This window comes from Leptinotarsa decemlineata, unplaced genomic scaffold, assembly GCF_025532065.1.
Source record: "Leptinotarsa decemlineata unplaced genomic scaffold, Ldec_3_MD MMD2_tig00026328_RagTag_RagTag, whole genome shotgun sequence".
Taxonomy (NCBI): Eukaryota; Metazoa; Arthropoda; class Insecta; order Coleoptera; family Chrysomelidae; genus Leptinotarsa; species Leptinotarsa decemlineata.
The window spans coordinates 12368130-12440218 of NW_027412688.1; the positions used below are offsets into that span (position 1 = coordinate 12368130).

The following is a 72089-nucleotide window of genomic DNA, read 5'->3' on the forward strand; positions in this document are numbered from 1 at the left end:
CGAAAATTATAACACTGCTTCGTAATTTTTCACACATGCATTATTATTATTATTACATTTACCGAGCTCTGCAAGTGTTTAATAATTTGAAATGAAAATTCCTCCTCGTTGATTCAAATTCTCTTGTTTTGAGCATATATTTCATTTATATATATTTTATTTATATATTATTAAATAAGTGCTTTTTCTCTAAATAAAATTTGATTTTCTCTTAGACAGAATTCATTTTTTATTGAACAGGAGTGGAAGTTATAGTTTCGACAATAAATTATAATACAAAAAATTCCAAAATAGGCACCAGTAGGTGTAAAAAGCACCTACATATGACAGCCACTTTCTGATTTCAACAAGTAAATGTTTGTTAAATTCCGAAATGTCTTTGCTTTCTGTTATTACTTCAGAAATATCTTTGTTATTCATTGGGAACAAATTGAATATACCCTACTAAGCTTGAAATATATTTCCTTTAGGAATGTAAGAAATAGGTAGAAATATTACCAATATTTTAAAAACATACCTTTAAGTATGTTTATATTCTCTAATAATACTCACACAACACTTTGAACACCTATAACGGTTCCAAAATGATTATTTTGAAAGGAAATTTTTCTATAGAGACTTCTTCTGCCCACTTCAAAGGGATTTGAGGTACGTCTTTTGAATTGATAATTTATTTCTGATCAAGGAATGTTTAGGCACCTTTTAACTTGCTAGGAATCGTATGTTAAACAATAAAACCTCACACAATTTTAAAATTTTGAGGGTTGTCGTTCGTATGCGGATAACAATTGGGTTGGTTGACGGAATAAACTCACTCAAACAATTTTTTATTAAAAATATTTTTTTTTTGATCAAGTGGCAGCTGTTTTCATAGTTTTACCTTTCTAGATATTTGAAATAGTGGCTAACGATGATGTGCTGATTTCTTCAGAATCCAAGTGAAGTTCCGGCAATTGTGTTTGAACAAAAGCAGAATGCAGAACTTGATAGACGATAGTAATTTTTTCAATTTCATTTACCAGAATGGCATCTAGTTTTAAAAATGTTATTTGTGCAAAATTACTAATAAATCGATTCATTTTCTTGTCTGAGTTGTAATGTTGTTTATAAGCTTCGATTTTATTTCATTTATTAATTTGCAATGTGTCAAGAATATGTCTCTTTTCTTATATATGTTTTGGGATTGAATATTTATTTCTGTTATTTTTATAACTCTAGGAACTCTCGATAGTGTGCGGTTGGAATATGACATTTAAGCAAAGATTAGCAAAGAAAATTTAGTTCTCTATTACGTTTTGTTTTTCATCATATGCTTTTTCAGGTAATATTTATGATTTGCAATTGCTTCAAATAAACCAATCATAATATATAATGTATCATTTAATTTCTTTCCTTACCACTTATAGCTGTTCATATTACTGATGAGATACTTTAGATTCAAGTAACTAAAGATATCCATATGAATGGGACAATTTATAAATAGAAGCATAAGTTCATCTTTGATAAAGTAAATGAGTTTATCTGATTTATACAAATAAAAGCGGTTGAATGAAAAATGATCCTCTTCAGAGGAAAACAAATAATTTCTCCTATGGAGATATTTAAATAGTGTTCCAAGTTAATATATCATTCTTTTAAAACCCAAAATAGTTTTGCTTCGAGATTAATTTTGCTCACACTGAAGAATGCATACTCACTTCTCTTGAGCTAATGTGATGATTTCTATTGAAATGTATGCACAATCTTGGTGGAATATTTTTTTTTCACTTGAAAGAAGCGTTTATTCAGTCTATTTGAATTAATGATTCAAATTCAACTTGAGAGAATATATTTCTCAGTTTATGAAAATATTTCTTCATGAATATAGGAGAGCAAGATTTCTTTAAATCGAGATAATGTTCTTCACTTAGAGATTTTTATTTTAACTGTGCAGGACGTCACAGAGGCTTCATAGCGTTCTTGCGTCATTCATAGGCTACATTTGGTTGCGAAAAATTTGAGTGAGCGCCATATATCATGAAAGCAGTCAATAAAATCTGACACAGCTGTTTAAATGACGGATTATTCAATCAGCTTGTTAAAACTTGGTAAAAATAATCAAATTCATCCTTCACATTAGATTAATTTTGAAATTCAAATTGAAATATTTGTTTTAATAACATGAATGAAAATTTTCTAATATTACGAAACGATGTTTTACATTTCCCTCATCAGAAAGTCTTATTTTCTCATAACACACAATTTAATTATTAAAATAATATTTGCGATTGTGATTATTAACATGTAGTAAAGTAAAAAAATGGGGGGGGGGGGTGCTAGAAAATAATTGATTCTCGAAGTGGGCGGTAGACAAAATAAGTTTGAGAACCTCTGCGCTATACAAAGAAGTTACCTATATATTTCAAGATTCTAGGTTCAGCTGTACGTTAATATAAGAGCGAGCGACAGCTAGTAATTCATATTTTCACTTTGAAAATACAGTAACTGAAAAAATATGCCAACTACACTGAGTGTTGAATATCTATGAGAATCGAATAATGTTACCTGTAATGAAATTCGCAAAACTAACACAACCGACAACGACGTCTGTCCTCACGCGTCTGCCCACGTCCAGGTAGCGTTTTCGGCGATGGCGCTTCATTGCTCTACCCCCGCACATCGTCCCCCATCGTCTTACAGTAAACGCGACGCATAATAGGTTACTGCGTTGCGTCAAATTATTCTTATCGTGGTACCATTTGAACGATTCGTTCAAATTATTTAGTTAAAAGGCAAAGTTCATCTATATAAAATACTCAAAACGACAATTATTGTATCATTTATTATAGGAATTTGACAGATATTTCGAAATGCGCATTGTGAAAAAAATATCAAATTCAATTGTATTTATGACTCAATAATTTGCATATAGTAGCTACCACATGAGAGGTAGATATATCTTATGGCGGACTTTCATTTAGAACTATTTAAGATGAACAATCACACGAAACCTTTGTAAATTGGAGCCTATACGTAATTCTGGTGTATTGTTGTATTTATGTGAAGTTTTATCAAAATTTGTTCAGTCCTTTAGACACGAAAGAGTCACAAACATAAATATAGGTATACATCCATCCTCACAAACTTTCCCATCCATATTAGTATAGATAGATAGATATAAACAAATAGATTTCAATTTTTTGGAAGTTTCTCGTATTTGTATTTGATTGATAGTGGAAGTAACTGAAAAAATTGTGAGTCATCACGGGACGCCAGGCAGATGTGAAACATCAATAATAATATTTTGTGACCCTTGTGATGATTGTTTGGTACTCAAATATTCATACAAAATATTTGATTGAGATATACATGGAAAAATTCAATGTAGCTTCAATATACTAGTCAACTCAATAATATTAGCTATTAGTTATGGCAATGTATTACTGAAGATCTTAAATTTCAAACAGTTTTTCAATACAAATCATGAAATCAATTATAAAACAACAACAAACATTAATTGGCGCTTCGGGGAGACTTCATTGATTCCAGTAGTTCATTTGCTTTTTCAGCTGCAGGAAAACCCGAGAAAACCTGCAGCATCACATCATCTGAAGATCTTGACCTGCCAATATCCTCTCTCTCTCTCTCATGAAACAAAATGTATGGTGTCTACAGAGGATCCACTAAATTCAATGCATCGCCAGAACACTAAGTGACACGGCTGTCGTCAAACTTAAACCATTGATTGATTGAAAAATATTATATGCTATGAATATTGTGTGAATTCCAGTCTACCAAGGGCCAGATTTTACATTTACTGACCCTTGAAACAGACCAAACATACGGGTCTTAATGCACAGATAAATGCACTCTTTCATTTCATTATAGAATATAAAAACATAATCAACTTACTGATGACTTGATAGTATGTTGTAGTGTGATTTTGCTTTCTTCGCAAAAGGCTACTTACTTTCACTATCTAAGTTATCCTCCTTGTACTACTACTATACATTTACAATTAACTCCTTGAAATACACAAAACATCGTCCAATCTTACTACACATGCTGACATTCACCATCAGAACACTAGAAACTCTGACAACATCAGACTTCCTAGAGATATAAGCTTTCTATTTCACAAAAAAATCTTTAGATTTTAGTCTCTACAATGCACTGCCTCATCAAATTAATCAATGAGTACTTGGAAGATATTCAAAGTGTGACCTTTAGCCTCTGAGAACATACTTACCGTTCATGTACTATTTGTTTAATTGTTTCTCATATTTTTCTTATATTTTTGTTTGTTTATGTGCTGTGATATTTTGTAATTACTTTTGAAAGTGTATTAGTGTACTACTAAATAGTATACTTAATATCTTTTGGGACCAAATAACTTGCTATGACTATGCATATGTATTTGATATAGTCAAATAAACTGTCTCTTTGTCTATCACTGCTGAACATTTTTTTATTTTCGATTATCCTTTGAAAGTATCCATTTAGTGAAACACAGGTCATGTATGCTATAGGTATTCAAGCTCAGTGTGATGAGAGAGATAGTGGATAGGAAATCGCACAGTCACTTGAGCATGGCTACCCGTCGCCACGCCAGCAATTGGTTTTACGTGCGGCTGTAGATGTGTCAAATCAGAGAAGTTTGATTTCTGCAAACCCTGAAATGACCCAAGCATTGAGATAATTCACTGATTCATACTCCCTGTGATAACATTGATAACTTCAAATTTTGGTACTCCTTTCATGACAAATATATATATATATATATATATATATATATATATATATATATATATATATATAAATACGAAGGTTATCGAGTGTCTTGATATAGATAAAGGAGTTTTTTAATCGGACATAGCACTCAAGGAAGTGGCAAACTATAGACACGTGTTTCGGGCTTTTGGCCCATCATCAGTATGGTGCAGCCAAGTGTAAGGATGGGCAACACTTGGTTACCAAAAGATATAAATACAAATGCACGGAGCCACCAGCAGGAGCCAACCGCACATTTGTGGTTTCAGTTGATAGATCTTGTGTTCACAAAAGGTAGCTATTGCTGCCTCCGTGGTGATTTTGATATATATATATATATATATATATATATATATATATATATATATATATATATATATATAATATATATATATATATATATATATATATATATATATATTATATATATATATATATATATATATATATATATATATATATATATATATATATATGTTGAAATATGTTTTTTTTCGTTAACCAGCTATCGCATCCCTACGAAAAACCTATGGCAACTCTCAGAAGTCGAAAATTGTGCGAGCTGAGGACTAACGAGGTCTTACCTTTCAACGTGTAATTCCTAACACGGGTTGGATGATAGCGAGTGAAAATCGAGCGTTCTGCCTGCGTCTTGAACCATAGATTCGAACATCAGTCGGTTGACTGAATGAACAAAGCACACACGTCGAACCAACCGACCAATAACACGTATTTGGGATAATATTCTGAAAAAAAAACACTTCAGAGACAAAATCAGTGAGTGAATGTTGAATTCATATCTTTTTTGAATCTACTCTCTTTTATATTTCATTTTTGGTTCAAGAGAAACTTTAAATCTCCACCAGCATATGTCTTATATTTTATTCTATAATATTTCATTCATTTTATTACCCTTAAGTGGCAAATCAAATCCGTTTTAGAAAATAAACATAATCTGAGATTTTCCTACCACACGTATACAAAGAAAAATAGGAAAACAGAAATATTCGTCTTAAGACCAGACATGCAAATTTTGCGGAAATTCCTTGCACGTTCGTACATATATGCCAAATAAATAATAAGCAAACTGCCCTACCCCCGTAAAATACAGGTTATGGCTAACTATTTCGTATGCAGACAATAGCTGCATATTGAAAATAAAAGGAAAATTTATGGTGAAGCGTACTTGGCTGCCTCAAATTGTTTTTCCGGAATAGATTCCCAGTGTTTTGAAAGTTTGTGACGTATTGTTACTATAAATTGTTGGATTCACATCCTGTTTATTGATATTTTATGCTGCTTTTTTACCCTGCACTCCGACATCGAGTTACAGTTTCGTTCAGTTATTCAACACGAGATCAAATCACAATTCAGTAGACCATGAATGAACTATGACAGAAATGAGTATTGTCTTCTCGTTCTAACTGAAAATCGGTTTGGTGTAATATGAAAGTGATATAAAAAGTAATACTTGAATCCTCAACGCCTCAGAAATTGAACAAAAAACAGACTCACACTATTTTTGACACGCGTATCAAGTAGAGTATTGCAGTTATTCCCTTTCAAGAGATTACCAGTGCTATATGATACCTATGATTTGCTCACCGATGACATGAACTCAGAGACAGTCTTATGCAGTGCTACGAGAGTAGTGATCCCGAGCTAACAGGGTACATGGTAAGAATGCATGTTCTGTTGTGAAACACATCCGGAGCATGCCGCCTTTTCCACCTGAAATCTTAGACATTAAGTATCCAATCTTCGGCGGCGGGGCTATATACCTCTTTCGCAGCCTGCTAATGAAGTGGTAGAAGTGACAGTTCTTTCACCCGTTGGCATGACTGGAGAGGAGACTTGCATCATGCCACCAATGGAGACGATCAGAACACGCAGGGCGCTCCACAGAATAAGGCCCCTGAAGCCACAAGAACTGGCATGTTTGGATGCAAGTTCCAATAGAAGAGGCTGACATCTGGCAAATCAACACCGCCGTGTATAGCGTCGTCCAATCGCTTTCCGAATCGAAAGGACAAAATCCCAGCCTTGCGATTCGGAAGACTGAACAGCGTGTACACAAGATGGAGGAGTGTACACAACACGCGTCTCGTATGTAATGAGTGATAGATTACAGGGCGGTCAACAGGTCTTTCACGCTCGAAGTGCGGCGAATGGCCGCCAAATTACAATATATCCATCACACTTTGAGTGAAGGCGTCCTGCTGACGACCAAACAGCACTATCTTGAGGGCATACGAATGCTAATGGCTGCTAAGAAGTCTCTCTCGCTTGTTGCAAGAGCTTCCGCGTGTTGTGGATAATCCGCCGACTACTGATCAAGTGAAATATTTCTGGTAGGATATCTATGAACACTCGCAGCAACTCAACTTAGACACTTCAGCCCTAATGTAGTTCGAAGCTCCCATGACCCCGGATGACGTTCGAAAAGCCCTTGTGGGTTCTAAGAACTTTACTGATCCAGGCCCAGATGGACTGAACACTCATTAGTGAAAAAAAACTAACAAGCATTCATCGCTATCTGGCCAGAATTTTCAACTCATGGCTGGACGGAGAGCAGCCGATTCCGGATTGGTTTGTCGACGGGGGGGACCGTTATTATTTCCAAAAGCGGAGATTTATCGATTCTTGAGATTTGCAGACCGATAACATGCCTAAATTCGTGTTATGAGTTGTTAACAAGCATCTTATATACACGAATATCACCGCAGTTGACCGAGAGTTCGAACGTATATATAAGAGGGTCGATGAGAGGAGGTGCTGGATGTAAAGAGAACCTGCTCATCGATAGATGTGTAAACGCAGAACTCGATACGATATAAGCGTAATCTCTCTATGGCCTGGATCGATAACCGCAAGGCATTTGATACAACATTGCATGAGCTCATCTTGCATTTGCTCAGAAACCTTGCGGTACTCGAAAAAATAGTGATATGTATTGAACAACAGATACTACTCTGATAAACTCTCTTCAACAAAACATCTGGTCAAGCCAGAGAACAAACAGTACAAAATGATGCATCTCTATAGGAGTTTGCATCCCAAATCTTCCGTTCCACGGTTGTACTTCCCCCGACAACAGGGAGGCCGTGAACTTTTGTTTTTGGAGTGTCTACATGATAGCCGCAGAGATCACCTCGGTTTTGCAGAAACACAAGGATGAGCCAATGCATGGCGTCTTCTTCAATAACATAGAAGACCATGGCTTATAAAACTGACTTTCGATTTCCTCAAGTCGAGTGGGCGGAAGTCGGAAACTGACAGTTTCATTATGGCTTGCCAGGATGGTATCTTCAACACCTTAGTCTACCGCAGTCACGTGATGGATATAGAGGTTCCTGACACAAGGTCCAGGGCCTGCCGCGAGGCGTCGAAGACCCCAATGCACTTGCTATCAGCATGTCCAGTATTAGCGGTCTCGACCTGTATCCATCGATATAACGCAGCCCTAATAGTGCTATATTACCATCTACGGCACTCTTACGGTATTGACGAGACACCGGTCTTGCCCTATGCTCCTTGCTTCACTAACAATATCTGGTGGTCCATTCCGAAAGCATATATTCGCAGAGTAATTCACTATGGAATGGTGACATTTCGAAACAAAGATCATCACATTCAATACGCTAGGATTCATAAATAAACAGTGGTCCGTTGCCAATCCAACAAATCTATTTATATCTGCATTGATAGTGTTACAAGCATTGTCTGCCATTTCTGCCGGAAAGCTAAGATATACTTGGGTATCAGCAGCGTATAAATGCACCTGACAAGTGTGAAGAACCTGTAGTACGTTATATGTATATATAGAGAACAATAAACGACCGAGTATGGATCTTTGAGATATAATTTATCTGAGTTGTATTCCTCTATACTAACCAGTTGCTGTCTATTCTCTGGTCTATTTACCAATGTAAATGAAAAACTCGTCATCAGATAGGAACTGATGACCACAAAAGCAGACTATTTGTAATCTTCAAATGGAAATCAATTTGAATTTTTCGACTACGCGAAAACAGAAGGCAAGCAATTCATGCACAACCCAAATTATGTTTGATAGAAGATATCATACATCCAGCAGGAGACCTGTACAAACTAGTACATGGCACAAGATTATTGAAATGGGTGTCATCAGAAAGATGTGAGAAAACCGCAATAAACACAAGAGGCTTCAGTGAAAACCGCCATAGGCCCAAGATGCAGCTGTGTATTCCAGAGAAATGTAGTGAGGTGATTCTCAAGAAGAAGAAGAAAAAATAGGATATTTCATGCGATATTTGGAAAGACGTCACAAATTCATAGTCACAGTATATGGTAACGAATATTATGATATGGAAGATGTGACTGTTGAATTTTCAACATTTCACATATATATAATGAACTAAGCAGTTTTTGTCCAAGATAAATATATCTCAGTTCCATACCACCAATACACGAAGAACTTTGGAAATATGTTTGAGGAACTAGGTATGAAGGTGGTTTTTAAAACAAGTCATACACTACACAGCCTTTTGGAAGTCCAAAAGACAAAGTCGAGAATTTGGAAAAGGACTGCGATGCAAAATATTATAGACAGACAAAAAAATCTATCAAAGTAAGATATAAGGAACACTTAACACACTTGAAACATGAAAGACCTGAAAAATCAGCAGTCGCCCATCATATTTTGCAACAAAACCATTCCATAGACTTCAGTTCATTAAGATCAGTTAGACAAGTTATCAACAACAGGCAACTAGATGCCCATAAGAGTGTAGAAATGACTAAACATAATGATATTATGAATAACACGGACCAATACCAAATAGCATACTATATAGCTTGTTAAAATAATATTATTTGACTTACTGACTATTATATAAAGACACATTGTGAAAATAAATTTAGGACAAGTAGATAGGCAATATTGTGAAATCAACTTTTATATAACTTGAAAATGGTTTTATATATTATATAGCTACATCTATCAAATAGTAGATTCAACTAACTATTACATAAGGACATATTGTAAAATTAATAGATAAAGCAAATTGTAACATTTATTTAAAATACCACACATACAGATATACCTGTAGGGTATACCTGTATGTGTGGTATGGAGGGTTAGTCTTGCAAGTTTTTCCAGTTTAATCTCCCTCTTGAAGATGATCACTTGGTGATCGAAACACGTGTCGAGGTGTTTAAAAATAATGATTTAGTGATGGGAAAAAACTCCAGTAATATCCATTACTACACCAAAGGTTCCAAACAGTGCATCGTAAGTACTAATGAATTTGTGAAAGTTTAACCTTTCTCCACCTGTATAAAGTACTTATAATATATACCACCTGTGTATTTAAATACGACCACTCAAAGTACTCCATTGCAATTTTCATTTTTTTTCTGGTTTTGGAAAGTGAGAATACACAAAAAAATTCGAAGAAAACTATGATTTCCATCACAGAAAAAACATTCAATCAACATTTTTTATTTATATCATTTCCAATCGTGTGATAATATTTTTGAGGTATATTTTCAACTTTTTTAGGCGCTGAAAACGACGCAACGAAGTAATAATAATTTCAGTTTCTTGACCAATTATCTCTCGGCCCGAGAAAACCTATTAAGTTCACAGAATAGTCCCTCGATGAGCCACCCTGTAACTCGTCACGCCCATTATTACAGTGAGACTGCGGCTCGGGAGGCGTCAGGGTTGCGTCAATGATCCGTCCGATAACGTCCTGCAAATCTCGACAAAAAGTGATAGATGATCCCTCTGGAACACTGGAGATTTTTTCCCGTCCCTCTCTTGTCCTTTAAACGAAACGCATTTTTCTCTCGTGAAATTATTCCCGTCCTAAGCACACATTTCTTACGGAGTTTAGTATTCCGACGCGAGAAATTCTCACCCCGAATGCCCGCATTTCTATTCTCTTCGCATTTCCACCAGCATTTGCTGGTGACGTGATTTGTGCGTCCCACTGTTCCCGATGTCACTTGATATCGTTTCTCCGTTCTCACGACGCTTTAATGTGAGACAAGTACTTATATAAATTGTGTCATCGTGTTATTCTTGAGGATAATTCCTTGTCTCGTACTCGTTCCCACTTCTTACTCCTTCATCTGATTTACTTTACGTCAAAAGGGAGATTAGGACATTTACAACCACATCCACAACAAGCCGTTGGAAATAACATGACAATTAAATTTATTATCCTCTCCTTGCCTTGGCTTGTTCTGCTTGTCTTACTACTAGTTAGAACGTTCCGGTGTTTTCTAACTAAATTGAATAATAATTCAAATATGAAACAGACTACGAGAAGTTCACTCCAAATCGATGAAATGATGAAAGAAAATTGAAGACTTGGTCAACAAAACAGTTTTACAGCGAAATTTTTTGACAAAAAAATTATCCTATCAAATTTGTCTAATTCTAGTCATGTGTGTCGAAATAACCAATGAAACCATCATTACACTGATAACTACCCATGGATAGTTTTCACGGGTAGTTATCACTTATGTCATGACATTGCTAAGCAACCAACACAATAAAGTTGTTTGACATTTCAGTAATTCAATTTATTTCGAAAATGTCACTTCCTCGCTTTGGTGTTCAAAATGATGCGGCAATTGACAAAATCATTGAAGAAAATACACCAAAAAATACTGTCAATAGTAAAAAATACACTTGGAAAATATTTATGGAGTTATATCATTATACGAATTGTTCTTTTAATAACTGTGTGTTCAATAAATATTTTGTTCGAATTGCAAAAAATTTTCTCACCGAATATCCCTCGAACATTGATAAATAACTCATAATTTTATCACAACTTCCTCAAGCACGTTATTTTAGGTAACCAAATAACGTGCTTTCGAAAAATTGTGATAAAAATTATTTCGTTAGTTATCAATGTCCTTGGGATATTATAGCTGATAAAATGCTTCTTATTAACAGCGATAAAACTTACAGCCATAAAATTAACATCTAGGTGTGATTATTCCCGAATCATACGTGACTCTCGGTGCCTAGTTATTCATCACTTTCGCAATTTCAAAAACTGTCATTGTTCTAATCAAATTGAACCAATGAAATCAAATATTGATGTCACGAATGTAATCCCAAGCATTCCTCCAGAAGATTCTTACAAACTTATGAAATGCTTCTCAAAATTCATACAATCACATTAGTCATTTCTGATATCATTTCAATGTTATCAGTATGTCTCAACGAAAATTATTTTGAATATAATGATATCACATATGACAACAAAGAAGGGCTCATAATATGTTATCCTCTCCCTCTGCTAGCTGAAATTTCCATTGACAACTTCGAAAAAACTACAACAGCATCCAATTAGATATTATGTAGACGATGTGATAGCCTGTTTCACAGGAACACAAAGACAATTGATTACTGTAATGTTTACAATGTATAAAACTCTATTCATAAAACATTCAATTTATTATAGAACGAGAAACCAATAATTCGATTAACGTTTCAGACCTCACAATTACAAAATTTTAAAAACAAACACGTTTTCACAATTTTCCGCAAATCAACCCATACATACCTACACAGCTATAAAAAATATTCTAGTCACCCAAGGTAACATAATTTTCTTTTCTTCTGAGGACTAAATACAAGCACTACAGAAAAAACCTTAAGTCGCTGTAAGAGTGATGCCTGTGCGAAAATAGCGATTCACATTGGATTTTAACCGCTGCAGATTAAATCCACTTGGGAAAACGTTCTCAGGAAGTTTATTCCACATATATGCAGTTCTCCAAATGGAAGAGTCTTGACCAGTGAAGTTCTAGGTGTACTGAGTTGAACCTCAAAACGATGAGCAGCCACAGTCCCTCACGTATTCCTGATACGTACCGCTCTTAGTGGAATCAAATGTGCACTTTCTGTGGAAGTATCTATAGAAGAGAGACAAATCCCCAACCTCTCTTCGATGTTCCAGGTGATTTTTTTATGGAATTCAGCAACTACAGGGCATGCTTCGAGGTGAAGCTCAATACATGAAAACAATGATCCGAAGAAGGTCTGATCTAAGTTTTATGAAGCATCAAAAGTTGCTGAGGTGTGTAACAATTTTCTGGTTCGGACCAACGTTCCAAGGAAAGAAAGTTTTTGGCTTTCTACTACACTATCTTGATACAAAAATGAGTGAGTTTCCTTTTGAAATTGATTGTCACATTTTTGTATCAAGACGGAGTGGTAGAAAGCCAAACACTTTATTTTTAATTAGTCACTCCGAAAAATATAACCCTTTCAATTTGATGCTCCAAGCTTTTGGGAAACAGCCTCTGCAATTTCAGCTACATGATTGTGCAAAGACAAATTGTTGTCCATTTTACCCCGCAACAAACTTATCACAGCAGAAAGCGGAATTGTTTCTCTCTGGTTCGTAGACATTTATTGTTTTGAAGAAAACCGATGCCTGGGTTTTTGTGGCATTGAATTGAACCTGGAAACTTTCTCAATTCATTGAGATATGCAACCTCCTGCTGCCGGTGAAAATATGCATCTGCGGCCGATAGCCTAGAATCCATATGGAATGACGAGACGAGAATGCTGTCGTCAGCAAAGGCAATATATTGGATTCTTCGTTCTTTCCAATAAGTCGTTGATATACGACAAAAAGAGGGTTGGAAACAATATGGATCCCTAGGGAACACCAGTGTTGATGATATAAGTATTCGAGAGAAATCTATCGACGGCCACTTGCAGGGAACGTTATTTCAGGAAGCTAAAGGGCCTTACTCAAAAATGATCCAACAAGTCATCGTAGCATTGAAGTTTGGCCAGCAAACCCTCATGCCACACACGGTCAAAGCCCTTAAAAATATCAAGCGCAACCACCATATTGATGATCGCTCGAAATGTTAAAGCCTTCCAAATATTTAAGGATATGGTGGTTTACAGCTTTCTCCATGATTTTTGATATCACTGATGAGCAGCTCACCACAGTATGAACCATAAACTTATACGTTTATCAATGTTCTCAGGTAATTTTGATAAATCAAATTACAATGATTAACAATTTCAAGCCAAATGTGATTCATAACACCCTTGATAAAAAACGTTCCAAACAAGCTGTCAATCGAGTATACCCTCACATTGGATATAATACTGGCACCTTCAAGACATTCACATATACTGAAAAAATAACAGGTGGAATGAAAAAACTACTGAATAAACAAAATATCAACGTAGCATATAAGAACTCCTTGAGTACGAGTAGACATACGAAGAACAAGTCACAGATAGACAAAAATAACAGATCAGGTGTATATAAACTGACATACGGATTATGCCCGAAAGTTTATACAGGAGGGACTCCAAGAAATTTTTGAACATGAATCTCCGAACATAAAATAAGTTTAGAACTGAAGACGACTAATTCCACCTAAGAGTGCCGCTTTTTGGAGAACAATTCTATCTACGATATACTCTATATAGAAAATAAAGGTCATAAATTGAACCTACTGGAGTCTAAGGAAATCATCCAAATTCACTATTGAACGACCAAAAAGAGGTTAACCAATCACCATTGTGAAAACATTATTCAAAATTTACCTGCTGTCCAAGAATTGAGATCTTAATTGTTTTTCAAATTCTACGTGTTATCTCATTCTCTATTATCCGACTAGGAGATGACTACTACTGTTGTATATAAGAATTATAATTCACTGTGTAATATTACTACCAATGAAACTACGGTGTTATCACAACGCGTTTAGAATACCTAAAAAAATTGTGGAAATTTTCAAATATCAAATTGGATAGTGTTAATGATTTCAATTAAGTAACGGGTCAGTCCATTCATAAAAAATATTGAAATGAGATTGTGACTCAATATTGAAACTTTGCATAAATGCTTCTACAGAAATTCATAGTTTCAATTTGATATTATGGTTATGACAGTGACTAGATCCTAACTCTACTGAGACAACTCAAAAGAATATGTGAATTGAATGAGACTCACCTATATAATAAACAGATACAAAAGACGAAAATGAGCAAACAATCCTTCAATTCAAACCCCACATTGAATACCAACAATTTATATGTGATATCCAGAAATCTCAAGATCATAATCGAAACTTATCTATTTGATGGGAAATGGAAACGTTATTCTGAATTTCAATGAAATCGAAAAGAATACGAGACGTATTGGTGATGCACTTAGCTGCGTCAAGACAAGATATCGTCGATATTTCAATCATATTTTTGTTTTCAAGTCTGAAAAAGCAAAGTTAGACCACAGGTCCCATTCCAAACCACTCTTTGTTTATATTTACATGAATCGCTGTGTTAAACTCAGCAGGAACTTTGACAAGAAAATCTACAATGAATTTTCACTCTCCTGAAGTTACCAATTTCATTTTTGAAACACGTGTCTATAAGAGCGTTGAAGAGTTCTTTGGGAATAATATTTGTTTCGAATTCATTCTATGCCAGAGGTACCAGTTCCACTTTTGAGGAGTAAAAATATATTGAGTAGATTTTCAAGCATGAAAATTTACTTGTCTGAGAGTTTTCTAAAGAATGTCATTTCATCCTAGGGTTCCACACTGTATGAAGAGTTTAAAGCTCCACTAACTCACGGGTAGTTGATGCAAAAAATTAGGTGTTTGTTTGAAGATGGTTGTTAATGTTTCATAGTGAATATCATTAGTTCAGACTTCCATTGTCTAATATGGTATAAAATGATTTGAAATCTCTGAAAAATAACAATTATAATGAGCAAAAAAACGACATCAGCATGAAATAAAATACAAGCAACAATTGTAAATTGAACAAGTAACAAAAAATGAAATTTTAAATTTAAAAAATTTCACACCAAGTTACTTCACGACGTTTCGGTTGTTAGTATCTACAATAGTCTTCGGGTGATGACTATAGGACATTCGAATTCTTTCACTTATCACCTCTTCCCTCTCTCCGCTTGATCAAATTAAATCCTTCATTTTCCTGTTCGACAATTCTATAAGTATTTGTATTAGGAATAGTCGGTATAAGCTAAATTACGAAGCACACGTGAAAACGCATGCACACGTCACACATACACTTATAATCATTACCGCTGTAGTACGCATTCAAAACTAAAAAATATTTAATTTTTTTCAAAACGTCTCTAATGTTTTGCTTTCTATCATTTCACTTGGTAAAACATTAAGTAAACGAGGATATGCAACATTAGGGCCTTTGAGAGCAATCCGCTCTGGATCTAGCGAAACTTGATGTTTTTTTTGCCTAGTGTTAATTGTATGGGTAGAGCCTGTCAAGCGAGTTACTGGAAAACCAACCAGGATTGGCTGTCCTTATTCATCTTTCACTGCCTGAACCACTGTGCATGCTGTTTTCGGCGAGTGCATTGCCTTGTGATGTGGGAGTTGAGCAAACCGGCCATCGGATGCCTGCTTCCACGTAGCCCCGCTGGATACGGGAATGACAGAATCACTTGTGGTTCTGTTATTCCCCAACTAAAAGGCATCCCAACGATGGCTCAATCCTAAGGTTTGTGTCTAGTTGCCGAGAGGATGAATGACACTGAGCCTATCATCTGTCTCTACGGAACCTTCGAGATACCGGGCGCCCTCTCGTCGTAGCATCGCCTTGTCACGGTAATGCGGGGCTCTGCCATGATTGACCTTCTGTCCCTGGGTACTCGTGGAACTTTTAGGGACAGAGTGAACTTACATTTTTTTTCTGACGCTGAGTCTACAGAGGAGATGGATGTCGAGCTTACGACTCCAACTGACCTCTCTGTAAATTGAATTCAGGAGCGAATCTGCAGGGGAGATGGATGTCGAGTTTATGACTCCAACTGACGTCCCTGTGAATTTAATTCAGGAACGACTCTACAGACGTGATATATGTCGAGTTTACGACTCCAACGGACCTCCCTGTAAATTTAGTTCAGGAGCGAGTCTACAGAAAAAATGGATGTCGAGTTTACGACTCCAACTGACCTCCGTGTGAATTCAGTTCAGGAGCGAGTCTACAGAGGAGATGTATGTCGACTTTACGACTCAACCGAACTCCCTGTAAATTTAGTTCAGGAGCGAGAGCTTCTCAACTCCCCAACTCCTGATCCAACAACTGGAACTTATGAAAAAAGTTTGGTGGTGCAGCCAGGAAAAGACTGAGTCATCTCTTCAAGAGCGGGGTACCTTATGAAACCGTCTTGCACCAACTTCTTGAGTGGCGTACGCAGAATCTGTCTCAGGTGGGAAACAAATCCTCCATAAGCATGTTAGCAAACGTTTGCACTCCAGTGATGATTCACCAAAACCAGAGCCAAAAAAAGCCCTGCACGGCTAAATCTAAGGCATCGTCAGGTGTAGCTGATGTGTCGTTGTCGTGAGTATAAAGGTGGGAATCTTGCAACTTGACTATTTGACTACCTCATTAATAAAGCATATACTTCGTGCCTGCCTCGCTGGGGACCGAATCAGGTCTTTAGAGTTCGGCAGAGCCAAACTCTTACCATCTGCCCTGAAAGACCACTCACCATACAAACTAATCGGCTTCGTTAAGAAGCTGGGTTCATTTGGCCGAGTGTGAATAGGCGTGAGCCACAAAAAACCCTTGCGGGTTGTGGTGGAGGGTCGAATAGATCCACTCACTTTGGACCTAACCTAACCTAACCCAATGTAAATACATCAGTTTGAAGTTCTCATTGTTTGCTCGCATTTCCGTTGTATACTTATTTGGTCGGAGCCTGCTGTTATAATTATGCCAACGTTTTCAGCAAATCTTACGCACTCTCCATCAGAAATAGATTCATAAACTTTATCCATATATACTTGAAATAGTACAGGTCCCAAAACTGAACCTTGTGGTACTCCGAGTAATAGAGATATCGGTTGAGAGTTTTTTTTGTTACCCTTAATTACATTGGTGATAGTTACATATTGCCTTCTGTCAGATATAAATTAATCAATCCAATTATTTCAAATTTTCCCAATACCTAGCTCATGTAAGTTTCTAGAGAATATCTGAGGATTGACGCATGCCCTGCTGAGATCGCAAAAAATTACAACAGGGCATTCGCCAGCGTCTATGCCATCAGCTGAATTATCATATATGGATTGAATCGTGGTTTTGGAGAATTTTCCACTTTGAAACCCATGCTCTGTATCCAAAGTGATGTCAAGATATCTCGAAAATCTATTCAGAAAACAACGCTCAAAAATTTTTGAGAAAACCGGTGTTACTGTTGGGGGTCTGTAGTTATTCATCAACTCTTTGTTATGTTTTTGTGAATAGGTACGACTTTGCCTGTTTTGAATCTTTCAGGAAATATACTCGAACAAAAACTTAAATTGATAAGGAAGACAAGCGGTTTTGCTGATCCTATAATCAACCGGAAAACTGCCAACTCCTGCCAAACGGTCTGCTCCCGCTAAAACCGGTGAAGCGGAGAGAGGTAAGAGGGGATACGTGAAAGCACTCGAATGACCTTGAAATAGTCTTAGACTATTCAGACACTCCGAACTAATGAAAAAATTAGGTAATCGAAGAGCCATCCATCTTCTCAATGTCAAAGTTTCCATTAGCGGGCAGACATTTCTTTTTTGTTTTTTTCCTTGCCATTTTACACTTCTATGAATTTGATAGGTAGCGTGTCATTCCTTAAATAACATTATCACGTGAAGTGGTCGAGTATTCAACAAGCTTTAATGTTTCATGCTTGGTGTGCGTGTTTGAAAAAATATACAAAACACGAGAAAGTACGCAACCACCTGTGCTGGTAATGATATATCGGGGAGAAAACTATGCGAGTAAATAAATTTCATGTTTCAGAAATATTTTCAGGAATAATCATGGTTTTCACGGTTTGAATAATATTACCTTTTTTTAAAGTAGAACATTTCTCTAAACAAAGCGGGCCTTTCAATAGAATTCTATACATAAAATCATTAGAAATGAAGGGTAAAGAGTAGTTATTATTGGAACATGGAAAACGTCTTCGAATATAACAAAAAAATGTCCAAGTAAAACAGCATTACGGGATTTTCAGTGAAAAGTTTACAAAACCGCAAATTTTCCCATAAACCATCCCATTCGGACAGTGTCATACATAATTCCTCAACACAGCCCTACCAACATAAAGTAGCAACATTCAACTGTATGCTTTAGACTTTTGAATATTCCATTAACAGAAAATGATTTTCAGAGGGAATCGAGTTTTATCAAATAAATTATTGTCTACAACAATTACCAATAGGAAAGATATTATCGAATCAATTTCTCCGTGAGATCTGGGCCACCAGACATTTTTTCTGAAGAAGGAAATGTGGATGATTGAGTAGTGTTAGTATGTACTAAGAACGCATATATACCTGCAAGTTTGCTTAGCCGGCCAATTTTCAGGTATCAGGTAATCAAGTTACATAAATACATTACTTACCTCACGTAAATTCTCCAAGCTGATTTTTACGTAAATTTTAAGCAATATCCTTTAAAATAACTCGCCAATACTCCCAGACACTTTCCGTCGGCCGTATTGCTTTGCGGACGCTTTAAACCTCCCAAAATAATTAATCAACTCCACGTAAATTCTGATGCTAAATTTTCATACATATAAGTCCACCAAACAACTACCTTAAAACTTTTTACAAGAAGACAGTCCGATCCAAGGGGCCAATCATTGCCCCTGTAGGTAGGAGGTGTGATTATAATATTCCTATCAAACTGATTACTAACTATAGTAACAAAAGTTTTGGTTGGTTTTATAGGAATATTCAAAAAACATATTGTTCTTATATGATTTTTTTGGATATTAAAAGTAACGGATATTATACTATTGTTTTCATACTTTACCTTTGAAGTTCCCTTGCCGTATATGGATAAACAATCAAAAACATCAGTTATCATATGAAGTAAGAATGTGAAATCAAAGGTTCAAATACGCAGGTCCGCTTTTTCTTGGTAAAAATCCGTGTTTTTGAACACTACTACCGCATTTTCAATTTCCTTATCTGGAAACACTGCTCACAAGAAGTATTTAGTGTCCGTTGAATTCCAGTAACAACGTGTGTGACAAAAATAAAAATATTTGCAATGTTTAAAAATATAATGGCTGCTCCATCAAATCGTATGATTTGTAAATATTCTGATGTAAATTCAATACTTCTCACGAAAGGAACATTAAAAAAGTGTTGAGTAGTTTCAAAACATAGAATAGAATATAACCTTAACCCATAAGTGGTAACGTCAACTTTTAGAACACATCTGGTAACGTGCCGTCTGTGAGACTGGGCATTTTTGAAAACGTACAATATAAGCAACTTTCACTTTTATTTTCGAATTTTCATCAACAGTGCTTATACTAATACTACTTTTCAAGACACCCCTTCAGAAATTCTATATTATTTAATAGAAAAAAAATTATGAGTAGTTGTTTACAGCTGATTCTCGGCCTCCCCCCACCACTATGACGTATTAATTGCTTTTTTTATTGGTTGTTGTTTGGTGAAGTTTTTTTGTTGTGCAGTGAAGTCAAGGCGTTGTGACCTTGAAGTGTCTGGTGCATGGATCGTTCAGATTTTTTTTTCATATGAGATTTTGTGTGTTTATGTGTGTGTGTGTTGTGTGTGTGTGTAGGAGAATGCACGGTACAGGGTTTCATCATGTGCTTGTTTGTCTATGTACAAACATACGTCTGCATACTTCGAAGATCCTCCAAGTAATAAATGCTCCATCGGTGTTAGGGCACCAAGTTAGTAGTGGAGTGACGTCACAGCAATAACCGTTCAACGGCTAGAGAGCGACATGTTCACTCCACGACGTGTGGCAGAGTAATGCGTATTCATCGGTCAGCCCTCACCTCTCCCGAAGCGATGAAGGTTCGCTCTAGCCCCGCTATCGATGGTGACACAACGGCAGCCGAGGACCGTTTGCCTAGCGTCTACCCTCTCCGAGACCGCAACGACCACTGCTTGCTCGTACCGGCAACTGTTATCGCATCAAGTTGGGAGATGGGCTTGGCTGTGACGTCAGGCATCTCTAGTGGATAGCAACTAGCAATGTGAATCTTTCACGGTTTCATGGTGGGGGTGACTCACACTGTTTAATATAAAAGAAATGCCTGGCACACTATGAAATCAGTAGACGAATATATCTGCAGCAGTTAGCAATTGGTAGAGTGTTATTCAGTTCGTAATAGAAGGAAGACGGTGAGTGTATTTGTCTGTTGGAAATTGTTTATATTTTCGTATATATTTTCATCATGTCCGTTTCAAAAGTAGACTTGAATAAAATTAATAATTTGATTGTACAGGAGGTTGAAATAGTAGAGCAAAAGGCCTTATCATCATTGCCAATTGATGAAGTGTTCATAATTAAAAATATGTCAACTTATTCTACACGATTTGGTAAATCAATTTTATTAACTTTGCAAGATGTGAGCAATGATAAATTATTTAAAACATGGCTACCAAAACGTATTTCGTTGCAATTCAGTGATGACGATATATCTTGTATCAACTCATCAGGTGGTAAATATACGATGATGTATTTAGGACAGAGCCAACAAAGTTTTGCTGGCATGAAAACGCGATCTCTAGTCAAATTCAATATAATTGAATAATAATAGTAATAATTTATAGTGAATTTCTTTAGGTCATAGCTTACGAAGTTTTTTTGGTGTGAAAACGCTAACTCTAGTCAAATTCAATATGATTGAATAATAATAGTAATTATAATGAATTTCTTATTGTTTTATAATATTCATATATTAGATGATAATAATTATATGGAAATATAAACATTACTAACTTAGTTGAATACACTCACTTTGTAACTACAAGTAAAATGGGAATGTGAGTATTATATCACTGAAAAATTGGAGGTTGCTTATTGTTTTTTTTTATTCAATTTCAGTTCCACCATTTAAAGATGTGGATGCAGTACGCAAGTCAAGATTGGGTCGATGTTGTAGATCTCAAATCATCGGTTCAACATTTGTCGTCTAAATTGAAGGTGTTGGGTGATGGAGCCGAACATGCAAGCAATTATGATATGAGTGTATGCTATGATGAAAAACAAATCGAATTATGCCTTCGTGATGCTGAGAACTATTGGAGTGGTGCAGAAGTTTGTAACAAATTTTTGGATAATGAATTGGAATTGTGGCAACTTTGTGATGTTATGATTGAACTGAACCTAAGAAGATTCCTGTATAGCCTCCAACCATACTTGCCAGAATGGATTATTCATCACTTTGAATTGAATGATGAAAATCGAGAGGAAATTGAAGATGGTTGCGAAAATGATGATTATGAGGAAGAAGTTATTTTAGATAGTCTGTATGTTCCTGTAAATCATAAATAATGTCAAATAAAAAACTTTGTATTATTTTCATGTTTTATTTATTTAAATCTCATGAAATACAATAGAAAATGATTACAAAACAATAAATATGATATAAAATACAATACATGATATAAGTCAGTTACAAATAAAAAAAAAAGATCATGAAACAGTAAATGATAGAGTGAAAAAAAAAGTGTCAATATCTGCTATGAACTGAACCATCCAATGCATTGTATGTTAAAACTGTATCATGCAAAATTAATGCATATACTTTAGTGTTGTCTGGAAACTTGGTCTTCCTCGTCTCAAACTCAATCTTTATATCAATAGTTGATGATTTTGTTGCATTCGGTTGATGAGAACAATCGATGACGAATAGTGGATTCTCTCTAAATTGTCCAATGTCCATCAGAGGTTCACTCATATCTTTATCATAATAACTTCGCTGGAAACTCTCAAAAGCATAATAAGCAGGAGCATCAAGTTTTTTATCGAAATTCAAATTCCAACGCTCATATGGATAAACTTCAGAATTCAAGTATACTCGAATACTATTGATATCAGCAGTTGTGAATTTTGTAATATCCTGTGTTCTATCTTCAGATGTGGTAGTACTTTGGAATGCGATGATGACAAAACGAGGAGTTTCCAATGCGTTAGTTGTTTTGATGGCCCATATGTCTGAAGAAGTCCCACGTAATGATGGTAGTTCATAGAGGTCCCACATACGATACGCCAACTTGATTTTGGCATTCAGACCGCTTTTGTTTATTCTACTCAAAAGTTTGAGCTTGTGTTTATCATCTGGTACAATATGTCTTATTTTCCATTCGATTTTATTTATTTCCAAATCAGCATCAACCTCACCTATATATGAGTTTTTGAATGATCGAGCGATAATCAAAATCAATTCCTGTTTGGCATTCAAGATACTTTTGTTGTAATCTTCAGCAAAACCCATCAAATATTTCAGTGGTAGTTTTCCACTAAAAACATGACTGTTTGTATCCAAGATATCTTGCTTCAATTGTGAAAGTCCCCAACCAGATGTCAATAATGTGTTAGCATGAGATTGTCCAAATGATATCATGGTTTTCATTGTAGATGTTATCCAGGTTTTCTAACAACAGCCACTTGTTCACCACCCATTTCATAACGAATTTCGTCAAAGAGAAATGCAATTGCATTATTCGAGAGATAGCATGTTTTCGCTACATCTTTGGGGGTGAATTTACCTTCTATGTAAATGAAGCTCTCGGCAATATCTAGTATAACATCTTGATTATTGATTGCAATTCTGATTTCATCCGAATTCCTGAATAGCGGTGATCCATAGGGCTTATATGTGTGCTCATGTAAACTTATGAGAGAATGATCGAGCACTGGTTCATTGAATATATTCAACTTTTCATTGTTTGTTTCGAGCACCATTGTTATTTTCTCACTTTCAATCCAATCGATTTCAAAAATTTAAGATCACTCACAGACAGAGCGTTATGTGCTAACTGTTTAGCATACACTTGTGGAATGAGCTTCTTTTTATGCACACCTTTCTTTTTGATAGTGCAACTCGTTTGGGATTGTTCAATGCGATTTTGTCTATTATAAATGAAACCCATAACAACAGTTATTCGATTTTCTTCAATTCCAAAATAATGAAAATCTCTTCTTCACTTCCAAAATCGATAAGGTTATTTTTTTCATCCAAAATACGCACTGTAATGTTGTGAATCAATTGACGACCTTCTGGACTGACAGGCATATATATAATACTGTGTGGTTCTTTAGTAAGATTGTAGCCAGGTTCAACATCAATATCGAATGAGAAAAGAATGTGGGATTCTTCACCATTTATATATGAACCAGATATTATATTGCAATCTAAGCGGATAAGTCTCACAGTTGTAATGTTTATTGGTAATGATGATTCATGTATCTGATTTGGTGGAAATATTTCATGAGCGAACCCCATCATTTCTGCTATTGAATTTGGATGTGTCAGATCAATTTCATATTTGGATCGCATTTCACATTTGAATGTATTATTATTGGCGTGTAGATAGAAAATATCATCTGCAACGACATCATTTGGTTTTTTATCATGGAACAATCTGAACATGATATGTTTCTGTATGACGGCATTGATCTCTTCTATTTCATAAGCACCACATGGAATTTCAATTGTCAACTTTTGGGGTATCGATGAGTTGTCATTACTGATTCTAAAACTAACTAAGTTATTAGCTTCAGTATATTATTGATTGTATTGCATCCATAGAATCCCAAAAGTCCTAATCCATAACGACTGTTCCTATCCAATTCAATTGGTGGAAAAAAATCCGCACTCAAGACACTTGTCCGACAGCTTGTAGCTCGAACTTTCGTGACATGACTGATGAATATTTTGAAACACATTTCAATTTATTATTGTACACAGCAACAGCACATTTGAGACAATTTACACTTTTTGGAAGGTGTGTATTGTAATAAGTATCATTTTTATTGATACCAATATTCACATCCTCTATATTACAAATACAACACATAGATTTCCGAGGTATAGGACCGTCATTAACATCCGATTCTGAATTTTGATCGTGGTGGTGGTGCTCATAACAATATCTATGTTTCATTATATCGATGTCATCTTGCAGATGCTTAGGCAACTTTTCCCAAACATATGCAATCTCATGTGCAACACATGCAAGTATCACTTCCTTAGGCATATTTGCAAGCATCACTTTATCCATTTTTTTCAAGGTACCATATTTTGAAAACATTCTAAGTGAAAACCCCATTCCCTTGATAGCCTCCCGATCAGTTTTGGTGTTGAATCCATTTTTATTTGGAAAATTATTTAGAGAGAAACTGCAAGCACAAGTGACCACAGAGAACTGTATTAAATTTCTGTTGTCGATCATAGTTATATTTGATTTTTACATTCGAACATTTTCGAAAGAATCGAGTCAATTCAATGGTGGGGGTAGATCTCCAAAACTATCGAAATATTGTGACTTCTTTCCCACATTTTTTATATGCCACCCAATGTGTTCCTGGTCCACTTATTCCATCTAATTAACAATAGCTGTCTCGTTTGTTTTGGACCTGAAGATGGTAATCTATCACGCATAAAAACACCACGAAAATGTGGAATTTTCATTTTTTGTGCATAATAACTGAGATCGTGATCAGTAAGAGGCCTCTGAGGTAGGGGTTCAATTAGTTTTTTGTTTTGTTTGTGGCTTTGTTATGGTTTTAAATATAGTCCTAAACTTTACGGTATGGTTTGAGATATATTCACTTCCGCGTTTGCCTAATGCTACAGCCTCCATGGTTTTATTGTGACGATTGGCTTCCATTAAAGCCGCTCTGCTGGCTTTTGCCGAATTCACGGCCTTGGTAATACCAGCAGCGGCTCCCGCCAAACTTCCTAGTGCGGATAGTCCAGCAAAAATTGGTATCAATGGTAAAAGTCCACCGATCTTGGGAACAGGTTATGCGTGGTGTGCGGATTTTCTTCTTTCCACGGCAGCTTTAAGGTATTTACGTGCCGCCTGCAATGCCACAGTAATAGCTTTTTTGCTATTATTCGTCACAAATTGATTCCCACCAGCTTTCTTCAATACATTTCGCACTTTATGGACTATCCAGCACCAAATGCAGCTTTTTTAATTTTATTTTTCTTCGTTTGTTTCCTCTTACATTTTTTCTTATTGGTACTACAACCCATGCCCATATGTCTTTTCGCTTTCATAATGTTGGTGACAAGTAATGCAGCTGCTCTTTCCCCAATACTCGCGTCCTTCGATTTAACCCTATCCCAAGCGCTGTATTCAAGTTCTTTGTCGGCTAAATGTCTTGCTGCAAGATCGGATGGATGCTTAGAATATTGAATATCGTGTTTTTTGCATTCAATATCTAATTTATTGATTCCAGGATCGTTACGAGCTAAACGTTGTTTCAATTTTGTACCTGGTCCACAGTATTGATAACCTCCGGGTAGATGTAATTCGAAAGGAAGTTTGTTTATTAAATCATTAACAAAACCACAACCTCTTTTAATTTTACGATCACTTTCAATACGTCCGTATCGTTTGATGGTACACATTGAAATGAATAAGCTAATAACATTTATATAGTCTCCAACCACGGCACGATGCGCATTGTAAAACAGAAAGAAAAGTTTGCTGTAGATAATCTAGATGAGAAATTTGGGTGTGGATTGAATGGACAAAAGGTATTCAGACATGGTCCACTACTTCCATCATCAGTTCGAGGACTCATTATAGGACCTTCAAATTGTGGAAAGACGAATGCAATGATATCACTATTAACACATCCACAAGGACTGAGATTTAGAAATGTGTATCTCTATTCGAAATCACTCAATCAACCTAAATATCAGTACTTGCGAAGTGTTTTGGAACCTATAAAAGGATTAGGTTTCTATACATTCAGCAATAATGCAGAAATAGTGGAACCCTCCGACGCTAAGCCTAATTCTGTTTTCATTTTCGATGATGTGATATGTGAAAAGCAAGATATTATTAGATCATATTTCTGTATGGGACGTCATAAGGATGTTGATTGTTTTTATCTAGCACAGACATATTCACGGGTACCCAAACAGTTAGTGCGTGACAATACCAATTTCATTTTATTGTTCAAACAAGATGAGACGAATTTACATCACATTTATTCAGATCATGTTTCACCCGATGTAACATTCAAACAATTCCAATTGATGTGTGTTAAATGCTGGGAGGACCAATATGGATTTCTAGTCATTGATAAGGATAGAAAAATAGATGAAGGTAGATATCGCAAAGGATTCGATAGTTTTATATACCCATGATCTTGTTTTTTACACTTATTCGATCACTGAATATTGTAGAGGTCACTTCATCAGCGAATTAGGCTATAATTTAAAAAAGGGCATTATGAATACAAAAAAAGATTCTGAAAATAAAAAACAATGAAATGAATTTGAAACGTCAACTAGTAGAGACAACAGAAGCTGTCAGGCAGAAATTCAACTCTATCAAGAATGATAATATTGAAAATCGTACGACACTTGAAAGATTGTATGAGCCCATAATGAAACCATTGAATGTTTTATCATCAAACGCTACTTCTAAATCACCAGTGTTATCACCAAATCATGGAACTGTTCAATCTACTTCAAATTATCCCATGAGTACTCCAATAGGAAGAAAACAATCTTTTGCTAGTGTATCATCTGTGAATAGTGACACGAGCACACTTCAAGACGATATGAGAACAACTCTATTCGAAACACCATCATCGTCCCACATCGATTCCTCGGATCCTGACACCTCACCTGATATGAATGAAAGTGTGTGAAGATGTTTTGATGAAACATTTGAATAATGTAAAATCTAGAAATCCAGCATATGATGGAACATTTGGCGTACGTATGGATCCTATTACACAAAAGCTGAAAATGGGAAGTCTAGTGGTGTATTTCAAAGATGGAAACATTTCATTTTGGGATGCTAATAAAGTGAAAAAATATGAATGCGCAGGTAGTCCAGAATTGTATGATATGATCTTTTTGAAGAATCCACGAGATGTTGATAATAAAGAAACTCGTCAAGTATATTCCAAAATATTGAAAATAACGAATGCTCCATATAAACAATATCATCAGAAGAATGGTTTTAAAAATACAAATTCTAAAAAATTTCGTGAAGTTATCAAACCTCTATTAGACTCACGACAATATCCAATAAGAAGTAGAAGTAAAATTGGTGGAGCACTCAAACGAGTGAAAATGGAGAAAATATATAATTCTAAACCTGTGAATTATGTGTACTGGAATTCACCGAAAGAGTTAGTTGCTCGCCTACGATTATTGGTAGCTTCAAAGTCAGCTGGTCATACAGGACATGACAATGAAATAATTTCAATAATTGAAGAATTACGTGAAGAAGGTATAATATATTAACATATTCACATGTAATGATCACTGTCACATCATCATTTAATGCAGTAACATTATCACATTTTCTCTTTAATCATATTGAAATAGAATGACTAATGAAATAAGTGATGTCAAACGACAAGTTGTTAATGAATTACATAAACCTGCAAGACGTAATTTTCGTAGAAGAATAACCACCATCAAAGGTTTTGCAGATCTATGGCAAATAGATTTAGCTGAACTGCAACCTTATGCAAAAAGTAATGAAGGATACCGATATATACTTGTAGTGATAGATTGTTACTCAAATATCTGTGGACTGTAGCAGTTAAAGATAAAACAGGTAGTACAGTAACTAATGCAATGAAACAAGTACTGAAAGAAGCCAAATACTCCCCCAAACACATACAAAGCGATCAAGGGAAAGAATTTTTCAATAAAAGCTTCTCATCTCTCATGCGAGAATATAATATCAATCATTATTCAACATTTAGCACAAAGAAGGCAGCTATAGCAGAAAGAGTGATTCGTACAATAAAGGGGTGGCTCTATAAGGAATTTTCGATGAGAGGTCACCACAAATGGCTTGATATTCTTCCAACTATAACTAGTAGATATAACAATAAAGTTCATCGTACAATAGGTATGGCACCCATTAATGTTGATCCATCAACAAGATTGATATTCAAAGGTATCAATGAAGTTGGAAAAAAACAAAGTAAACCCAAATTCCGATTGAATGATATTGTACGAATAAGCAAATAAAAATATTTTTGAAAAGTCTTACACTGCGAACTTTACCACGGAACTCTTCAAGATTGTTAAAATCAATAAAACTTTTCCCACAACCTATAATCTTGAAGATATGAATGAAACAACCTATTAGAGGATGTTTTTACGAAGAAGAGTTATTGCGAACCGAAAATCCTGATGTATATCTGATCGAGAAAGTGCTGAAGAAAAGGAAAAATAAAGTATATGTAAAGTGGTTAGGACTTCCTAGTGAACAGAATTCTTGGATTGATGAATCAAATATGCTTTAAATGTATCTAATAATGTATTTATGAATAAAGTAATGTTAAAGTTCATTATTGTTTTCATTTCAATTATATGTAAGTGAATTGAAAAAATATTGCAGCGGTAAAACATTGCCCCAACCATTCGCAATGTTCTGTGTATACCAAACCAAATTAATTGTATACTCCATTCCCGCTTAAATTTTTTTTTCAACTCACAATATTGAGAACACAATACCATTCCCAAAACTAATCGCTGTCACTTTGAAATGCTTTCTCCAACTCTTTTCGCCAATTATCTCTCACTGATAATGCCGTCTCATAAAGTCGAGTCGACTCCTCAAGCTCTGCCTGTGCTTGCATTCTCGAACGTTGATTGAATTTGTCATCTTTCATGATTTTTGAACGTAGTTCATCTGCTTCTTTGCTCATGTTAGCCAATTCAATTTTCGCTAATGCAATCTTAGCATCTAATGCTTGAAGAGTGTCCTTATTGACACTAATAGCTTGCTCACTCTTTTCATGTTCAGCAATAGCCTTTTGCGCCTTTACAAGACGGCATTTCGCTTTCTTTTTCATATCTCCAAACCGAAGTAATGGAGTGAAAGAAGATAGCGATTCAGTCATCAAATCACCCTTCATTTCTTTGGGTTCACATTTTGTCTTCCTCTTCGATCTGTCACTTTTCGTTGTGGGCTTTTTCTCCTTCAAACCACTTTTCGATTGTTTTTTTTCTTTCAACTCAGTGACAATCGATGAAGATGCATTATTAACCTTCCTTTTGATAGTTCTGGATTTTTTATCAACACCAAGAGGGGGGTAGATGAAGGGTGTTTGGATGATGATGATTGTGAAATGATTGGAGTTTCAACGATAATTTGTTGAATTGGTTCCGGCACATCTGCGAAGTTAACGAAGTCGCTAATATCAAAATCACTTATCGAGTCTTGAGACTGTAAATGTAATACTGGAATATTTTCAAAATTAGTGTGATCGATATCAACAAGTGGTGAACCATCTTCAGCAATCAATAGTGGCATGGAGCTCATGATAATGATTATTTAGGTTTGGAGGAATGATATGTGATAGCAATAGAATGTGGATAGGAAAGGTGATGATGTTACTGATACTTCACCTTTTATAGAAGAAAATAAACTAGCGCATGCGCTCTTTCGTCAACTAGCCCACTCTTTCATCGACTAGAGATGCCATATCCTTCTCTCCCACTTAAAACGAGTCAAGTGATAGGTGGGAGTCGTACCACTTCCGTTTCCTATTCAATCGTATAAGTCGACTTGCGATCCTGAAGTTCATTCATTCACTCTCTACAACTGTGAGCAAACAACAACAAGATGAATTCTGCAAAAATAAATGCTGCATTAAATAGAATATCTGCTGTTGATGAAAACAATTGGATAGACGAATCAGATGATGATGATGTCAATGTTCCGCTAGAGGAAGTGATAGTTGAAGCAGAAGATGTTGGAGTCGATGAAGATGAGATAGACGAAGTTGAAAACGAGGCCAACCAAAGCGACGAAGATGATGATGTGATGGAGTTTGAGAGGGTCATGGATGAAGAAGGAGATGATGAAGGGATAGAAGCTGACACAACTGAAGGCGATGGTGCTTTGAGGATCGGTATGCGAACGCTCAATGTCAGTGAGACATTGGAAGATCCCTTGGATTTGTATTGTGCAATGGATGCATACGTATTGATCAGCACAATAGATGGAGAGAACAAAAAACTATGCTGGTGCTGCTTTCGGTTTTATTCGCATAGAAACAATAATGGAGGGTGGTATGCCCATGTCAACACCCACAACACTGTCTCAATTATGGAAATGGGACAAAATTGGTGTGAAGCTTGCGAGAGGCCACTAACAAACTTCACCCGAGTATCTACATGTATTATATGTAATAATGTCCAACCTGTGGCACAATAACCGTGGACCTACTGGTCAAAAAAAAAAACAACAGCCCTTTTCAGGGCTACATTATTCACACAAACGGTAGTAGTAGAATTCACAGAATATGTGATAAATGACTACTTTGACTAAAAAGTCGAAGTTAGGATTTGGTTTATCATCGAATATCTGTGTATATGATGAGTACTACTTTGACTGAAAAGTCGAAGTTGATATTTTCTCAATCATTGAATATAATGATGAGTACTACAGAGTTGGATGATGATACTTTCACATAAGTTTTGACTATAGTGTTAACCTATTTCTGATTGAAAGTATAATGATAGCTCTGAAAATAGTTGTTTATTGTCTTTAATTGTAGCCCTTAAAAGGGCTGTTTTTCCTATTAATCCATACAATGGTATGGACTAACGCTCTTCATCATCAGAAACAATCATGATGGTGTCATCATCTGAATCATCTGTATCTGATGATATACTGATGATGTCGTCCTCATATTCATCAGATTCATCTGAATCAGATGATATACTAATTATGTCGTCCGCATGATCATCTAGCTCGTTATCCTGTAGATCGTCTAACTCATCTACTTCCTCTTGCATACGTTCCGGGAAATCATCAGGAAGATCGTAGATGCGTTGCAGCATTTCTGCGAAGGTTGTACTGAAATGATCAAACGTAGAATCTATTTCATGTACCTGGATGGGTCCTGTACTCATCATAGAAGACTCTGGTACACTCATCGGTTCGGTGGTGGAATCAGCAATCGACATTGTGGAAGAATGATGTAGAACTGGGATTGATACTATATTTATATTGGAAGAAATAAAACGGAGGGGGTGAAGTGTAAATGTAGAACAGTGTTTGAGATTCGAAAACATTAAAAATGACGATCTTCATGAAACTCTGAGCGATTATTATGAGAAATTCTAAGTGATTATTATGAAAAACTAATAAGAGAGAGGGAGGAAGACACTGCCCCAGCCTCGCAGTGCCTCGTGTACACCAACCAAAAAAGTGTGTACTCCGTGGAAGGAAAGGAAAGGAAAGGAAAGGAAAGGGTGGGAGAAACAGGGAAACGATTACATATCGTCGTCGGAATTTAGGACATCATCGTCATCAATTAGGATAGGGATGGCGGAGGACTGTCCTCGATAAGGATTGGGGATGGTGGAAGTCTGATGTCGCCAGCGTCATCGTCGTCGTCGTCGTCATCCTCATCTGTGATGTCTACAGGCGGTGGGTCACCCCATTCGTCATCCCATTGGTAGGGATCCGGATAATCCCCGTCCGATAAGTCAGCTTCATCACTCCCAGTGACATGCTGAACCTGCACCCTGTAGTCATTATTCATGAATTCGAAGGGAATGTCATGAGGTGCCGTTGTGGAGTCCACGAATCCTTCCTGTATATATGCATAGTAAGGCATCTGAGGCTCCGGGACACTATAGGGCTCAGTAGTTGAATCAGGTTCCATGTTGGAGGTGGCTGATCAACTGAATATTCCAACAGATAATTCCTACTTTTTATACTTTTGAAAGGGAGTGGGGAGGAGTGGGGATGAAAGAACTTGGAATTGAAAATGGAAAAAAAGAAAAATAATGAAAAGACGAAGTGAAGAAAAATGCTCCAACCATCGCATTGTTCAATGTGTACCAAACCAAAACAATGTACACCCTTTATTTCACTTCTTTTTTCATTTGTTTTTTTTTTGTTTTTTATTCCTAAAATTATAATTACAAACCTAAAACTACCATGCTACCTAATTATCCTAAAACTATCCTAGTTGACCTAAAAACTATTTCCCTTTATTCAAAAATTTCTTTATAAATATTTTTAGTTCATTATTGAGCTCTATCGAAGAGGTCTCTGCCTTCCGCCTTTCCTTCAGAGCTGCAGTCCTTCGATCTAGCTCGGCCATCCTCATTAACAACTCGCGCCGTTGGCTAGCAATTTCATTCTCCTCCGGGAAATGCTAGCCAACGCGGCCTCACTATTTCGTGAAGCAAGTGCAACATCCCTACACCTCTGTAGGAAAGTTTCCATCTCCTGGGGGTTAACCTCTCCGACAGGCTCCGGCACTGGTGGCACTTGTGGCGCGATCTCCCCGGCAGGCTTCGACACTGGTGGCACGACCTCCATGGCAGGATCAGGCACCGGTGTGAGTTCCATGGGTGTCAACATCGCTAATAATGCAAATTGGGTGAGGATTTCACCTGGAGATGGCACCCTCGGCACCGGCTTATATGCCCTCCGTCTTTCCACTGTCAATGCGAGCGGTGTGGGACGTCTCGGAGGATTCCTTTTGGCGGTCGACCAACTACCTGCATAAGGGTTAGTCCTATTGCATTTACTCCTATACCTTTGAATAGGACCAACCTTAGCTGCAGATTGCCGCTTGGCTTTGTTAACAACCCTGTCTTCCTGAAATGAGACAGGGCTGCGTGGCCGCTGCACACCACCCGAAGTTGAAGCCTTCACCTCTTGGACCATCGCCACCTCGTCTCCCTCGAACATGTCAGGGCTGCCTGGTCGCTCCACCTCAACATCCACAGGTATGATCGATGCCACAGCGTTGTCGATTTCCTGCGTGTAGTTTTCCATTCTGAAAATGTAATACAAAGTTAGTTGTTATGAAAAAGTAACATTGATAACTTACTCAAAATTCGCTTGTTGTAGACTGTAGAAGACTGCTGTATTAGACTGGTGTTGTAGTAGATTGCTGTAGCTGGACTGCACTCGATGAGAAGACTTGTCGTACTGAATGCCGAGAAGTGTGCTCCTCAGGGTGTAGGCAGAAGTGGGAGTGGTGGGAGTGAGGTGGGGGCGCGCATGCGCAATTGTGGGGTGAGGCGAGCAATGGTGGGAAGGGGGCGGGGCTAAAAGTGGAGGAGAGTGGGCGGGGACTACAGTGTGTTGTTAAATTTTTTTTTAATGAAACATAAAATTAAAAATTTTTAGTCATAGAACCGGCATTGGTCATCCTCAGTCATAGAACCGGCATTGATCATCTACTTGAATTGTGACTGGAGAAAAAAATCTTTATTTTTTGTAAATCTATATTATTAAAATCAATAATGGGGGTATTTAATGTTCAGTGTGTATGTAGAATCGATATTTTTTGAGAAATGAGTGGTGGAATCTCATTATTATAATATTGAATTTATTACACTTATTTTCAATTTTACACGAAAAATAGTAATGACAAAAGTTGTAGAGAATTTAATTTCCAACAAATTTGGTCTCTATTATTTTTTTCGCAGGATTGATATTTTTCGAGAAAAGAACGGGTTGTAATCTCATTATGTAATATTGAATTTATTACACTTATTTTCAATTTAACACGAAAAATAGTAATGACAAAAGTTGTAGAGAATTAAATTTCCAACAAATTTGGTCTCTATTAATTTTTTCGCAGGATTGATATTTTTCGAGAAAAGAACGGGTTGTAATCTCATTATGTAATATTAAATTTATTACACTTATTTTCAATTTTACACGAAAAATGGTAATGACAAAAAATGTAGAGAATTCAATTTCCAACAAATTTGGTCTCTATTAATTTTTTCGCAGGATTGATATTTTTCAAGAAAAGAACGGGTTGTAATCTCATTATGTAATATTGAATTTATTACACTTATTTTCAATTTAACACGAAAAATAGTAATGACAAAAGTTGTAGAGAATTAAATTTCCAACAAATTTGGTCTCCATTATTTTTTCGCAGGATTGATATTTTTCGAGAAAAGAACGGGTTGTAATCTCATTATGTAATATTGAATTTATTACACTTATTTTCAATTTTACACGAAAAATAGTAATGACAAAAGTTGTAGAGAATTTAATTTCCAACAAATTTGGTCTCTATTATTTTTTTCGCAGGATTGATATTTTTCGAGAAAAGAACGGGTTGTAATCTGATTATGTAATATTAAATTTATTACACTTATTTTCAATTTTACACGAAAAATGGTAATGACAAAAGTTGTAGAGAATTCAATTTCCAACAAATTTGGTCTCTATTAATTTTTTCGCAGGATTGATATTTTTCAAGAAAAGAACGGGTTGTAATCTCATTATGTAATATTGAATTTATTACACTTATTTTCAATTTTACACGAAAAATAGTAATGACAAAAGTTGTAGAGAATTCAATTTCCAACAAATTTGGTCTCCATTAATTTTTTCGCAGGAGGGTATAGGTTTGTGAAAAAATATTTTTTTTTAATTTTAAAATTTATTTTCAAATTTCAAAAAATTTTTTTCAAATTTGCTTTTTTTTTTTCAAATTAAATTTTTTTTTTCAAATTTTAACAGTTGGGAACATGTCAAGTCAGAATTCGAGTACATCACTAATGCCACTTCAGGGACATTGAAATATATATAATAATACTTGTTGATAACTTTCATTATTAATTTTTCAAATACACATTTTTTTTCCTAACCTAACTTAATCAGGCCCTGCCCAGGCAGGCTATTCCACTTCACTATTCACCATGTTGGTTCAATTAATACGTCATCTGTTGCTTTTGGTTTTGGTTCTATTATTCTAATATTTGGATCAATGTTCAGTCCTGGATATCCCACTCCACCTGATGGCCTGACTTTATGGCTTTTCTCCAAAACTTCAACTCTCTCTTCCAGTACATCATACTTTTTCATTGTAGTCGCTGTTATGTTTGACATAGCATCAAATTTTTTATTTGTAGACGCTGTTATGTCAGACATTTTTATGTCTACATCATTTGTAAGTTTGTCAAATTTACGAGTGAAAGTTATCCGAGCCTCTGCAATTTTATCGTCAAATGCTTGACGGGCATCGCGAGCAATATTGCCTATTGTGGATTGTATTGCAGCTTGTAGGGCTAGAAGTATAACCTCCTTTGTTCCGTTAATTTCCCCCTCAAGGTATGATACAGTTACACAATCACTCTTGTCAATTGGTTCGCTTGTATTTTTCAATATTTTTCTTTGCATGTCATAATGACCATCTTTTGTTAATTTAAATCCATTGCCGGGTGGACCTCGGATGACATTACCACCCCATTTTTTTTTTCTGCCAAATTTATCGATTGTTTTAGACATTGTGCACCCACGATGATTCTTTTCAAACTGATATTCCTTTCTTTTACATTATACTATATATTGCAGTAATCGATTAGGGAAATAGAAATAATACAAATAAAATTTCAATCATTTTATATTCATTACAGTAATACATATACATACATACATAATACATTAATATCACAATACTTCTGTCATATTGAATTTTCCGGTTTTGAAGATATTGAATGATACTTCAATCATTGATCTCGGCAGATAATAAATTAATCAATTGATCCAATGGAGTCTCCTGAGATTGTGATTGTTGAATAATATTACTTATCCAACGAATGTTCTCATTTGGATCGTTTTCATAAAATTCAATATCATTATGACCCCAAGGAAGAGTGTGGGTAGTATTCGGAATGATAAATCGTTTATCGTCGTGGTATGATAATGCAACTTTATTTTTCAATTCAGTATACATATCATGCAACACGCTTCTAAATGAATTCATCTTTCTGAATATCATACCACCTTGTTCGACGATTTTTTGATAATCTTCGCATGTCAATTCATTCTTTATTACAGATCGTTTAACCCCTTTGGCTTTCTTAAATTCACCATCAACAGATTTCACATAATATGCTTTAGCACCTGTACCATAAAAACTCATGATTGGATCATTTGGAAATTCATCTTTGAAGTTACCCAAGACTGAACTTGTTACTGGAATATTGAATTGGTTAACTATACTGTAATTGGATGTATCAAATCTACTTATGTTAGTTTTTATGAATTCATAAAAATTTTCTGTGTTTACTTTAAGAATTAGCGAGTCGGTATCTGTGTAAAGTAAAGAGACATTTTCATCAAAGTGTTGTTTGATGCATCCATAGAAAAAGTCATACATGACTGTTTTAGATAATTCTAATATGGAAAATCCCAAATATAATGGTTTATCGTAATGAACCTTCACTCTACCCAATTGAATGGCAACGAAATTATCAGTGAAAATTGAACAATTTTTGAAATTTGGTTTGGCTATGAGAGTGCTGGCACCTATATTTTTCTTTATATTTTCCCAATGTGTAACGAGTCTAACATCAATTCGATTATCTACATTCTCCATTGTCTTTCCATACACCGCATTATTCATTAGTTTATAGAAATCTTTAACAGATTTGTTGTTAGACCTATTACGCATTTCAGTATTAAGATCTATATAGGGTTTCATCCAGCATGATTGTTTGAATTTCAATACTCTATGTGTATTCATTACAATCAATCCATTTTTGACAGCTTGCTGTAGATTCCTATAATGAACAATATATTTTCTTTTATCATTCAAATTTGGAATTAATTTGGGAATTTTCGATTGTGTACGAGGTGGTATTATTTTTTCGACTAAAAATGGAAGGTCAGAATGTTTATCATGCAACTCTTGTGGATAATGAATGTCCACTTCAAATACATACCCATACGGACTATCAGTACTCACATCCATCACATCAAGATTAAGAATTTCATTTGGTGTCAACCATGTAAATTCACTTGTTGGTAGAGGTTGTGACATACTGTGACCGTATAGATTTGTTGCATCTAAATATGTAATGAATGTGGAAGGTTCATTGGGATTATAATTGGGTAAAAATCTATTATTTGCTATATGTTTCCTCTCGCTACATTGACTAATTCCACCTCGTATACCTTTTTGAAAAAAGTGAATCATATCAATGTCAGTTAGTAATTCCAATTCAACATTAGTGAACTTCAACATGGCATCCCATGATAATCCAGGTGCAGTGTAATATTGTGCCGGATCTAAGTTATATATCTCTAAACTTGTGGTGCGGAAGTTTTCAAAAATATCACATAGTAGCAATACATCCGACTTCAAATACAAATCAGAGTATTCCCCCAAATTCTGACACTCGAATAAATTCCAAACATTTCTAGCCCTATCATAATCAGTTTCCGATATATGTTCACAATTGAGTGTGTCATAAAACTGATTTTTTGTCGGAAGTAATGGATAATTCAATTTGTCAATGTCATCAACAAAACTATATGGAAATACACCTTTCTGTCTCATCAAATTGAATTTCTCAATTTGTGGGAAATGTTTGTGCATCTCCAAACATTGATCGGAGGTCAAGTTTGCACCCAACTTCTCCAACGAATTAGTCATAAATTTATAACTATCGATAAATCTCATTTTGAGATAATTCTTCCTAACCACACCATCTTTATCGGTATAGCTGTGTGTGAAGAGATGCTTCGTGAAAGATATATATTTCTCTTTAGTTTGCGGGATAACATCAACTTTCTCTTTATTCCTATACAATTCTTTTATGAATAAATGACAATCATAACCACTTAAATTATGAAAAATGATAGGTATGAAGTTTGGTATTTTGAAATTTAAATTACATTTCGAGTGAGCGGCATGTGATCTTTTCTTTCCTGTGACATGACAATGATCTCTTACTTTGACTTCACCATCAGTAAATGCTTTATTACATATACCACAAGTTCTGGCTGCAGCAAACTGTTCTTCTTCTTCGTCAGTTTGTGTATCCATCGGTTTAGGGTTTCTGAGATGATTTTCATGTATCTCTTTCAAATCATCTTCAATGCTACTCACAAATTTCTGAGCTGCATCTACACCCCTATATGTAACAAATTTTGACAAATCATCATTATATGAACACTTTATCAAATAAGCAAATGAATATGGGGCATGTTTGAATGTTTTAATCGTGTATGAACTTTCAGGATTTGGCTCATTCACATGAATCGGTTTAAGCACTGATTCAAAATCAGCATACACTACAAATGGCACCCTCATTTGCCTCTCAAAGTTTTCAAACATTAGTTTATTTTCCGCAACCATTCTACCATATTTATTGATCTTTAAATTAGTAGTTGGTGTTGTGGTACTAATGTGATTACAATCATACATATTATGACGTAAAAGCAATCTCTCATCAGAAAAATATATCAAACATCCGTCACAAAATTATTTTTTCTGTCTATGAGCTGATAGTTGATTAGAAACTAATCTTGAAAGATCTTTGATCCAACAATAGTGACCATTACCGGAGTCATCAGTTATAAACAACAAATTGACATGTCTCCGGAGTCTTCTCTGTGAGTATCGCAATGGACCAATCACTTCATACTTCATTTTACCCTTCTCAAATGTACTCTCTAAACCGTAAACATTAATTGAAATATCATTCCTATCTTCGAATATTTCGATACTCTTATTATTAACTTTAACCGGAAAATCCATACCTGTGACATCTAAAACAGTGGAAAAATGTGGATATGACGTAAGTTCGGACACTCGACTATCTGCAGGATATAATGCTGATGTTATAGCCCAAGCAAAACAATATTGATCTTCATTACGAACATTCACAACAGCTTTCTTCCATTGAATACATTGAGGCAGCTTCACATATGAACGTCCTTCCAGTGGACTGTATTTATTAATGTTGACCTCGAGAAACAATATTTTTTCACAAGTCCAACCTGAATTATTAAAAAAAAATTACTATTCAATCTTATTGAAATTTTTAAAAAATAAATACCTGAGTCACGATCCTGGAACTCAGTCGTTTGAGCCACAATTACATCACGGAATCCATCAAAAACAGCATTCAAATCTGAAGATTGGTCCACTATTTTATTTTGGGAATTAAATGACTTCGTGTCCCTCGAATCATCAGTCTGAAGAATATAATTCCCAAAAACTTCCATATTCACCTTGATGCTTTTATGGATCCTGATGGCTGATTCCAGTAATTCAATGACCTTCTGCCTAATCTCATTGAAAAATGACATGTAGTCACTGGTTACAATCGAACTCTCCACCCTGTATGTAGCAATGCGGCAATTGAATGCATTCGTTATAATTTGAACACCGTCAGACAATTGAACACATGCATTATTTTTATGACTCATGGTTCTTCGGTGAGAATTCACTTGGGTCATAGGAATTGTCACATTACAACAATTGCACGTATACATAGGTGTTGCATTATCCACTCTCACCCGTTTCACTGCAGGCCCTCCTTGGCAACTCTGGAGCTGATGCCGACGAAGATTATCACTACGAGTGAAAGATTTACCACAGTCACAGGAATACATTTTATATAATAGTTCTCACTAACTCACTTGATGTAAACTGACATAGCCAACACTCGTACGCTTCTTAAATACACTCTGATAGGACCCGTCAAGACGTCATAGCCAACCCCACTTCTCAACTACATGCGCCAAGATTACCTCCCAACTGAATGCGATAACAGATGTCGATATACGAGCAAGCAGTGGTCGTTGCGGTCTCGGAGAGGGTAGACGCTAGGCAAACGGTCCTCGGCTGCCGTTGTGTCACCATCGATAGCGGGGCTAGAGCGAACCTTCATCGCTTCGGGAGAGGTGAGGGCAGACCGATGAATACGCATTACTCTGCCACACGTCGTGGAGTGAACATGTCGCTCTCTAGCCGTTGAACGGTTATTGCTGTGACGTCACTCCACTACTAACTTGGTGCCCTAACACCGATGGAGCATTTATTACTTGGAGGATCTTCGAAGTATGCAGACGTATGTTTGTACATAGACAAACAAGCACATGATGAAACCCTGTACCGTGCATTCTCCTACACACACACACACACACACATAAACACACAAAATCTCATATGAAAAAAAAATCTGAACGATCCATGCACCAGACACTTCAAGGTCACAACGCCTTGACTTCACTGCACAACAAAAAAACTTCACCAAACAACAACCAATAAAAAAAGCAATTAATACGTCATAGTGGTGGGGGAGGTCGAGAATCAGCTGTAAACAACTACTATTATGAACTAAAATGTCAATAAATAAAATAAAATACTGAAAAATCTACAAGTCAAAAAAAGTACATACATTTCAGATGTAATGAACTTAGGTTGATTATCACAAAAAGAAGCCATGAAGAAACGAATACTAGAAAAAAAACTTCTGAAACACATCTCTAAAAATCTTTCAGCGAATGCCAAACTTATTGATTATTTGTGCAACTCTAACATTTTGACTTGGAACACTGTAGACATACTGTCTTTCTACAGTCCACACATGAATATTTTGGCATTCGATGGGTAGTTTTGTGACATGAAAAACACACTTTTCGCTTCTCCAAAGCAAAATTTTCATTCCCCGCAAGTAAATTTTCAACAGGTCTTCCGAGGATGCGGCACACAAGAAAACGTAACGAGATGAACGGGGATGTTGCAAACGTCTTTCCATATTTACCTGAACAAGCTTTGCAGCCAATTTTTCAGCAAAAACAGATTTTTTTGTCTATTTTGATTAAAACACTGGTGTAAGATATAAGAATTCACCACAGAAATATCCAGTATACGAAAGAAAATAGTTAATAGCCACCTTCGTGTACGCCGACTACAAGAGCTCAGGAAACAAGGTGTAACTTCTCATTTATTTTTTTTTCTCAATGTACCTCCTTAGGTAAGCCTATTTTTCAACAAGATACTTGCTAATTCTACAGACAAAAACCAGTTGTCTGTAGTGATGTTGCGGCCATGCCTACACTTGTTGAAAAATGTTCACTTTAACCGTACCGAGCCGTCTAAGAGACTGATTGAAAAGAAAATATCATTGATAGCTCAGTTGTTCGTTGCCGACAGAGGGCGCATATAACACAATACATACAAATCTAAAGGAATAAGCTTTAAATTTTCAAGCCAGTTTCGAATATACCTGAATTCAGTTAGGAATACCGCGACAAACAAGAGCCAAATAAAAACTTAAAACGAGAAGTTCCTTGCGGAAGCGATTCCGTAAGGAGGGAGCTTGCGACCTGGGCACACAACCCGGGAGGGGGCATGGGGGGGGGAATATACCTACTATCAGTCCAAAGGGAGCCAGGCTCCAACCTGTTCGAACTCAAGATGACTATTGGAATATACCTACACAGTAGATTGAATGGAATGACGCCTATTAGAAAAAAATATTCCCCTGGCTAATACCACGAAGGGCGTTGGATTATATTCGACAAGCGTCACTGCAGGAATCTTCACAGAAAATTTCCTGCATATGCAATTGGCAATACAACTGAAAGAGTCGACCTTCAATTTTGGAACGGGCACACTTGCAGACCGGTTTCGGGCTCATTAGCCACTCATAATTGCAAAATAGTGGCCATCATCGACTTTCGGCCATCATCGACCAAAATTGAAGGTCGACTCGTTCAGTTGTATTGCCAATTGCATATGCAGGAAATTTTCTGCATATGTGTAGTTTTTCAAGTCTTAACCATCCGGAGTCATCAAACCTACTACTGATGTGATCAAATTTACGTATACCGAAGGAAAATCTCAAACAAGAGTTTTGAATTCTTTGGAGGTGAAGAGAATTGTATTGAGTAAGTGCAGGTCCATATATGCAATCGCAATAAGATAATTTAGAGAAAATTAAAGTTTCGCAAAGCTTAAGTTTGAGTTGTGTAGAAAGAATGTCTCTATTGGGAAAAATTTGTCTGAGAATGTTATAAGACGATTTACAAAGATGACTGATATGTTTAGAAAATCTCAAATCGGAGTCAATCCACAAACCCAAGTTTTTGCATTCAGAAATGAAAGGCAAGGCAACATCATTTATGTGGATCTTGATGAGGTTGGAAATAAGTCTCCTTTTAGATTTGGGTCCAAATAACATATATGATGATTTTTTAGCATTCAATTTCAAGTTATGTGCGCACGAGACGTTATACAGTGAATTGAGATCTCTATTTATCAGTTCTTGTGCTTCCAGGTTGCCTTTCGGAAAAGATAAGTAAATTTGAGTGTCATCAGCGTAGTGATGGATATTGCAAAATTCAATACATTTGTAGAAATCTGAGATATAGATGTTGAATAAGAGAGGTCCAAGAATGGAACCTTGTGGAACTCCAAATTTGGTGTTCAGAACTGCAGATTTTAAGTGATCAAGGCTGATACATTGAGTTCGGTGTTCCAGAAAGCTTTCAATAAGATCTACGGCACATTTATCCAAACCAAAGTGACTAAGTTTATTACATAAAAGACTGCGGTCTAAGGTATCAAAAGCTTTACTAAAGTCCAATAAAACTAGACATGTAACATAATTTTTATCGGTTGCTTTGAAAATATCATCCGTTATGGAGAGGAGTGCGGAAGTCGTGCTATGTTGAGAACGAAACCCAGACTGAACGCTAGTTATGATATTGTAAGAAGTGATGAATTCAATCATCTGATCTTTGGGAATCAGCTCAAGCGTTTTAGATAGGGATAGCAGGAAATTTTCTGTTAATATTCCTGCACTGACGCCTGTCGGATATAATCCAACGCCCTTTGTGGTATTAGCCAGGGGAGTAGTTATTTTCTGATAGGCTTCAGTCCATTCAACCTACTGTGTAGGTATATTCGAGACTGGCTTGAACGTTAAAAGTTCATTTCTTTAGATTTGTTTACTGCCAGTCTTCAAGCATGGCCCACTGACTAATAAGAAACAATACATGCAGTTTGACTAGCTCAAGGATTAGAATAATTAATTGGTTCTAGAAATTTACCATTTTGCAATAATCCTTAAAATGCATTTGAGTGCAGTCCCACAGACGGCAGTTAAGGGTTGAATTTAAAGACGTTATTTTGTCGGGTGATTTATTCGAAAGTGGTTATCACAGACAATGTTATGAATAATTTTCAGGGTTGAATAAAAAAATACTATTTATAAAAAAATAAATCAATCCAGAAATTTTCGTCAACAAAGAAATCATCAAATATTGCTGAAAATTCATCTGTAGAATCTTCAACGAAAGTTGAATAGACATACGAACTATTGAGCCAGAAGCATCTACTTCTCAAGATTTTAATTCACCAACCACTCTTATACCTGACTCTATAACAATACGTAGCCCATCTATTTCACAGTGGAAGTGGAAGGAAATGAGGATAATGCTAATGATGACAATGACGATTCAGATATTCAATGTCAAAATTGGCTTGATGATGAATTTCATTGACGACGATAATGAAGGTTAGAGGCACTACTCTACACTACATCAAATAAAAAATGCTGTTATTCGATAAATTTGTTAACATCATCGAGTTTTGACTGGAAAAAAAAATGCAGTTTTTTCGAATTTGTCATAGTTAATTTCAAATTACTTACCTGTATTTCTTATTTTTAGCTGATTTTGTATAATATTGATAATCAATTGATATGAGCAAACTGTAAGAGAGAGAGAGAGAGAAAGAGAGAGAAGTCACAATATCCTTATACATGTCTCACTCAGTCTCATGCCCGAGGATAATACCCTCGCGCTCCTACCCACCGAGGGTTAAAATTGATTTTAGAGGATGATTGGCCCCTTAGATCGGTCTGTCTTCTTGTAAAAGGTTTTGAAATAGTTGTCTGGATATATATAAAAATGGAGCATCAGAATTTACGTGAAGTTAAGTAATTATTTTGGGAGCTTGGAAGATTATTCAAAGCAATACGGCCGACGGAATCTGTCTGGAAGTATTGGCGAATTATTTCAAAGGATACTGACAAAAATATACGTTAAAATCAGCTTGGACAATTTATGTGTGGTAGGTAATGTATTTATGTAGCTTGATTACCTGATACCTGAAAATTGGCCGTCTAAGCACTTTAGCAGGTAGGCCTGCCTTCTTAGTACATATACTAACAGTACTCAATCGTCCACATTTTCATCGTCAGAAAATACGTAGTATTTGGTGGCCCTGGGATCTTACTCTATATGAAAACAAGTCATTTACCAGGTCTATTTCACTTCATGAAAATATTTTTTTTTTTTTTTAATTGAAAAATTTATATATTTCTGAATACAACAATAAAAATTAATTGGCGCTCCGGGGCGACTTCATTGATTCCAGTGGCGCATTTGCTTTTTCAGCTGCAGGAAAACCCGGAAAAACCTGCAGCACCACATCATCTGAAGATCTTGATCCGACAATGTCCTCTCTCTCATAAAACAAAATGTAGGGTGTCTCCAGAGGCTCCAATAAATTCAATGCATCGCCAGAACACTTCGTGACACGACTATCGTCAAACTTAAACCAGTCCGTTTCTTCTTTGACCAAGGCGTAATAATGACCACGTTCAACGCCAGAACCACAGTGAACAATGACTGCATGAATATTATAACAGTGGTCTGCTACGTTGAAATGTTCATCTATTTCGAACCTTCCAAAGAGTTTCTTGCTTCCGTTAGAGGTTGAGTCTTGTTTGAATATCATCAGTGTTATTATTAGATTGACTGGTGCCTCAGCTATACTTGTTTCCTTATAACAGTCAGTTAGTTTGGCGCATGTTTGACAATACAGTTGATCATCACCTGTTAAAATATTATAAACTTCATAGGACTTTGACTTACTTGTTGAACCCACCAATAACATCGCTCTTTTTTTGAAAGAGAAAGGCTTGGACGTGGCTTACAGTACAAAGAATTATTTAAGCAAATATATTGAAAGCAATAAAAAAAAATGTAAGTGTCGAATAGATAGATAAATAGATACATAGATAAATATACTTTATTGTCCAAGAATGAATTTTCAGATGAAGTGCGATGTGTATATGTATATAAAAAATATAAATAACTAAAAAAGTAAGTGAAAAATATGTCAAACATTTTTGTCAAAGAAACAAACCTTGCATGTTCACTATAAATGCTATTGTATCACAATTTGATTCACACATACACATATTAGTGTGAAATAAAAACAAGAGCATAAGTGTAATGATAATGATAATAAGAACATGATTGTTAATATACAGGGTATATCTTGACGAGTTAACGCGATCTATATATATAGAAAACTGAAAGTAGGGCGATTCTGAAAATTGATAGGATGGATGAAGAACTAATGATGAATTCACCTGAAATATTTTCGTTGAGGGTTTCGTTTCGGGTTTCACCGGAAGTGACGTCTTTTTCATTTTTAATGGCACACCCTGTATTTCACCTCATTTTTGAATTCTTCCTATGATTTAGATTCTAACTCATGTATCATACCTATACTCAAAATGAACCGTTTTCGAGTTTTTTCAGAAAAAGTGACAGAAGCAGCCTCTCGAACGTACGCCATTTTCATGTGATTCAACGTTTTTAAGAATATGCAGCTAGTGAATCGTGATAAATGAAGGTTGATCGGATCACGCATCATTTTCAAATCCACTGAATAATCCACAGGGTGCGCAAAAACTAGGGTCCAATAAGTGAATGAAAAAAATTTAAAAATCTCAACTTTTTCAAATGGGAACCCCCATTTTTTTCCTCAAGGTTCAATTCTATTACGAAAATAAGTCCTCAATAAAAGTTATTATCACGCGGGGATGAATTCGATGATTTCATGGAGGTTCTAGAAGGATGGAATGGAATGGATTCCGATAGAGTCTTATTTTTTGGTGATTTCAATTGTACGATCATTATTGTTGGCAATATAGGAGATAGAAAAACTCTAACAATCATGAATTCATTGTCATTCTTCAATATGAAATAATGTAACCACCTTTCAAATAGGCTGCAAGATATAGTAATGAGTAATATTACCTTTTTATTGGGAAAAACATTTTTAGGCTTTATACTACTCCATCTTGATACAGAAGAATGTGGTAATCTTACAAAAAAATGAAGGAATTTTTAAGGAAGTAACTATACATAGATGTGTAGATCATGCAAAGAAGTAACTTTCAGATACAAATCTGAAAGAAAAAAGCCTTCCTGAAACAGCTACTTTCATATAAACATTGAATTACACGAAATGAAAATTCTTTCGAAACAAATACTTTTATATGAACACTGACTTATACAGAAAACACTTTTTTCACTCAGTCTGTATTCCGAACATTTGTTATGAAATTAAATCAAATATCTTCCACAGGGTCTCTAAACTTACACTAAATGAAAATAAAAATATCACTTACATGGAACACTGTCATGCTCACTGGTAGACATCGATGTTTTGCCGTAAGACACTTGCTAGGGCTCTTCAGTACCATTATCGATAACATTATAAGGAAAAACACACATTTCATTCATAAATTACGATTTTTTATGTCACGGAATAAGATTGATCTACTTATGTCATCGATGACATCGTAATGACATTCATTCCCCTATTTGGTTATATACCAGCCAAAAGGAATATTGTTTAATTTGATAGGGTTTAATTTTAGAAGTTACTAATCCTAAAGATAGCAGCTTAGGGAGGGATGATGTCATCAACCTTACATAATCAATAACAATTGAAAACTCAGGTCTCTAGTAATTTTTGTTTGTTAAACTCATCCTGAAGAAATACTTTCCTAAAAAACTTTGTCAATTTTCATTGAGGGCTCCACATATATTGGATCTACTATCAATTTCACGCAAAGTGAATCTCTAAAAACTTTACGAAATGTCATCAAATTTATTACCGCATCAATATAAACTTTGGATGTAAGATTTCTGCCTCATTTTTCAATGCCTGGAAGCGGAAAAAATCACCCAATTTTTTATTGTTCAGGGATATTATTCAATAATAAAGTAGGTCTTTCATCTGTTGCAAATATTCCTAATTCGGTTGAAAAATTCACAATTTACCACAAAAAATGTCACTAGTTCTTTTCCTCTATCCAATATGTTGGCACTTTTGGGAAATTATGAAGGTGAAATAGGAAAATGACCTCTAATCAAAAGATCTTTCTAAAATTGTTGCCAAACAAACTAAATTCACATGTAACACGAACAATGAAAACAATAATGATATTCTATCATACTCTTTCACGTACCAATACGACTCAATTCCTTTTAAAAAATGCGCGGTTGCCGAACTGTATAATTTGTCCCTGTATTTACAAAATTCGAACGATACGGAACACCATCTTACTCAAAATTGAAAGGTTATATTTTTTGAAGAGATTTATTTTTGATACAGAAAAAACTGTGGGAATCTTCTTTGAAAGATTCCAACATTTTTCTGTATCAAGATGGAGAAGTAGAAAGCCAAAACCTTTTTTTCCCAAAAATCATTTTCCTTATTGTACATACTCCATCCGTGTTTTCAATCATCCATTCCAATCAATACCAGCAGCAATAGAAACAGCTCTTCAACAAACAAAATAGAAGTCAAACAGGAAGTTGTTAAAGTCGCTGAACCGTTTTGGTAACTGGGATGAAAACGTTTGATAATGATTCATTTTTACTACTATTATTAACGATTGTAGCTTTATTTTCGCAATAAAACGCTAGGAAATCCAATTTTGAGCCGTGGACTTTTGTAAACAATATCATTGTAATCGTTTGCGGTTTTATCGTCGAAATGCTCGTTTAAACCTGGGAAACTAGTCGATTCCAGATTATTTATATGACAGGCCTCTGTTCATCTCGTTAAAATTCAAATTTATTTAGGTGAACGTTCAGATAAAGGTTAAATGAAAATGACTGTTGTCGATAAAATTTTAATTCAATTACGTGTTTTGTATTATCAATTGCGTTCCAATTTGAATTTCAGTCAGTGCGTAAACCTGCGTAATGAATAAATTTGGAAATTCATTTCGTTTTGACGTTTTCATAAATGAGAATTTCGAAATGACATGTTCCGACAAAAAGTTGAGATTTGTAATTCTATTCACAACGTGGCATGAACAATTGGTTGTTTTCGATTTTCCTTTCCATTGTCATACTGAAATGTAATAGAAAGCATTTCCATAATATTTTTGAATTTGTATTTAATTGACGAACATCGCTAGCAGGAGTTCTGGATATAAAAGTTTGAATTTTTGAAAGCTGTACATTGTTGGTACATTATTCGATACATTAAAAGAGCCGTCATTATTGAAACTATAAATATATATGATGATACTTGTCATGCACTGTTTGGAACCTTCGGTGTAGTAATGAATATTACTGGAATTTTGTCCCAACACTGAACCGTTATTTCAACAACTCGACACGTGTTTCCATCACCAAGTGATCAGCTTCAAGTGAAAGATTGGTGATCGAAACACGTGTCGAGGGGTTAAAATAATGGTTTGGGAGAAAACTTCAGTGATATTCATGTTCCAAAATTTTTTCAGTTGTTCGGCGTTTCAGCTTCGAGTTTGAAAACATTTTTGGAAAGATTCACCTACACTGGGATCACAATTTACCAGTTAGTGAGGGTTTTGTGACTTACCGCTGAGGTCTCAATCTGCCTACTTTCTTGACCGAAATAACTGAGTGAACATTTTCAGAAATCTGTTTAAAATCTGTTCTGTTTAAAATCTGATTTTCTGTTAATCAGCCAACATCAATGTCGAATAAATATATAACATTGTGTGTTGAAGACCTTAACAATTTGGCTAAATTGGCTAAAAAGGTTACAGAAAATCACCTAGTATTCAGAATTTTTCTAGATTCTTTCTAGACTCAGTTAAAATTTGACTTACCTTAAATTTTATGTTTTTTTTTTCTGATCGTTTTGTTTCAGTTTCTTCATTATTCTCTCGTTAGTAAGTGTTCAATATTCATAATTTTATAGAAAAATATCTTGTAAACTATTTTAGTTACCCCGACGAAAGTAATAAATCAATCGAAATTCTATAGTTTCTTTTCATTGATAATTTATGATGATGATCAATTGAAAGGAACTATTGGACAAGCACTCATAGGAAAGTGGACAAACCTTTGACACGTGTTTCTGGTTATTTAATATTCATCAATTGGGTACGAAAGCTAAGTATCCAGAAACACGTTGATGCATTCACGCTGCTGGAAAACACAGACAAGAAAACTTGGCGAGCAAACTTGGACGTCACACCAATAGGTGGTCCCTCTTATATCTAGCTGGCGTTCACTTAGTGATTTTAATGGAGTATCAGTTGGGCTGAATTGTTCGTAGGCTTCTACACAGATGGCGATACCAGATTGAATCCATATGATTTTTAGATAAACTTAACCTTCAGAAGACACGTAAAAACTTTCACAGATATGGGACTAATATTTTGAGGGATAAAACATTTTGAGTGAATCAATTTTTGTTAGTTAGGAAAAAATAATGAAAATGAATTTTGCGTGTTTATAAAACATTGCTTTCTGGCGAAAAAAATGCTATTGAAGTTGAAGTTCGGCTTAACAAACCTTATTTGGACTCTTCACCACAAGTGTTTGGCTAAGTTCAGAAGAGGTGAATTGAGTACCGATGACGATGCACGTCCCAAAGGTGACAAAACTGCAAAAAAGTCCACAAAATGATTTTGGATGACCGCGAAGTGAAACTGATCAAGCTTGCTGAGGCTCTTCGGATATCGAAGAAACGTGTTGGACGAATCGTGCTTAAATATTTGGGTATGCGAAAACTCTGTTCCGCGCGAGCTCAAAAGCGATCAAAAACAAGCACGAATTGATGACTATGAGCAGTGTTTGAAGCTGTCCCATCATAAAAACCCGAATTCATGCGTCGATATGCGATAATGGATGAAACATGGCTACATCAATCAACATCAGAATAAATATCTTCAGCTAAGAGGACTGCACATGGTGAACCTACTCCAAAGCGTGTAAATACGCAACAGTTGGCTGGCAGATTATGGAATCAGTATTTTCGGATATGCATGGAATAAAATTCATCGTCCACTTTGAAAAGGGAAACACTATCAACAGCGACTATTGAATAGCGTTATAGGAGCGTTTGCAGGACGAAATCGCGGCAAAACGATCCCATTTGAAGTAAAAGGAAGAGTTGTTTCATCAAGACAATGCACCGTGTCACACATCAATCGAAGCCATGGCAAAATTGTATGAATCGGGTTTCGAAATGTTTCCGCATTCACCGTATTCACCAGATTTGACCTACAACGACATTTTTCTGTTCTCAGACCTCGAGAGAATTATCCCTAGAAAGAAATTCAGCTTCGATGAAGAGGATGAAAGTTATAGAACCCAATACAAATATTTTAGATTTTCTGCACATCAAAGGTGTAAGTACTGCTTTCAAAACCAACAACAACTTAGGCATGCACATTAAGAATGACAAAGCTAAAAGTTCAGTTCCAGAAAAATCAGGAGTGTACAAATTATCGTGTGGGTCATGTCCGATGTTTCATATAGGTCAAACTGGAAGAACGTCCAAAACCCGCATGAACGAACACAAATATAGTTTTCAGAATGGAAAAATAAATTCCACATATGCCAGTCATTTAATCTCAGAGGAACATGAGTTCAACCATGAATACAAACCCCTCCATTTCTAGAAGAAAGGTTTAAAACTTAACTTGTTGTGGAGTATGGGAATGAACTAATTCAAAAACTCTCAACATCTCATGAGCTATCAAACAAAATTGAATAATTCGCCATTATTGAATCTATTCATTTGCAGGTAAAAATAGTTAGGTATATTTACAGGTATACTTTCGAAAAATGTATTGATATTGTTAATGAATTCATACCTGACCTTTCCACGTATATTCATTATTAAGGTAGACGAGTAGGTACTAGGTACTAGGTTAGAGTATATTTCTAATTTAGAAGTAACTCTCAGTTTACTCTTAAGGAAGCTATTGTATAGCGAAACACGTGTCGCGGTTTTTGTAAAAGCCTTTTATAGTGAAAATCATACAAAAAACTGTATTGATTAGTTTTTTCGATGAAAAGGTAATCATCGAAATTAAGGCCTATTTTGAGGCTGAAGACAAATCGTACTGTAAAAATTGTATGTCCGCAATAATCGTATCACACTGAGAGGCAACTATATTGAATGATGAAATGAAATTAAATGATAAACAATTGTTTGTGTGTAAGTTAGAGTCCAACTTACTCGTCTTGGTTTTTCTGAATTTGATTGATTCATTTATGACGTTGACTGTTGTTGCTTACTGAATTTTTATGAGAAATTCATAAACCAATAGTTATCGAACTGTGCTTTCGTTTTGCAACCGGAATTTGTCTTATACCACAGCAAAACAAAACTCCAAATAAGTGAACGTTGTAGATACGACCAGCTTTAAAGATAACACTGTCGTGACAGGAAGTCAAATTAAATCACGATTCGAAAAAATTTTTCACTTTTCTGGGGGTATCAAAGAACAAACTATTAAGTTGATCTCGAAAAAATTAAATATCTATACTGAGCTTTTTTGAAATGGTTATCGTTTCGTATAACTATTATTTTCCTATCTGAAACACCAATAAATTGCTAAAAATGCCCCAATTGAAAACAAGTTTATTCTCTTTGAATAACGTCATGAAAATAAAATGTCCAGATATCACACTCGATAGTCTACATGGTATGTTCATCTAGAGTAATTCTATTCAGTCAGATGTTTGCATGATAAGGCTAAGCCATTTCGCAATTTAGTCCTCAATCTAGAAGAGGCAGTAACTATTATTCAAATAGTTTTGGAGGAAAACCCGTATCTGAAACAGTACATAAGGGAAGCTTCCAGTGAAATGGAGAAAGAACTACACGGATATGTGACAAATAACGTCATTTTGTCAAAAAAATTGGGACGAATCAGTTACAGACATGATGTGAGAACAACTTTTAGAAATACTCACAAATTGAGATCTGTATTTACTCTAACTAAAAAACAAAAGAGTACATTTATAATATACCTCTCTCTGAGGAAAATCATATAGATGAAACTTGAAAGCTCCAACATCGAGTTCAAGAATGGAAAAGGATAGTTTTCCAAAAGGTTGAATATCTTAGGGAAAATGAGTCTAAAAAGAATCCAATTCATAGGCAAAACTTACGAATACTCATTATGAATTTCTCACTGATCAGACCCTTTAGAAGTTCATATTATGTTAAAACTTTTTGAGGAGAAGTATGAAACATTATCTTCACCACAAAAATATTTTATAAATAATATGTTTAGGCTATTGAACGAAAGTCATTTTTTGTAGAGTAAAATAATTTTTCTATCGACCTTTTCTGAGTACCTTAATCCCATATGAAAACCATAATATAGAACTTCATACAGGTTTAGAAAGGGCATGCTTTTCAGTCTACCACAATGAGTTGCTGCGTATAATCAAAGTATTATTCGCAAAAAAAATCGTGAGCCGTCACAGAACGCCTGACAGACGGAAAACAATAATATTATTTTGTGACCCCTGTGATGATTGTTGGGTACTGAAATATTTATAAAAAATATGTAATTGAATAATACATGAAAAAATTTCAATTTGGCTTCAATATACTAATAATACTTCATCTTTGGCATTATAAAATGAATCAAATAACCTGACATTTAGTATGGATGCCACTTCCACATTGTTTTCTTTTGAAACCCCCAATTGTCTTTGTTCTTTCATCAAAATATGTTACACATTTCTTGATTTTTGATTGTTTGATCTGAAATTATATCAATCTCTAAGTGAATTTGAGGCTTTGTTTTCTCTGAGGATACACTACAAAATCACACTTTCGTCTATTTTCCACGATATTTCTTTATTGTTGACTAGTTTCGGCTATTACACCATTTTCAAAACTAACTAATTACATTTAAATCTCAGTAATTTATATCTAAGTTGCCTATTCTATCATAAATAATTTGGTACCTACGAAGACAGAGAAAACCATATCCAAGATGGCAGAACAAGAAGAACTAATTTTCACCAGAGCAGACAAAGGTAACAGCATAGTATGTCTGATTAAACAACAATATAATTAAAAAATGCAAGAAATTATAGAACAATTAGACACCACAGAGTTGAAAAAAGACCCCACAAAACCCTTCACACTCCATCTGAAGAAAAATCTTGAACATTCTACGTTCCTTTTCCCCACAGCATGGGACAAGAAGAATACTACCTGCATGAACCCCCGTCCACCTTAGATGTATGGACTAATTAAACTACACAAAGGGGGTAACCCAGCCAGACCGGTAGTTTCATATACCAATACCCCTATGAATTTCACTAGTTCGGACTTCCATTGTCTACTATATAAAATGATTTGAAATCCCTGAAACAACTAAGAATGAAGAATTGAAAATGAATAGCTGAAAATAACAATTATATTAACCAAAACAAACCTGGAATGAAATAATAGTGAAATAAAATAAAAGTAAAAATAGAACAATTGAATAAATGAAAATAAAGAAATGAAAAAAGAAAATAAAAATAAAAAGTGGAGAGATTCCAAGTCACGTTAGTTCACGACGTTTCGATTGTTAGTATCTACAATCGTCTTCGGGTGATGACTGGACTGATTCCTCCGAGAGGAGGACTATTTATAGGTCGTTCGAGTACTTTCACTTATCCCCGCTTTCCATTTTCCGCTTCACTGGTTCCGTGGGAGATGACCGTTTTGGCGGGAGTTGGCCATTTTTCGCTTGATGATGGATTTCCATATGTTGCGTATTTCTACGCTGGCTTGGCTGAATACGTTGTTGGACAACATGTATGCGACTTCCTTGAATTTTCTCCTTAACCAATGTTCATCTCTGTGCAAGATCTCAGCTTGAGACCACTCGGTGTTGTGTTGATGGGTCCAAACAGGGTCTGCTATTCCTGATTTGATACCCCTAATTATGAGTTGTCGAAATTCTTAAATTGCAAATTCAGGGATATCACTAATTTGAAACCTTCTCACACCATACTGAATTCTATAGACTTGACAAACGAACTCAACAACATAAGAATTAACAATAACATTAAATTAGTATCGTTTGACATCAAGAACATGTTTCCTAACCCATATGTCAACAGTAAACTCTGTGAACTGTTCAACACGTGTTTAAAACAAAACTATTTTGAATTTAATAATACATTTTATATACAAAACTCAGGCGTACCGATGGGATCACCGATAAGTCCGTTACTAGCTGATATCTTCCTAAACAATTTAGAGAATAATCTATGTTTGAATAACTCTCTTTCTCATAAACATATTGTGTTCTGATTTAGATATGTAGATGACATATTAGTAGGCTTCGATGGTTCAACTAAAGAAATATCATGTAGAAATATCACCGTAGAGACAGAAGAGAACAATGAGATAAATTCTTTAGATCTGACAATATCCAAAAACCACGATAAACTCGGCTTTGAAATTTTCCGAAAAAACACATTCACAGATTGCACAATACCTTTTGACACTTTTAACCCGATTTCCCAGAAATGGTCAATGATACATAGGGCTTTCACAATACCCCTTTCTAATCGAAACCTCCGAAGTGAAATCGCAATCATCAAACAAATAGCAGTTAATAACAAAATACCTACCAATCTAGTTAACAACATTATAATGACATATCAACAAAAATAAATAATGAAAGAACTATATTCAATTTCCACAAGACCAGAACACAAATATGTTAGTATCAATTATGCAGGTAGAATATCCGAAAATATTGAAAATTATCTCTCAAAATTCAATCTACAAACATCCTACACATCCAACGGAAATTTAGGAAACAGATTATTCAATGCCAAACCTAAATTAGACAAAAAGAAAAGATCTGGTATATATCGACTAGAATGTGGTGAATGCCCCGCCATATATACAGGCCAAACTGGTAGAGATTTTGATACAAGGTACCATGAACATGTCATTTCGGATAAAAAATCATTAATGTACGAACATCTTCAAAATTCGAAACATAAAATAGATAAAGATAATTCAAAGATCCTTCACACATGCGAAAAAGGGAAAATTATGAATCTGTTGGAATCTATGGAAATCAACAGGTCAAAGAAAAATCCCAATTCTATTGTCCTGAACAACCAACTTGAACTAAATAATAGTCCCCTCCTGAACCAGTTCCCAAAACCTACATTATATCAAAAGCTTTGTTTTGTTATGTTCATGGATATTACAGGTATACAAAATTTAGGTACCAAATTATTTATGATAGGATAGGCAACTTAAGTATAAATTATTCAGAATGTAAGTATAAATGTAATCAATTAGTTTTAAAAATGGTGTAATAGCCGAAACTAGTCAACAATTAAGAAATATCGTGGAAAATAGACAAAAGTTTTTTTTTGTAGTGTATCCTCAGTTAACATGAATTTCCACAAAATAAACAAGTCGTCAATCGAAGAAGCTTTGTTTTCTGACTAACTTCTGGAATGTGTTGGCATTGAAACCATCATTATGTCCTATCTGAAAAACTATTTTAATTTCTCTATCTGAATTGTTAGCATATAAGGAAGGGTAACGAGAGTGCAACATTGAATTGAAGGCTGCTAATTTATTACTGTCGGGATTGAAAGACTCACTTGAGATTATAATACCTGTTGTATAGCTCGGTTTTCTGAATATGTTGAACTCAAATTCATTACGAATATGTGTGATATTCAGGTCTAAGAGATTTATCTGTTTCTCTATCTCTGTTTCAAGTGTGAACTGTATGTTCCTATTGACATTATTCATGAATTTTTTCACCCATGTCGGAATTTACTATAGTGGTCTCCAAGCTGTTTATAAATATGTCTGCTGAAGTGGACTAAGGGGTGAGCCCATTGGTAAAAACCTGAATCCTGTTTATATATTTTGTTATTGAACTATAAGTAACTGATTTAGGCAAAATGTCCTTATGGGACGGAACTGCAATAACGTAAAATACAAATGTTAAACATATAATATTACTGGAGTTTTACCCCAACACCAAACCGTTATTTTCAACACTTCTATACTAGTTTTGATTAGCAAGTGATAGAAAGTGATCGAAACACAAGTGTTGAAAATAACGATTTGGTGTTGAGATAAAACATTCAATAATATTCATTACTACACCAAAGATTCCAAACAGTGCACCACAAGTAAACATAGAAAGTTCTAAATTAATGTTTGAAACTATTATAGGTATGCTACAAAAATTGCGTGAATTTTATTCTACCAAGAGAGTAGATTTTACATTTACTGACCTTTGAGACAGACCAGATATACGCAGGCTCAATGCACAGATAAATGCAAAATATAAAAATATAATTAACTCATTGATGACTTAATGGTGTGTTGTAGTTTGATTTTGCTCTCTATGCAGCAGGCTGCCCACTTTCACTTTTCAAATTATCACTGTCAGACATATTTCATTTTTAATTATTTTTAAAAATTAGTTATTTAGTGAAACACAGGTTATGTATACTATATTTGGGTATCCAAGCTCAGTGCGGCGAGAAAGAGGGAAGATAATCGCACAGTCGCCTGGTTATAGTGACTCGTCGCCACGCCAGCAATCAGTTTCACGTGCGACTATAGATGTTTCACATCAAAAATGTTCTATTCATCAGTAACTTGTCGTATTCAATAATTTTGCCTATCATAAATATTGTATCATTTCTCAGTTATTTTCTGATACCTAGGCAAAATTATTGAATACGATATATGATAAATAGAACATTTTTTCTTTGTGAAAAATACTTTACGCAGTAACTTATCGGGATAAGTTAAAAAGTGTACCCTCTCTACACCTGTTCAGAGTTTTTCATTATAATTTTCATATCTTTCCGATTTTGGAATGTAAAAATACTCAAAAAGTCGATAAAAATCTCTAGACGCAGAAAAGAGAGAACTACTCTCCGTCACTGCCCCCAAAACAGAGCAGATCCGAGCATCTGAAAAAGAGAATGCAATTCACCCTCGGGCTGTCTCAAGGGAGAATTTATGTCGTCGTTACTGTCAGACACTGTTTGGGTATTCCGGAGCTGCAGGCGCTGCCGTGATCCGCCAGTGCTCCCCTGTCCCCTAGGTGTTGTGATCCTCAAATTACAATCTAGCTGCCGCTTGTCGTTTTCGAACTCTAAGAAGCTGACCGGAATAAAATAACTCATTTCATCCGGGTATCGATCCTGCCGGAGTTTTTCACAAGCGCGGTTGAATAAATAAACACTTCGGAGGACTGGGATTCAGACTTGTTGCTGAAAACGCGAAGGGGAAATGAGAAACAGGCAATGGTGTTGTGTCAGGAATAACTAGTTTTGAAAACAAGTGGAGTTCGTCAGGAAAATTATAGACTGATGGATGAATTGTTCAGCATACGAGTATTTCTTCTTGGTTTCGTAAATAGGAACAAGCTAGCCTCCAAATTTCACACTGCATACAACGAATTTTGAAAAAAAGTCTCACAAGTTTCTAGGGTGTTACGAGTGCTCCGTTTTCGTGCTGTATATCATGTTTCGTTTCGATAGTGTTCGAGTCTAATTATGCCGGATAATGGAAAGAAACGCCATTTCCATACACACTCTGACACTGTCGACTTTATGTGACCAAAACATTTCAAAAGCGAAAAACGCTTAGCCACACATAGGATTTGATGTTTTGTTATCTGCTCTATCGCCCATCACAGATTCCACACGGGACCAAACCGAATCATTTAATTCATCACAGCAATCAAATACTGACGATTCACTAGCATCAGCTTTCACAGCCGATTATTGTCTTCGATTCAGGCCACCAAAAGAGAGTTGTTCAGCAATAAATCGTTTTTTTGAAACAGCGACAAAACTGAAAGCGAGTAAACTGATAGTGACGTAATCAACATATAGGTATCATTATTCTTGAATCATAAGTGACCCTCAACGTGAAGCGTTATCGACTCTGAGCCAGCTGGCAACAGCTATGGTTTTGGAAGGAGGAGACGTGAAGCCCAGGTCCATTTAATCAGCCAGTGATTATAATATGAATATTGTGTTATTCATCATGGTTTATTGATGCTCAATGTGTGTAAAGATTTGAAGGAAATTCTGAAGAACGTGTATACAGATAAAATGTTATTTAAAACGAACCTATGGGGAAGAGTGGATGCTTCCAAGGATATAGGAATATCCGGTTTGTGAGTTGTAACCTCTTGTTGAACAATTCACCAAGAAGGTTCTGATAAACCAGTCGAGCAGAACGGTAGTGAATACCTCGATTATCACTCAGATATTCCAATTCACGCAGATTTGGAAATTGAAAACGGCGAAACATGTGATGGATAGATGCCTAGAGGGTAGAAGAGTTGGATGAATGAATGTCATTACGATGTAATAGATGACATAAATAGATCAAACTTATTCCGTGACATAAAAAATCGTGGTTTATCAATAAATTGTATGTCTTTTCGTATGATGTTAAACAGGATTAGTATTGAAGAGCCCTAAGGCAACTATCTTACGGCGAAACATTGATTTCCACCAATGAGCATGTCAGTGTTCCATGTAAGTGAAATTTTTACATTTCATTCAGTATATTGTGTGAATGATATATGAATGATATATGATTCAGTTATGAATGTTTGGAATACAAATACATATAAAAGTATTTGTTTCGAAAGGATTTTTCTATCCTTCAGCTCAATTTTTGTATGAGAGTAGCTGTTTTTGGGAAGGCTTTTCCTTCCAATTTGTGTCTGGAAGTTACTTCTTTGCATGATCTGCACATCTATATATGAAGTTACTTCTTTGAAATTGACTACTTCTTTCCTTTCTTTGAAATATTCACACATTTTCCTGTATCAAGATGGGTATTATTTCATTTACGGCAATGCCTATTTTTTACAAGATAATTGACAAGTACTCAGATATGTATTCAACAGTAATATAAGCTAGGTTAAGAAAAAATATAAAATAAAATAAAAAAAATCGTGAAAATAATGAATTACAATCTTTTCACAGTCTTTTTAAATGTTTCCAAAGAAGAATCAAAAATTCTAAATCTACATTGTATGTATTTGCAAGTCTCAAAAGTCTACCTACAGATTCATTCCGTCCATAGTTGGTGCGACAAAAGGGTACTTTGAAGGGTACTTGGATTCACATTTAAAGTTATAAGTTCGACAAGTTCCGGGAAATTGATGCTACCATTGATTATTTTATGAATTACTGTAAGGTCTACTTCTAATCTTCTATGAGCCAGAGTATTCAAGTTAAGAATACCAATATAATTTTATAGTCATATTCACCAATATGATATCCCAGTTTATATGCAGAATACCTTAAAAACTTATTTTAAACACTTTCAAGCATATCAATATCCACATGATATGAAGGGCACCAAATTGTGGCATTGTATTCGATTATTGATCTAACAATTGAACAATATGTGATTTTTATTGAAGTGAGAGATATTTCATTTGCAGATCTGAGAATGAAACCTAATATTTTTAACGCTTTAGAAGAAATATTTGCAATATGAGGTTTAAATGACATTTTTGGGTCGAGAGTGATTCTTAAATCTCTGATTGTGTTTGTTGTTTTCAGTTCTGATTGATTGATTTTATATGGCCAGTTAATGGGAAAAAAGTGAATTTTTGAAATTTTTCTATATTTAATTGCAGTAGATTTATATCACACCAGCGAACAAAGTTAGATAAATCGTACTATAATAATTTTGTATCAGTTGAGTCATGAATAACTTTAAACATCTTCAGGTCATCAGCAAACAAAAGAAAATCTGAAGTTCTGTTACTGGAGTTCTATCCCAACATCAAACCATCATTTTTAACACTTCCGCACGTGTTTCAATCACCAAGTGATCATCTTCAAGAGGAAGATTAAACTAAATTTACATACAATGTTGTCCTTATTTATACCATAGATACCTCTGCTAGGTACCTGAGTCTTAATTGCCTTGAAATTAATTTCACAATGTCGCTTGATCTACTAGTCAGGTGAATATGATAACTAATAATATTATTTCAACAAGCTATATAGTAAACTATCAGGTATTCGGCAGAGCCGTACTCTTACCATTTGACCTGAAAGATCGCTCACCAAAAGTCTACGGGACGGTTTTGCTGCAAAACATGATGGGTGGTTGCTAGTTTTTCTGGTCTTCCACATTTTAGGTGTGCTAAGTGTTCCTTATGTCACATTTCAATATATCTTTCAGTCTGTCTATGATATTTTGCATTGCAGTCCTTACATTGAATTTCGTGAATCCATACTTATCCCAATTCTCGACTTCTTCCTTTGGATTCCCTAAAAGGCTCTGTAGTGTATGACTTGTTTCAAATACTACCTTTATACCTAGTTCCTTGAAAATCTCTTCAAAATACCTCGTGTATTGGTGATATGGAACTCAGATATATTTATCTTGGTTTCCATCGTTTGTAAAAGTCGAGATTTTGTTCATTCTTAACCTAAACTTTTTTTTTCAGAACATCATCTACTATAATAATTATAATGATAATAATAAATGGTCTTTATTTTTATCTTGGCGGAGTCACTTTTTCTTTTGTAAACCTTTTATGTGTGAGAGGAAATACATCGTATTCTAGCTTTCCACATTGACTCTTCGTTACCGAAACGTCAAGAAATGGAAGTTGTCTTTCATTTTCTAATCAGTGTCAAAATTTAATTGGGTAAATGATGGATTTTGGTAAAACAGGTAGATTTTGGTTCACTCCAAAAGTGGTGTTGTGAGAAAAAACCCTTTCTGCATGTTGGAAAGTGTAAAATTATGACTTATGCTCGTATATTGAATCCATACCAGTTCAATTATACAATTGATAATACCGACTAACCAAGAGTTATGATACTCTCGACTAGGAATCTTATTAGACAATGAACTTACATTCAATGCGCACATTAAAAATATTGTTCAGAGAGCATCTAAGTCGCTGGGATTTGTTATAAGAAACTACAAAGAGATCATTTGAATGTATTCGTTCAGTTTACTATAGTTTAGTAGTTCTGTCTGGAATCCTAATCAAAAAATACATTGATGCTTTGGAAGGTGTTCAGAAGAAATTCCTCAAGTTTGCGTATTATAAGAAACATGGAAACTATCCGATTAGAAATCATGAATACACTTGCTTCCTGACTAAATTTATTTTGTAACATTTAGAAAGAGACGAGAAATTGCAGATCTCATTTTCATCTATAAACAGGTCAATGTTCTCATTGACTCACCAACTCTACTGTCCCAAATTCCAAATTAATTTTAATGTACCTCGATATACGTCTACAGCTCGTTAACCTCTATGTGCCGAACTGTCAATAAATACTCTACAGATTTTTTTTTCACCCTGAATCAATTTAGAAATAGTTTGTATGGATTAGCTCCTAGCTGAATATCAAAATGTTCACTTATACTTACATTTATCTAGAAATAGTTACCTGCTATATTATTGTATACTCCTCTTATTGGACCTAGGCCTGTTGGATGTAAATAAATAAATTTTATCGAAACATACCTGAAGTAAATGGAATATAACGAATATTTGTTTCAAGGTGATTCACAATGTTTCCTGATGAATGTCATTAGTTTGGACTTCCATTGTCTAATAACATGTAAAATGAATTGAAATCCCTGAAAAACAATAGAAATTAAAAATTGAAAAGAATTGCTGAAAGTAACAATTATATTGAGCAAAAAAAAATGAAATGAAAGTAAAAAATTAAACAATTGAACAGAAAATAAAAAATTAAGAGATTTCAAATCAAGTTATTTCACAACATTTCGATTGTTATTATCCACAATCGTCTCCGGGTGATGACTGGGTCATTTACTTCAACAAAGGTGGAAATTCATAGTTCCTTAAAAAATTCATTTATTATGAAGGTACCTATATTTTCAGTTCTTCAAGATAAGTTTACTTCATTACCATAAAATGGAATCTAATATCTATATATTTTCAATGAATAGCTTTCATTGATTCTGATATTTGGTTTGTCCCAGGAAAGTTATCTTATTGATGGATCGGCAATTTTTCACATAATTCGCAAATTTTAACAACACTTTCAAAGGGATAAATTGAATTACCGTTATCCTAAATAGGCTATCAATGCATTGGTGATAATATAAGAGAGATTTTTTCCTGCGAATCCCGCAATATAAATAATAACTTGTTTGCCAAGTTGAGACAAATTGAAAGAAAATTCGGGCGATTCAAACTGACTACAATATTTTATGTCTGAATTATATTTAACATTCGTTGTATGGCAGATGAACAATACAACAAAGATATTTGTTGGAAAGGTATACAATTTTCACTAAAACCATCCCCCAATTCCAAATGGCTCACAATTTTCCTATAATTAGCTTCGAACTGTTTTGGGGTTGGATTATTATTGCACCATCTATGCGATGTTACGTTTCTGAGAAACAATTCAAGGTGTACAATGTACAATCCTTTACTAGATTTGTACATTGAAAGATATTTCTCATTCTTGAAAAAAACTAAAAAATCAAAATCTATGTTATGTTGGTGTTTTTATATGTACGATATATGCCATATCGTTCATGTATTTTACCACATTCACATGTTGATGACTATCCCTCACATTTTCTAATTTTACCTAGTTTCTATTTGGGATTACTACGTATGGGATCGACTAAAAGTATTTGAAATAGGGCCTTTGTGGGTACAGCGGTGGGTGAAGGTTAGTCCACATACACATTGAAACACTGACATACTATATATTTCAGTTTCAGTAATCTCCTGATGATGCTAACTTGGTTAGCGAAATGCACGTCAAGAGACCGTATTTTTGTTCTGGTGTGAGAGAAGAGTTTTCAATGGATTCATTTCACGTCATAGGTTCCATTTCTAGCTATCAAGACTACTGTTTTTGTATTTCAAATATTGGAACGGGAATTGAATATATAAACTCATCCCGAAAAACATATGAAATTTCATGTAAACTCTAGTTCCATGTGAAATTCAGTTTTGAGAGAATAATAGTCCACCAGAGAATATTTTGTTGATCCACATACCTACTGAATTAGTATATTATGCAACGATCATGTAATGATGGTTATTAAGACACGAGCATTAACCGGGATACGAAACGAGCCGAAGGCGAGTTTTGTATGGTATATGCGAGTGTATTAATAACCATTACATGAGAGTTGCATACGCTATTTTTTCTAAACCCGATAAATGATGAAAAACTATAAATATTATTTTTTTTTGGGAAAGATAGTTTTTGGCTTTCTACTACTCCATCTGATACAAAAAAATGGATGAGAGAATCTTCCAAAGAAAGGAAGGAAGTAATCAATTTGAAAATAAGTAACTCTATACATGGATGTGTAGATCATGCAAAGAAATAACTTTCAGACACAAACTGAAAGAAAGTCCTCCTGAAACAGCTACTTTCATATAAACATTGAATTACACGAAAGAAAAAAATTCTTTCGAAACAAATACTTCTATATGAACACTGAATTATACAGAAGATACTTCTCTCTATTCAGTTTGTATATCGAACATTCGTTGAGGAATAAGAATCAGATATCATTTACATGAGTTCTACTTTGAATGAATGGTAATAAATTGTACTCACATGGAACACTGTCACCCTAACTGGTATACACCGTGTTTCGCCTTAAGACACTTGCCCTAAGGCTCTTCAGTACCAAATTGGATAACATTGTAGAAAATACACACACTTCATTCATGAATTACGATTTTGAATGTCACGGAATAAGCTTGATCTGCTTATGACATCGTAATGACATTCATTCACCTATTTAATTTAATCCCAGCCATGAGGAATCTTATTTGATTTGAAAGGTTTCATGGCTGGGATCAAATCAAATAGGTGAATGAAGGTCATTACGATGTCATCGATGACATAAGCAGATCAAGCTTATTCCGTGACATTCAAAATCGTAATTCATGAATGAAGTGTGTGTATTTTCTATAATGTTATCCAATTTGGTACTGAAGAGCCTTAGGGCAAGTGTCTTAAGGCGAAACACGGTGTATACCAGTTAGGGTGACAGTGTTCCATGTGAGTACAATTTATTACCATTCATTCAAAGTAGAACTCATGTAAATGATATCTGATTCTTATTCCTCAACGAATGTTCGATATACAAACTGAATAGAGAGAAGTATCTTCTGTATAATTCAGTGTTCATATAGAAGTATTTGTTTCGAAAGAATTTTTTTCTTTCGTGTAATTCAATGTTTATATGAAAGTAGCTGTTTCAGGAGGACTTTCTTTCAGTTTGTGTCTGAAAGTTATTTCTTTGCATGATCTACACATCCATGTATAGAGTTACTTATTTTCAAATTGATTACTTCCTTCCTTTCTTTGGAAGATTCTCTCATCCATTTTTTTGTATCAGATGGAGTAGTAGAAAGCCAAAAACTTTCTTTCTCAAAAAAAATTAATCACTCCCAAAAATATAACCCTTTCAAATCATATAAATATTATATTTGTATTGAACACATTCACAGTAATTAACTCATATTTTTAAAAAAAAACACAAACTTAATGGTATTATCATGGATATATGAAAACTATAAAGATTCTAATTATATTTATATTGAATATAACAACTGTAATTAATCTGATCTTTTAAAAATATTGGAGTCGATGGTATTCCTTCTATATCGCTGTTTTCAGACATTTTGATAATATAGGTAGGTAATATGAAAACTGATTTTGACAAATAAAGCAATTAGTTACTCAGGTTAGAATCTAGGACAAACAAAGGAACAGGATTCTTGATTGAAAAATTATGGGTTTCTATTGGTTGATAATCTGTATCGTTATGAAAAATCTCTATCATAATGGATATCATTATGAAACGGATTATGGTCATATAAGTGTATTGTTAGGGTACGGGTGTAGAAAAAAATTATTATAGCAATTAATTTTGCAGTTATTCAGTATAATTTGAAAGGTAATTGCATGAAATAATTTAAAAATATATAACTTCAAGCGGTTCATACTATTCTGCAACTTTTCATGGTTTCGAACGTAAACCTACGAATATTTCATTAACTCACTCATGAAGTGTCACACTAATAGATAATAATTTAAAAAAACTGCAACAGCACTCCATAATAGCAACCCAAAGTGGAAAATAATAATAAATTTGAAACTGATAAAGGATTGTGTTCAACATGGATAAGTTCTATGGCCTGATGTTACTAATGACTTTCAATTAGTCTGAAATCAGAATAAATCTAACTACAAAAAAATCTATTTTGTTGTAAAAAAGCGCAGGATGCTTCAAATTATATTTTTATCACGACTCCAATTTTGGCAAACAGCTCCAAACCAAGTATTTATAACAATGGATATTCAGCACCCCATGCTTTTTTACAACAAAATTGATTTTTATGTACATTATTTAACATAAAGCAAAAGGATATTAAATTAGTTTCGAATTATTTTTTATTTTCCAATTTGTGTTGCTATTGAAGCGTGTTTTCAAGTTTCAAGCTATTATCTAATTTCCACTTTTCGGTTTGACTTGCTATTTTAAGCTCATTTGTTTTAATATAAAAAATATACGCATGCGCAGACAGTGTGGTCGCACTTGCTCTCACACAGATAATGTATGAGAAAATTATTCAATCCAGGCGATCCTGATTAGGATAATGAAATAAACTTATTGAATTATTGTATTGTCACCGATTGTCGATAAGTGTACAAAGTTTCAAGTAAATCTGCCCGTTCAAAGTTATTCAAAATCGACTCCAAAAGAGTCGGTTACAAACATACAAGTGAAGCTAATGAAAACCTGTTAAAAAACGCTTCGTTTTTGTCTGCTCTATTATTGAAATACTCACGATTTCAAAAACTGAACGTTGGATGCTTTTTCAAAAGAAGTGAACTCTACGAATACTGAGTCCCAACTAATGAGCTTCGATTTTTTCTACCATAATATTACCATACTTCAGTTGTCACTCGGCGATTTGAATGCCTGTTTCCTGGGGTTCTACTTTCATGATATACTCCATTGAGCTTCATTTAGATTCGGATTCAATCATTAGTTTGATTTTGCTTCTCGTCATAAATTTCTGACATGGATAAAAATCCTCACATCCAAAATGATGGTATCTATGAAACTCAAACAGGTCGCAAGACCCAATTCGTTTTCATTTTTCCCGTAAAGTTTGATTCTACTTAGCAAACCGTATACATTTGGCGCATGAAAACTGTTTTCCACTCCAATATATAAAACGGCCTCTGCTTTTCTGTTATCTCTCTCCATCCGGCCCTTTGGCATTCTCGGCTTCGGCGAGAGCTTCAAGGCAATTCATTGTCGTCATTGTAGCTGCGAGATGAGATTAATTATTGTATAACTACCTGTTGTGTTAGGGGAAGACTTTAATTTTCTGCTTTCTATTATATCAACTCTGGGAAAAATTAGGCATGAATAGAAAGCCTGCCGTGCCGAATTTGCTAGCGCTTTGCCACTGTAAGGTTAGCTGTACACTGGCAATTTTATTCAAGAAACTTTTCAATCCGAAATCACAAAACGAATTATTCCTTAAGAGAATACGATTCATTGAGTTGTAGACGCTCGTATGACATAAAAATGAAAGAATATGCCAAAAAATCGTTAAAAATGATTAAATATTTAACAGGAAAGAATAGTTTTTGGTAAAAAATGTTTTCCTCTTAATTTGAAAAAAAATTTTGAATCTCACACGAAAGATTTTTCACATGCAAAATTGGAGAAAAAGTCCATCCAAAATAACTAGTTGCAAACTTATAAACATTAAATTACACGGAGATCAATTTCCTCAATTCATTTTGTATTCCAAACATTCATGTGGTTTCAGTGTGATCGATCAATTGATAAAAAGTGTTAGAGAACCTCAAATATTCCAATAGTGATTGATAATCTGAGTCAGCAGCATATTCGGATTTTGAAATGGTATTGTGTTTCTAGAGTTTCTGGGTTTGGTTGAATGTACTTTCCATAGATTCTTTCAGTACTCTTTCAAAAGACCAATCCTCCAAAATTTCGATGAGTATTCGTCAATGTGCTTCAGTTTGTGTTAGCGACAAGTGCAGATGTGGATCCACTGTAACAAAAAGGTTACCATTGGTTGACATACATGCTCAATCATGATAGATTAGCGAGACAATATCCCATCAATGATCTCATGAAGAGAGCTCTATCCACTGCAGGAGTTTCTACAATTCTTGAAACTCTGAGAGCCTGCAGTGATGATGAAAAGTGTCCAGAGGGGACGAGTCTGACAATATAAAAAACTTTCGGTATGGGACCTCACTAGAGCAGCCACGGTTGCTGTTCTATCTTGTTGCAACATCTGGGGAAGTGAATATGACTTCAAAAAGTTCGTGAATTTTCAACTGCGTTGAGATTCTACTGTTTCCATCTTATTGTGATCAAAACCTTTGGTGTTTCTAAAACTGGATGTAATTGGATAAAATCGATCGATGACAATTGTACTGAATCAAAGAAGGAGTATTACTCTCCAAAGGGGTAATGCCACATCAGTGTTGGGCACTCATTTCTTTTCCCAAAAATCAGGTGAATCCACGAATTATAACAAAATTGAATCACCAAAAATGGTGTAACAAAATTAAACACTTCCCAAATATGGAACAAGCTAATCATACTACTGCAATTCCTGAAGAATATTGCCAATACGTGTCCACTACAACTGATGAAACTACCATGTAGCGGAAGGCACCCTAAATGAGAATTTCTCGTGTACGAGTATAATCATTATTGATTTTCATCAAATAACGTGTAAGGGTATTCATGATTTATTATCTGTTTTATGAACAATGTGATTTAATGTTCATCAAACAATGTTCATCAAACACTGATTGATGGAGTATTTAAGAATCGATGCCTGCATGAAATATATCAATACGAATGTTTCTACTATAGAGGGTGCTCAAATCAATGCTCTCTCTCTCGCATAAGTAATCAAAAAACTTTGGTCAGAAAATTCATTGGACATAGTGGTGAACAACTTTTTTTTTGGTCAAATAAAAAAATAAACAATGCGGAAATCGCGAAAAATTTATTTTTGTTGGTCTTCCGAAATCTATGTTGGAGTCGACTAAGGCCATTTTTCCTGGCCAGATTGACGCAGGCTCTACTGGTGGGGAAGTTATCGAAGTGCTTAACAAAATCGTAGTCGGTTGGCGAGGGGTTTGAGAAGGAAGAGGCAGAACTTTGATACTTAATTCATTAAATTTTTGTACGGTGATTGCAGGAAGGCGTTATCGCGGAGCAGCATCAGTCCCCTTCTGTTGACCAAAGCCGGCTGTTGCTGATGCAATTTCTGTAACATTTCGTTGATTTCTTCATAACAGGACTCTGCTGTGATAGTTTGGCCCGGTTGCAGAAAGTTATAGGCTTTTTGACCTCTTCGAAACGTTTTAAAGAATAAAAAAACCACACCTAACCACCCACTCACTATTTGGGATGAGTGAGTCTCCACCAGGGTCCTGAAATCCTCGTCTACGATAACTGTGGGTTGAACACTTAGGGGCTCATCTTCAAGGCTTAAATATCCGGAACAAAATTTCGCAAACCAACATCAAACGGTGCCTTCATTAACACTATCATCGCCAAATGAGGGGTTGATTTTTTGGGCTGTTTCAACACCTTGATTCTATTTCAATTCTTAGTGGAAAATTGATCAAAATTCGCTCAACTACATCATAAAGTAACGAACTGAAAAGAGGCAGAAAATTAAAATTGGTTAGAAATCGACATCACCAGTGTACCAGTGAAGAATACAAAATTGTCTATCGATTAGTTCATAGCACGACACAGACGAATAATATTAATTGAGATATTGAGCTTTAAAAACACATGCTGTTAAAACGGACAAAATTTTTCGAAACAACCCAATATATGGTATATGTTACATGGTAATATAATATACAATGCTACTTTTCAATTATTTAAATATATTTTCTTTCAATTTTTTAATTGCAAAACAGCGTAACCCGAACTCTGCCTTCCATGGTCATTCTTTTTTTCAATCCTGTAATTTCTGTGATCTCCAAATGAAGCCTATCTAATAGTGAGCTTTTCACGTGACAGATTACAAAAACATGACATGTGTTCAACTATACAATAGTGTTTAGTACTGTTAGTACTAACTGAAGAATCACTCCTGAAAAAGGTATTATATAGAGAAACGTAGTCATGGGTTTGTAAATTGTCGAGTAGAAATCTTGTATTGGAGTAATACTCGAAAGGGTGATGATGAACTTCATAAAAATCGATAAAATTGAGTTAAATGAAAACTATATCAACACTATTATGTAGATCAAAAATAGCATATACCAGATTGAACTCATAAATCAACTGGTTATCTATCATATAAAAAACTGATAGAATTATATCACATTCGGCAAAATGCATTGACAATGTCTTAACAAATGTTGATCACCAGTGTTATAAATCTGGGATCATAGAACCTTGCCTGTCAGACCATTCAGGTCAGTATTTTGTATACCTGAGTACTCAAGAAGTACTGGATACTGTAAACTCTTTGAAAAATTCAAAATGCACAGATTTTCACAACCTAAACAGTTGAATATTGAAAGATATCATTTACATAATATTACTACCATTAACAGAGCTCATCAACTTGATTTTATTCACTGGTATGTTTCCGGATGTATTCAAGTATGCAAAAGTTATACCAATTCATAAGAAGAGTGAAAATGCACTTCCTGATAACTATCATCTGATTTCGATAATTTGTATATTTTCAAAGATTATCGAAAAGATAATCAAACAGAAGTTGGCAGCTTATTTTGAGATGAATAACTACTTCCATGATCTCAATTTGGTTTTCGAAAAAACAACTCGACTACTCGTGCAGTGATGAGTGTTGTGAGAGATATAGTTGAGGCGATGGAAAAAGGACATCATGCATCAGTAATCCTATGTGATTTGTCGAAAGCTTTCGACTATGTCCCTCATGATATCTTTCTTCAGAAGCTGAGTTATTATGAACTGAGAGGAGTTGCTCTAAAGCTTTTTGAATCTTACCTAAAAAATCGCTATCAAGTTGTTGAAGTCAGCAATGAGAGGTCAGAGTTAAAAACTAACATACATGGTGTCCCACAGGGTTCGGTCCTTGGACCGTTACTGTTATCATTTATTGATTTGCGCCAATTTCTGTTGCTGGAAAAGTGTACTCTGTTTGCTGATGATACTATCAGCAACTACCGATGTTATCACTGGCGTTACAAGAAAGAGCCAAATATTGGTTTCAGGCTAATAAGCTACAACTTAATAATAGTAAAACCCAGAATATCACATTTTCTACAAATAATCCTCTCATGGAGGACAATAGCGTTAAATTATTGGGAATAACTATTGATAACAGACTTGGCTGGAATTGTCATATTGAACAACTTAGACATGAACTTTCTAGTACGCTATTTTTACGTCGGCAATTGAAGAGATATGTTGATCATGATACACTGAAAAGTACCTACTTTGCACTTTTTCATGCTCATATGAGTTACGGTATCATAATGTGGGGTAACTCCTCAAAGTCACTGCAAAAGCTCTGAGAATAATTCTAAATTGTAATAGCAGAGAACATTGTCGTCCTTTATTTGTTCGCCTCAAAATTTCATCGCTACCTTCCTTATACATATATGAGACTCTTACAGAAATAAATAGACAAACAAGAAATTTGGTAACACAATCTCAAGTACATTCCTATGATACAAGACGATCAGATTATAACAGAACTCCCAGGTACAGGCTTACAGTCTCCCAAAGAAATTCACCAGACTATCATATGTATAATATCATCTGATATCAAGTCACTCAATATAATTTCCTTTCAAAAAAAGATAAAAAAATTTCTTTTGCAGCACTGCTTCTATTCAGTGGTTGAATTTAAAGAATATATGCAACATCCTGAAGTGCCTCTTTGAACACTTCTTTCAGATCCCATTCGCTCGACTCTTAAATATTATATTCTATTCTTTTCGATTCGATTTCATTCCATTCCATTTCATCCCATCCCCCATCCCATCCCATCCCATCCCCCCGTCCCGTCCCGTCCCGTCCCGTCCCGTCCCGTCCCGTCCCGTCCCGTCCCGTCCCGTCCCGTCCCGTCCCGTCCCGTCCCGTCCCGTCCCGTCCCGTCCCGTCCCGTCCCGTCCCGTCCCGTCCCGTCCCGTCCCGTCCCGTCCCGTCCCGTCCCGTCCCGTCCCGTCCCGTCCCGTCCCGTCCCGTCCCGTCCCGTCCCGTCCCGTCCCGTCCCGTCCCGTCCCGTCCCGTCCCGTCCCGTCCCGTCCCGTCCCGTCCCTTCCCTTCCCTTCCCTCCTCCCCCTCCCCCTCCCCCTCCCCCTCCCCCTCCCCCTCCCCCTCCCCCTCCCCCTCCCCTCCCCCTCCCCCT

At 35.2% G+C, this 72089-nt stretch overlaps 1 protein-coding gene across 1 annotated transcript; it reads right to left on the reverse strand.

Moving 5' to 3' along the window:
* Positions 1-32499: 32499 nt before the first annotated feature.
* LOC141485449 (uncharacterized) lies at positions 32500-34277 on the reverse strand. Its single transcript, XM_074182202.1, has 2 exons — positions 33629-34277; positions 32500-33574 (listed from the first exon to the last, which is right to left on the reverse strand). The coding sequence occupies exon 2, from the start codon at positions 33571-33573 to the stop codon at positions 32896-32898; it is 678 nt and encodes a 225-aa protein (XP_074038303.1). The 5' UTR covers position 33574; positions 33629-34277; the 3' UTR covers positions 32500-32895.
* Positions 34278-72089: the final 37812 nt, after the last annotated feature.

Coding starts and splice junctions, on each gene's coding strand:
- LOC141485449 (XM_074182202.1), bottom strand. CDS start 33,573: ATGGAAAACTACACGCAGGAAATCGACAACGCTGTGGCATCGATCATA.